At 32.7% G+C, this 72,089-nt stretch overlaps 6 protein-coding genes and 1 pseudogene across 6 annotated transcripts; 3 read left to right on the top strand and 4 right to left on the bottom strand.

Annotated features, from left to right (window-relative positions):
* The first annotated feature begins 8,729 nt into the window (after positions 1–8,729).
* On the top strand, positions 8,730–9,497 carry LOC145067846 (pentatricopeptide repeat-containing protein At2g15690, mitochondrial-like; annotated as a pseudogene).
* Positions 9,498–14,119: 4,622 nt separating this feature from the next.
* LOC145070295 (squalene synthase 2-like) lies at positions 14,120–20,171 on the top strand. The gene is made up of 14 exons (XM_079017233.1): positions 14,120–14,485; positions 15,328–15,370; positions 15,817–15,906; positions 16,006–16,081; positions 16,470–16,539; positions 16,664–16,810; positions 17,255–17,359; positions 17,662–17,808; positions 18,779–18,854; positions 19,084–19,172; positions 19,314–19,405; positions 19,594–19,639; positions 19,736–19,796; positions 19,932–20,171. The coding sequence occupies exons 1-14, from the start codon at positions 14,276–14,278 to the stop codon at positions 19,943–19,945; spliced, it is 1,266 nt and encodes a 421-aa protein (XP_078873359.1). The 5' UTR covers positions 14,120–14,275; the 3' UTR covers positions 19,946–20,171.
* A 6,153-nt stretch (positions 20,172–26,324) lies between these two features.
* Positions 26,325–27,128, bottom strand: LOC145067845 (uncharacterized). The gene has a single exon (XM_079014883.1). It carries the CDS (start codon positions 27,126–27,128, stop codon positions 26,325–26,327), a length of 804 nt encoding a protein of 267 aa, XP_078871009.1.
* A 4,543-nt stretch (positions 27,129–31,671) lies between these two features.
* LOC145069922 (SH3 domain-containing protein 2-like) lies at positions 31,672–35,617 on the bottom strand. Its single transcript, XM_079016862.1, has 10 exons — positions 35,428–35,617; positions 34,433–34,555; positions 33,733–33,802; positions 33,462–33,613; positions 33,237–33,338; positions 32,615–32,815; positions 32,470–32,532; positions 32,241–32,387; positions 32,077–32,151; positions 31,672–32,001 (listed from the first exon to the last, which is right to left on the bottom strand). The coding sequence occupies exons 1-10, from the start codon at positions 35,485–35,487 to the stop codon at positions 31,885–31,887; spliced, it is 1,110 nt and encodes a 369-aa protein (XP_078872988.1). The 5' UTR covers positions 35,488–35,617; the 3' UTR covers positions 31,672–31,884.
* A 2,788-nt stretch (positions 35,618–38,405) lies between these two features.
* On the top strand, positions 38,406–42,895 carry LOC145069580 (uncharacterized). Its single transcript, XM_079016520.1, has 7 exons — positions 38,406–38,848; positions 39,072–39,203; positions 39,404–39,463; positions 42,047–42,123; positions 42,200–42,256; positions 42,443–42,509; positions 42,613–42,895. Exons 1-7 carry the CDS (start codon positions 38,645–38,647, stop codon positions 42,730–42,732), a joined length of 717 nt encoding a protein of 238 aa, XP_078872646.1. The 5' UTR covers positions 38,406–38,644; the 3' UTR covers positions 42,733–42,895.
* Positions 42,896–44,855: 1,960 nt separating this feature from the next.
* LOC145066264 (uncharacterized) lies at positions 44,856–50,903 on the bottom strand. Its single transcript, XM_079013469.1, has 10 exons — positions 49,456–50,903; positions 49,279–49,358; positions 48,812–48,993; positions 47,791–48,601; positions 47,542–47,666; positions 47,389–47,448; positions 47,222–47,272; positions 47,046–47,116; positions 46,759–46,913; positions 44,856–46,667 (listed from the first exon to the last, which is right to left on the bottom strand). The coding sequence occupies exons 1-10, from the start codon at positions 50,784–50,786 to the stop codon at positions 44,995–44,997; spliced, it is 4,539 nt and encodes a 1,512-aa protein (XP_078869595.1). The 5' UTR covers positions 50,787–50,903; the 3' UTR covers positions 44,856–44,994.
* A 5,064-nt stretch (positions 50,904–55,967) lies between these two features.
* On the bottom strand, positions 55,968–59,502 carry LOC145066265 (B-box zinc finger protein 19-like). Its single transcript, XM_079013470.1, has 6 exons — positions 59,124–59,502; positions 57,795–57,891; positions 57,002–57,117; positions 56,610–56,858; positions 56,358–56,449; positions 55,968–56,252 (listed from the first exon to the last, which is right to left on the bottom strand). The coding sequence occupies exons 1-5, from the start codon at positions 59,214–59,216 to the stop codon at positions 56,363–56,365; spliced, it is 642 nt and encodes a 213-aa protein (XP_078869596.1). The 5' UTR covers positions 59,217–59,502; the 3' UTR covers positions 55,968–56,252; positions 56,358–56,362.
* Positions 59,503–72,089: the final 12,587 nt, after the last annotated feature.

The raw sequence follows: 72,089 nt of genomic DNA, 5'->3' as shown, positions 1-72,089 counted from the left end.
ATGGATGATGTTGTTTTCTTGTTTACTATATTTCTATATTGTGATATTGTACATGACGTCCTCTGCCCCAGAACGTTTCCGTCGTTCTTGGTTTTGGGGTGTGACAGCAAAACCTATAGAATCTGGTGAAAAAGATCTAATGTGTACATATTAATAAAGTATAAGGGTTTATTTTACAAAAAAAAAGAATAAGGACTAAATGTGTACATTTCAAAAAGTATCTTACCCTATCAAGTCATTATCCCATATTTTTATACCATGAGAATCATTATCATCATATAATATCATATCATATCATATTATATTACAAAGGAAGCATTTTTCCTTTCACCACATTCATTTGAAACTCCCATGTATTTTTCCTTTCACCACATTCATTTGAAATTCTCATAACTTTTCAATTTCTTTCAAATAATAATTATAAGTTGGTTAATAAGGTTAAATAAATATCAAACCTAAAGTGTAATCATATATAAACTAAATTTCAATATTAAAATAATATATTACTTCTACATATAAAGTTATGTTTTTTAACTTTTAACATATTATACTTAATTTATTAGTTTTGTTATATCATTGATTGTAAGCCATTATCATTTTAAAGATACAACTTTGGAACAATTTGTATAAAATATTTAAATTATTAATTTGAATATAACATTACAGGGTCAACTTAAATATAAAATTTAGTTTAACTTAAACAACTCAAATAATATTTTGTAAATAGTTAAAAATGATTAATTGTGGTGTCTTTCTCATAAAAGAAAATTGCAAATATAACCAAATTCTTTAATTATTTTGTGGAAAATAGCCAAAAAAAAACCCCAAATTACAAATATAGCCATGAAAATCGCAGATGGATTAAGTCCATCTGCGATTTTAGCATTCCATCTGCGAACGTACAAGTCGCTAAAACAGAGTCGTGCTTTAGCAATTTGTACGTATGCAGGTGGTTTTTTTTAGCTTTTTTGATTTTTTTTCCGTATAAATACCCCAATCTTTAACTGAAATCCCAGATGTTCATCTACGATTTTCTCTCAACCCACCTGCGATTTTGCATTGTTTTTTTTTTTTAGTTTTGACTATGATTATATAGGTGTTTCTACGCAACGTGCGGACATTCGCCTGGTATACTTATAAAGCTAGTGTTTTTCCTTTCACCACATTCATTTGAAACTCCCATTCATTTTTCCTTTCACCACATTCATTTGAAACTTCCATGATTTTTCAGTTTCTTTCTAATAATGATTATAAGTTGGTTAATAAGGTTAAATAAATATAAAACCTAAAGTGTAATCATATATAAAATAAATTTCAATATTAAAAGAATATATAATTTTTTCTATTTATAAAGTTATGTTTTTAACTTTTAACATATTATACTTAATTTATTAGGTCTAATATGTTGTTGTATGTAAACCATTATCATTTTAAAGCTATAACTTTTGAACAATTTGTATAAAATACTTAAATTGTTAATTTAAATATAACATTACAGGATCAACTTACATATAAATTTTAGTTCAATTTAAACAACCTAAAGAATATTTTGTAAATAGTTAAAGTTGATAAATTGTAGTGTCTTTCTAATAATGATTATAAGTTGGTTAATAAGGTTAAATAAGTATCAAACCTAAGTGTAATCATAAATAAACTAAATTTCAATATTAAAATAATATTTTTACTTCTACTTATAAAGTTATGTCTTTAACTTTTAACATATTATACTTAATTTATTAGATTTAATATGTTGTTGTATGTAAACCATTATCAATTTAAAGTATAACTTTTGAACAGTTTTGACAAAATACTTATTTTGTTAATTTAAATATAACGTTACATGGTCAACTTCAATATAAATTTCAATTCCACTTAAAAAACCCAAAGAATATTTTGTGAATAGTTAAAAATGATAAATTGTAGTACTAGATACAAAAACTAAATTGTAATATTAATGTAACTAAAATATTTCCTAAAGATACTTTTATAATATTTAAAAGTTTTCAAATAATTAGCTTAAAATAACTTACAATAACAATAGTTAAAAATAACTCTATATAAATGATTACAATGATAGAAATTAAAACGTTAAGCAAATAAATTTTAAAAAATTAATTAATAATAACTCCAACTATAAATAACATTAAACTATATATTATATTTTATTTTATTCATGAGTAACACGCGGGTAGAGGTCATTCAAAAGATTGAGATTAGGCAATTTTAATAGATGTATATATTATCATATAATTCAAAATAGAGTAAATTACATGAATGGTCCCCACGGTTTAGAGTAATTTGCGTGTTTGGTCCCTAACTTATTTTTTTAACTCGGAAGGTTCCTAATATTTGTTTTTGTTACGCACTTGGTCCCTGCCTAAAAATACTATTTTTTCCCTTGATTTTCTAATTTATTTAAATAAACACACCTCCAACCCCACCCATTCACCTTACCTTACCTACCCCGCAATTTTTCCCTATTTAAATAATAGTCATTTTAGGTAAGACAGAGACCAAACGTGTAATAAAAATAAACAGTAGAGACAAAGCGCGTAACAAAAACAAATAGTAGGGACCTTCCGAGTTAAAAAAGTAAGTTAGGGACCAAATGCGCAAATCACCCCAAACAATAGGGACCATTCGTGTAATTTACTCTTCAAAATAATCAATATATTATATCTCTTTAGTATACGAATTATTATATCAGATTTAACAATAATATTATTGTTATATTTAAAAAGAACATCTAAAGATTTCAGTTATATAGATGCTTCTGCGCAATGCGCGGGCATTCACCTAGTTTCATATATATTCTTATGAGAATTTCGCGCGTGTATGTATATATATATATATATATATATATATATATATATATATATATATATATTAAACATCAAAATATTTGGTAACTTAATTTTTAAATATCATGTTTATCATTTATATACTTTCAAAATACCGTATGTATCCTTTTTAAATATCAAAATATCAATTTTAAATATTAAAATATCATATATATACTCTTCTTAAGCATCAAAATCAATGTTAATATCTAACATATCATTTATCTAGAACATGAAAATAATCAACAACAACAAAAATTAAACAATCAATACATACATTTCATGGAAGAGAGTTGAAGAGGAAATGTTTTGTGGGCCGACATTCTAACAATATAGAAATAGATGTTCAATTATTATAGATGTAGAAATAACATGTTTACATTTTTTAACTATTAAATAATTCTAATATATAAAAATTATTATAAACAGTTAAAAACATTGCAAAAAAAGATTTGGAAAAATATGATATTGTAAATGTTTGTGAATGGTAAATATGATATTAAGAAATTAAACCAGACACATATGATATTTTGATGTTTAAAAAAGACATATATGAAATTATTCCTTTATAAAATAACCATTTGAAAAAAAATAAGGGTTATTGTCATTGTAGGCCGACAAACTTTAGTATATTGGTTCACCCGGTGACACCCATTCTAATCAGCAGATTTAGATGCGACAAAATTGCAAATTTGGTCCCTGTGGTATGTCAAAACTAGCATGTTTGGTCCAAAATGGGTTTGGCTTGCAAAGATGGTCCAATAGTTTCTATTTGTTGCGAGTTTAGTCCAATGGCTTAACAGCCGTTACAAAGCTCCTGTTAATTTACCCATGCCCCTCTCACTTAAGGGTATTTTAGTCCATTCATCTAGCCCCTTTATTATTTTATTATTATTTAGTCCATAAAGAGACTACAAAATCTCTATTCTCGTCTCCAGCAACAAGCCCTAACTATCACTCCCTCTCTGATTTCATATTTTCCATCGATCACCCCCTGTGATTTCATCTTCTCCATCGACAATGGTGATGTGCTTCTGCAGAAAGTGGGCGATAGTTCGGACATCCTGGACAGATAACAACCTAGGGCGCCGATTTTGGGGATGTCCTGACCCGGTAAGTGTGTTAAACTTTATTTTGAAGACTGCTCCCTGATGATCTAATGTTTCTTTCTTCTTTTTTTCAAGAATTCATCATGTGGGTTTATTGGGTGGTATGATGAACCCATGTGTGCTCGTTCCAAAGTTATAATACCAGGGCTGCTTAGGACAATCAATAAGCTACGAAAAGCAATGGATGATATAAAAGAACAAGCAAGCAAGCATGAAAAAGCAATGGAGAAGATCAAAGAACAAGCAATTATGTTGAAGTATTACCTAGTCTATAGTTGGATTTTTTTGTTGTTGTGTTGCTGTTCTTGTTGTAAGTCCACAGGTTGATTGTGGTTATCTTTTGTAATAGGATAGGGTATATGTGTCTGGTTTAAGTATTTTTTTTGCTAATGTGGAACATTGTTGTAATGCAAAGTAATGGTTAATGAAAATTTGGTATCTATTGACCAATTATGGATTTATTCTATTGTTCATACATAACCTTCTAAAGATAACATATAATGCATCCATATGTAGTTAACACAAAAGCATACTAAAGACATAATACCTATTACCATCTTCAAAATACATGTCATAAGTTAATTGAAAACAAAGTTATTGCAACAAAAGACATCCTGCATCTAGGAATCAAACCAAAGTTGTTCAATACAGTCAAACCAAAAGATAAAACCAACATAGACCATCAAGTCCCTCCCTGACCTTTGCATGTCCTAGAGTTGTGCCCTTTGTTTCCACACTTACTACAAGTCACACTAACAAACTTTCTTGTTAGTTTCCCACTACCATGTGGACCATGACCATGAATCTCATTGGGACCAACATCTGACCTTTGACTCTGACTTTGACTCTTGCTTTGACTGTTCTCCTCCATGGATTGCCTTCTCTTCCTCTTGGGTCTCCCAGGTTGATTACGGTGTGGGGGAGGTGTGATCTGCATTGGACACTCACTTCTAGACCACAGTGCCCGACCTTTAATTAATTCCACCTTGTACCCATATGTCGTTTTCCAAGTTTGTAGCCAGTGCACCTTGTGGACATAAGTATGGAGCTCTTGCATACACTCACCATGATCTGCTTTGTTATACAACACAGAAATCACATGTCTGCAAGGGATACTTGTTAATTCCCATTTCCTGCAGCTGCATACCCTTTCATGCATATCAACAACATGTTGATCATTCCATGGGCCTTTGACTTGGTATTTTTCATCACCACACCATTCTGCAATGTACTGAGTAGCAGCTGCTTCATTCTTCTCCATGATCTTTGTTGTTGTTGGGGTGAGTGGGCCTACACACTTTTGTTGCACCTTGAGGACATTACATATCCTCTTCATCATATACTCCCTAATAAACTCCAAGCAACTAATAATTGGTTTGTCTCTCCCATCAACTAGCTTGCCATTAAACACCTCACAAAGGTTGTTTAACAGCATGTATGTGGTTGCTCTCCCTGTATAGAAAAGGGTAAAAGTGTCATAATGTTATGTGAAGGGTAAAATGGTAAAAGGGTAAAAGGGTCATAATAGCTTACCTGTGAAATGGCTTTTTTCCCAATGTTGTGGTGGTATTGACTTCAACCATTCATATGCTGATTTGTCATATAAACTGAATTGGTGCATGAAATGGTTAAACTCTGGCATTGTTGTAGCTGTGGCACAATCCCAAAGGTGATCTTTATATTCCTTAGTTCTCCAGTTTTTCTTCATGTTCTCATGTATATGTATGAGACAGAACCTATGCCCAACACATGGGAACAGTTGACTAACTGCTTGTAGCAAACCCTGGCAACAAATTACACATGTTTAACAAATAAACATTAAAAATAATAAATAAACAACCATTACCTTTTGTCTGTCACTAACAAAAGTGAAATTAGACATAGCATGTAGATCCAAGTCATCACCAAGACATTCAAGGAACCACTTCCAAGATTCACAGTTTTCAATCTCTACAATGGCATATGCAAGTGGGTATATGCCATTGTTGGAATCTAATCCAACTGCAGTTAAGATCTGGCCTGGATAAGGGCCTTTCATATGAGCCCCATCTAGCCCCAAGAAATCTCTTAAACAAGCTTTGAATCCCTTCTTCATCCCCCTAGACAAACATAGATTCTTTTGAAACATCTTGAAGTGCACTTCACCAAATTAGATTCTGAAACATCTCCAAGTTCTAATTTGACTGTGGTATCAGGATTGGTTGACTGCAACTCAAGGATATAGTCTCTCATAAATTCATACTGTTTTTTGTAATCACCCACTACAATCTTTTTTGCATCTGCTTTAGCTCTAAAAACTTTATGGATTGAGAAGCCCACTCCATACTTCTTCTGTAATTGTTCTTGGAGAGCTTTAACTGGGATAGTAGGGTTGTATTCTACCTGATCCATGATTTGTTTGGACATAAACTTCGCTGTTGCAGCTCTTACCTTCCTTATATTCATACAAGTGTGTTTGTCTTCATATGTTTTAATGTACCAACTGCTTGCATCTGTAAACCTCGAGGCATGTAACATCAAAGGACAAGAAGAATCTGCTTTTTCCTGACTTGTCCCACCTTGTTTGTCCTTTTCTTTACTTTTCCCTTTAATTTTCCCTTTACTTTTTTCAGCTTGGGTAGGTCCACCAACTCCATCATTAGTAAATGCCACAACTCCATTACATATGGCCCTCAATCTGGATTTGTCATTTTTTTAAATGCAATATTCTTTTTTGTTTCCAATGCATGCATTTTGATTTTCTCTTTCAACTCCTGCTTACTGTTATACTTTTGACCTATTTTAAAATGACACTTATGAACCTCACCTAATGAACAACTTTTTTCCTTACTTAGTTGATTCAAAACTGCTCTTCTCTTCCTGTCCTGATCAGAATCCTCATCCATGGAATCAAAAGCATCATTGTCAATGACATCTAACTCATCTGCTTCTTCATCACTCTCATGTTGTCTAGGATTCCTAGCCCTTTTATCTAAGAACTCTACTTCTGTATCAATGCTCATGTTAAAATCCCTCATATCAACTTCAACATCTTCAATTACATTATCTTCATCCACCCAATAATCACTATCATCACTATCATCTTCCTGCTCTGTTTCACTTATTTCTTTACTTTCAACCTTACTTACATTTTCTTTTCCACTACTATCCATGTTAGACTGAGGTTGGTTTTCACTTCCATCTTGGACAAAAGCATCAGTTTGATAGTCAAAATCCCAAAAGTCATTCATTTGAGGTTGGTTTTCTTCATCCATTTGAGCTTGGTTTTCTTCATCCATTTGAGGTTGGTTTTCTTCATCCATCTGAGGTTCATTGACATCATGCATGTCAGTGCCATTGACTCCATCAACATTGCTTTGTAGTATTTGTTGGTAGAGTCCAATATCAAAATCAGTAGCTGCCTCAACAAAGTCTTTGGCTATCTGCTCAGTCTCACCAATATCATCAAAGTATATTTTCTTACTGCAAGATGCCATCACTCCATCCTTGCTCATACCCCTTCTCCTATTATATCCAGGTGATAAGGATACGACTTGAACTATTTCATTAACTTGGATTTCAGGTTGGTTTGCTTGAGTGGGCACCACATCAACTAAATTATCAGTAGGTGTAGTCATCACAGGTGTTTCCTTTGATTGGTCATCAGGAGCTTCATCAATGTGTTGCACATCCTCATGTGGTTCATCTAACTATACAAGGGTAACCTTGGTAACAGGCTTAGGATTCAAGAAATAGGTGAGTAGTCTTGTTTCACCATGCTCTGTGTATACCTTCATCACTTTGTGCTCACTAACATATTGAGAAAAGTTTGCAACATCTTGATCATTTCCTAAAGGGCGAAGACCAAAGTGGAAGTCTCCACCAGACACAAGAAAATGGTAGTATATAACAAGAGGAACCCCATATCTAAAACCCTTCATGATTGCATCAAGCTCATGAACTGAAAACTCATCCATGACTACCATGTCAACATAGTTTACAGGTCCATCAATGTAACGGACATCAGGGTACTTGGTGAACTCACCTCCATGGTACAACTTAATGGTAAACAATGTTGTGTCCATCTTCAAAACAAGAAAAAAACACCTCAGTTGGACTTACTTCAAAAAAATCAAGAAATCAAAAGATGAAAAGGGGCAAATTACGTACCATAAACAACCTTAAGGTTGAAGGGTGTGTTTAACAACCTTATGTGCCACATTGGTATGTTCATCCACCGATAATCTCTACAAATCGCAGCTTAACTAACAGAACTGATTTTGTGTCTAGGGCTTTTATTGATCTTGGTAAAGAATGACGGTCTACTTTATTGAGGAGGAGAAGAACTGCTTTTATTGAGCTTTAGCGGGAACAGTTACAGGGATGAATGGACTAAAATACCCTTAAGTGAGAGGGGCATGGGTAAATTAATGGGAGCTTGGTAACGGCTGTTAAGCCATTGGACTAAACTCGCAACAAATAGAAACTATTGGACCATCTTTGCAAGCCAAACCCATTTTGGACCAAACATGCTAGTTTTGACATACCACAGGGACCAAATTTGCAATTTTGTCTTTAGATGCCAACTCAATTGCCACGTATAACACCTAATGTAATGCTTTCTGTAGAACCTAAATCCAATCAAATCCCTTGTTGTCTTTCATCTTAACCTGCTCTGATGTTGTCTTCTTCGATTCCGGCGGTGGCCCTAATGTTGACTCTGGTAGAATCGAACACCAATCTGTGACTCAACACATCCACAAAACCACCAACTCTTCCCAAAACACGACAACACACCAACCCATCTCCGCCATCGGATGTGGATTTAATGACGCTATGGAAAAATAGGTCGACTAAAGAAATGATTGAGTTAATGTCTTAAGGTGTGCCCGCAGGATCTGATGTTTTCAAGCTTGTTTTGGATTCGTGTGACGATCTTAAACTGGGGAAGAATGTTCAGTAGCTTCTTATTCGATCTCCCTATTATGGTTTTGTGAATTAGAACTCTAAATTGATGGTACTATACATAAAATGCAACATCATGAGGGATGCACGTGGGGTGTTCGACAGAATGCGTGAATGAGACGACTTAAGCTTATGGCATTCAATGATAAAGGGTTACATAGATAACGGGGAACTCAATGCAGGTTTGTTTTTATACAACCAGATGAAAGAGTTGGGCTTAACTCTAAACAAGGAGACTTTCCGATTACTTTTTTCAGCATGTGCCAGTGTTAATTCGATTCAAGAATGCTTCAAACACTTCAAATCAATGAACGACTACAATCCAGATCCATAAATTGACCATTATTTAGGGGTTATTGATGTTTTGGGGAAATATGGGCATCTAAACGAATCTTTTGAGTTCATCAAAAACATTCCTTTTGAACATATATTTGAAATATAGGAATCATTATTGAATTCTGCTCAAATCTATGGTGATATCGAGCTCGAAGATCGAGCCATGGAATTTCTTCAACCATCAATCGCATTACACAAACTTCCTTTAATTAATCAATCTGCAAGTAATATGATTTAAGGGAAGAAGAATAAAGTCTATGAATACTGAAATCGAGGGTGGTGGCCCTGATGTTCGCTCCACCGTTGTCTTTTCAGCCACCCCATTCTCTCTAATTACACCCACCACCACATCGAAAATCTCACATACACTTTCCAGGATTGTAGTTTTGGAATTAGAACGTATGAGAAGTACATGGCGTTAATGACGAAGAAGAAGCTCCATTGTTATTGTTCGTAAGCCCTCACGTCCCGATGTAAACTGATGGATTAGTTCTATCTTCGTGGCAATTAGGTTTTGGCTTACGTGGCAACAATGAGTCGACTCACCACTGAGTCATTGTTGACTCACCTGCCTAGTTGGCAATTGACAAGGCACTGTAACCTTCAAAAATAGGTAAAGGTACCAAATTAACCGGTAAAACACAACTTCGTACCCTTCAAAGGCAAAAAAAAATCACGAGGGACTATTTAAACCAATATACTAAACATTGTTGGGCTACAGTGACAATAACCCAAAAAAATAATAGCCACTTGTTTTAGAATAAGCATTATGAAGTAGTCAAAAAAAGATTAAGCCCTAATATTATAGTTTGATTGTACACACACACACACACACACACACATATATATATATATATATATATATATATATATATATATATATATATATATATATATATATATGTGTGTGTGTGTGTGTATGTGTGTGTCCCACACATTGATATACTAGATATACCATTCCGGATAGTGCTCATTCCAAATTTTTTGCAACCAAAATATCAAAGTTTCTTTGCGTTTTATATCATGGAATCAACAAACCAGATTACTTCTACTGATTCATGTACTTACATTTATCATGGAATCAACAAACCAGATTACTAGCATTGTGTAATATGCAAATGTTCCTCATTACAATTTTTGAAGATATACGACTGTTTGTGAACACAATGAACGTCATCGAGGAAGCACATAGGACAAGAGCAACAATAGAAGAACGAGTGTAAATGTTTGATATTGTGTTTTGCCTAATTGAGACATACATGAAATTGTTTCAAAGTCGTGTAGACACTTCTACTTTGCACCGTATGTTGATGAACCAGTAACATCTGGATGAATTCTAAAATATCAATGTTGAGTACATTCCAACGGGTGTTAGAGAAATAGGATCTTACCCATTTCGCATTACCGATTTTGGCAAGTCACTCACATGCGGCAGCCGCATAGTCAACCGAATGTTTCTTCAAAATTAGACATAGTATATGTAACGTCCAAATTTTCAAACCAAAATTTTTATTGTTAAATCCATATAAAAATAGTTTTCATAAAAACCATCCCAAGAAAAGTCATAATGTCAAATACAATTCTACATCAAAATATTAGAGTGTCCCAAAAATATCCAGTAACATAATCTCCCAACGAACGTGTACAATCAAGCATTTGCCTTCCAGCGATCCTCAGAACTACCTGAAACGTATTTAATCAACAACTGTAAGCACAAAGCTTAGTGAGTTCCCCAAAAATATTACATACATCACAACACATAATACCACTTTGGGTTATCAACAACCCTGAAAACTACATGAAGTCTCAGTAAGCAAACAACACACCCTGTGGGTTATCAACAACCTTGGAGACTACTCAAAGTCTCAACACATATAAACAATGCAAACACAGTGATAACACTTAGACCCAGTTGGTCGTCACATACATCTACAATTATTCTACCATACAGGTAAGAGTGTAAGTGAGGAGATTCACCTAGTATTGATGATTGATAGAACTCACACCCGAACTGCCAGAACTACACTTCGCCTAATTAAATACACCAATTAACCTCAATTAATAATTAAGGTATTTCCTACGTATACTATTAAGCCCAAGACAAGTCTAGTCCACACTCATAGTAAAAGACCGATTTTCCCTTACAAAACCCTTCACAGTCTATCTAAGACATAAGTGGTCAAAGACAATGAAAGTCAACGGAAGTCAACCCTTGGTCAGTACGCTCGACGTACTCAACCCTACGTTGGGCATAGAGCGAAAATCAGGAAAGTTGGTCTCACATCTGGCTACGCGGGGCGTAGCTAGGGGTACGTTCACCGTAAGTAAGCAAGTCTCAAAACTTCCATATAATATCTTAATCATTAAGACTCGTTCCAAACTCAGCTCTAGCCCCTAAAGAATGTCATAAGTCGTAAAGTCTCTGATTTTAATCCTTTTCATGGCTAAAGAGAGCTTAACCTCTAAAACCTTAACTTCATCATCACCAAAAGCTCCAAAACACTTGCATGAAGGAGAGGAGAAGGTCCAACTAACATTTTTATGAATCACAACACTCTAAGACCTCTGAAAGGACAAATCAATTACCTTGAAGTACTCCATACTCACAAGGATCAAAGTCTTGGGACAAAAGAAGCATAAAACCATGCAATATCTAACAACATAAGTCCCAAGGTAAGAACTTTATACCTTCAAAAGATAGATAAGGAAGGATAGATTCTGGATCCAAAGGTTTGCAAGCACCACCACTTCTTGAATGATCATTCCTTCACAACCAAGAGCACAAAAATGTCACTCTCAAGCTTCAAATCACACTCACAAGGCTAGGGTTTCGTTTTAGGGTTTAGAGGGAATGAAGGTTGGATGAGAGGATGTCCAAAGAAGTGATAAGGTAATTAATTATGGGTCACACCCTAAAATTTAGGGTTTAGGAACTGTGCGAGTACACCTGGTGTACTCACATGTACGCCAACGTACTCCCTCATCCATCTTGACTCCTTTAATGACTTACGCCCGTCATACATGGCTAGTACGCCCAGTGTACGTGGCTAAAATGCAAGTTACAACAACTTCAAGGGTTAAAAAGAAAATGCTCAACAACGGGTGTTACAGTATATAACTTGTGGCCATAGCAAAGGTTATAATGTTCAATTTCGATCAACTCTTGAGCGTAAAGCCAATGTCACACTCTTACACAATACTCATGATAAGAATTAGGGAAACACACACACACACACATACACACACACACACACACACATATATATATATATATATATATATATATATATATATATATATATATATGTCTGTGTGTGTGTGTGCGTGTGTGTGGGTGTGTTTGTGTGTGTGTAAAACCATGTTGTGTATGCATTCATTCATACTTGTACATAAAATACAAAAAATATCGTATGAAGTGAATATAAGATATATACATATTAATGAAAGGCTTAGTGGTAAGCACCATAAATTAGGTGCACTTGCTTCTTAATTTCCTGAATTTGAATCCTAACATCACTTTTTTAATTACATGTGATTGTCATGTTAGCTAAAAATTCACTTGAGGAGCCACATGACATGTCGTGTCAACCAAGTAACTGGACAAATGTATACAAAAATTATTCATTTGTATTCATTTTAAACAACGTTGAAAGATTATTAATAAATCTATACAAAGTTATAGAGAAATGATAAAACATATACAAAATTAAAAGATTATTGGTAATAATTATTCAAAAAAAATTATTGGTATCTTTTGTATATAACCCAAAGTTCATTTCCCTCTTTAGAGCTTTCATGATAAGAGCTTTTTAAAAGGTCTTTTAAAAAATTAAAACTTTTGTAAATGAAATGACTTTGTTAATTAAGAAGCTCTTCTCTTGAACTTTTTCAATAATGTGCTAGGTTTCATAACTTTGTAACCATTTGCAAATAGACAACTACATAATCAAAATACAGATAATCATATTGAAAAAGCTCTCTTAGAGTATCCACAAAAGAAGTTTTATAATAGTTTTTCAATAGCTTTTTAGTGGCCAAAAAATTGTTACTAAAAATGAAAAATTCACTAGAGGAGCTTTTCATATTAAAGTTTTTTCAAGAACTATTCTCTTGAGTTTTTTCAATGATGTAATGGATTTTGGAGCTTTTCAAAGCAAATATCAAATAGACACTAGTAAAATACCAAAGATATATACTCAAATAGAAAAAGCTCTCTAGTGGATATAAATAATTTTTCATTTAAAGTTTTTCATGAAAAATCTCTAAAAAAGAGGTTTTCCTATCATAGATGCTCTTTTGTGGGGACACAATGAGCTTTTACAATTTAGAATTTTTTTTCATGACTCTTTCATATTATGGATACTTTTAGAGGATGTTTGGCATTGCACTTTTAACTTTTAATTTTTTTTAAAAAGCCAAAAGATATCGAAAAGTTTTTTTTAAAAATGACTTTTTGTATAGACGAAAAAGAGGGGTTTCAAAAAGTTACAAAAATATGATTTTTTGTGACTTTACATGTAAAAGTTATACCAAAAGTCATTTTGCTAATTCAAATATATTTTAAATAGTTCCTTTTGCAAAAAACTCTTCTACAAAAAAGACAAAGACAGTTTGATTCAAAAACAATCCCAAACACCCCTTTAGTCATTTTCCCTACAAGATAAATGATAGGGTTACTAAATAAAAACCTAGTTGTCATTAAGTAAATTTTTTGTTTATGAAATATAAACTTGTAACATAAACCTTTAAATAGTGATCTGAAATTATATTTTTATAAGTAAAAATACATTGTTATTTAATTATTATGATTTGTCTCTATCTAAATTAAAATAAAAATATAATTATATGTGAAAATAGAATCACCAATTTGGACAAGCGGTCGATAACACATTCGCATGCATTAGCAATAATCGTACCGGCCGGCCTACATTCCCTTCCCTCCAGCCCCCATAATATCATCCCCTTCCTAATCCTAACAAACTCCAACAATCTCATTATAATCCCATTGATATTTCTTCTTCCGATCTGCACATTCATCTCGTTGAAATGAGTCACGATACAATGGGGACTTTAAAGGCGGTGCTACAGCATCCTGATGATTTTTATCCATTGATGAAGCTCATGATGGCGACGAAGCAGGCGGAGAAACAGATCCCGACGGAGCCACACTGGGGATTTTGTTATTCAATGCTTCATAAGGTTTCTAGAAGCTTCGGCCTCGTTATTCAACAGCTTGGCTCCGAGCTTCGTGACGCTGTAAGTTATGCGATCTCGCGTTTATCGTTTTGTTTCTTTTTATTATTCTTATTCCATTTCCATGTGTTGATTTCAATTTTTCGTCAAAATTGTTGGTTGCTAAATGCGAATGTGTGAATGATGAATCCAAAACATACATACATTTAATACATTTAATGTTTCGCTGTATCAGCTGGTTTTCGTTTGACGATCGTTAATGCGAATTGTGTAATTGATCGACAATCCACGTCTATATGACGCATATATTTCAAAATTTCTTAAGAATTTTGATTTTTTGGATTATGAATGCATGAATTCAATACATTCCTGCAACGTCTTGTTGTATCAACTTTCCTTCTACGTTAGAGTTTTTAGATTTTCAGGATCGTGAGTGGTTTAGTTAATTTAATCATAAAAATGTTGCAAGCTTTAATAAGTATGTTTTTAGGTGTTTGAATTTATTATGCCAATCAAACATTTAAGTGAAAACTATTAACATTATGAACCTCACTCCTTGTTTTCTGTCACTGTGATATCTATCAATGAGCAATAAGTGAAAACACAATGGAAAACTTATTCTTATCTTCCATGTTAGCAGCAAGAAAAGAATTTTCTTAATTTTGGTATTGAGATCATAGCAAAGAAATATCTGTATGGTGGACACTTTGCTGCATTGAAATTTGTGGAGTCTATGCTAACTTTCTTAATCTGTAGAAGATACAATAATCTGTATTGCTAACTTTATGGAGTCTATGCTAACTTTGTTAATCTGTAGAAGATACAACAATCTCATTATAAGTTCAGCTTTTTGTTAAAATATTGCTGGATTTCCTCATTCTCTTGTCAACATGCTGCTGATGCAGGTGTGCGTTTTCTATCTGCTTCTCCGAGCCCTTGACACTGTTGGTATGCTCTGTTACCTTTATGTGTAGGTTCTATTATTTTACATCACTTGTAGCTTCTTTACTTTTTGTACAAATTAGGTAGCCTACTAACACCTTTGGGCCCCATTTATTATTAGGATATGACATAACAGATGGTCTTCTATGCATCTGACTGAACTAGGATTGAGACTGAGTCAATGAGACAAAAATTGCAATTTTTTGTCCTACTTGAAAAGTTGGGAGAGGGACTCCTGTCAATCATGTCCTGTGTAACAAACACAAACTTAATGTACAAGGTCTTTGTGATCCACCTATTTAATAAAAAAGACAGTAATCCTTACTTACATGCTGTTTCTTTTTAACTTAATGTACATAAAGGGGACAAAACTTAATCATGTATGTTATATATGTGTGTTTCTTGTTGACTTAACCGAGAAAGTAATAGAAATGATTTTTCCTTTTGACCAGAGGATGATACAAAGATAGATACTATGGTGAAGATACCAATTCTGATGGAATTTCATCGCCATATCTATGATCCTGATTGGAATTTCTCATGTGAGTACTGAATGTATTGCCTTCCCTTCTTAAATCTTTGAGATCTTATCCCTCATACATGATTTACATGCTGATTCTAGTTGTTTCTTTTTCCTGAAGGTGGTACTAAGGAATACAGGATTCTCATGGACCAATTTCATCATGTTTCAACTGCCTTTTTGGAGCTCAATGGCAGGTTGCTTTTACACATAACTCTTGATTGTGGAATCTTAGGTATCTTGTAATGGTTGGTGGATTTCAAATCAACATAACCGAAAGCATTAGTGATACGTTTCTCATCATGTTTCTGGTTTTATCATTTGAGGACATGATAAGATTGACTTAGATGAGGAGGGCATTCATGTCTTTTTGCACAAATACCATCTTGTACAAAGTACAACATGTTCATGTTATGCCATGTCATAAATTGCTTAGATTTGATCAAAATAGATACTTGAAGTAGCCTTCTGAAGATTTGTGAGATTAACTAATCTAATTTGTTACTCAAGATATGTACTTATATGTGTTTTTTCACATGTTATCCTTCTACTGATTTATTTACAAAATGTTCAACTATTGTCCAGTTATCAGGAGGCAATTGAGGATATCACCATGAAAATGGGGGCAGGAATGGCAAAGTTTATATGCAAAGAGGTACATGTTATGATTGCCTAAAGTGGGACCCATGTCAGTGGGACAAAATTAAACTTTAGTCAACATCTCTCTCTTTCTCTCTTTTTCTTTGTTGTGAGAAAAGATTATTTTGACTTTTTTGCAGGAAGTTGTAAGCATGGCTGACTATGATGAATATTGTCATTATGTTGCTGGACATGTTGGATTAGGATTGTCAAAACTATTTTATGCCTCAGGAAAAGAAGCAATGTTTCCTGAATCTACCTCCAATTCAATGGGGTTATTTCTTCAGGTAATCATTGCAATGTACTTTCATTTATTTGTTTTATAATATCATCCTATATTACAACATTGTAATTTGAAAAATCTACCCAATCACAAATCAATGTAATTTCATTTCTTTGTTTATAAGAGCATCCTATATTAACACAAAGGCTTCAAATGGTATTTGCAATGCCTAGTCATGGTTCATCTTACATATATTGAAAGTTGAATTGAAATTTTGAAATGCCATGTCATTTTTTTGGGTTTCACATATTAATTAAAAAAATTACTTTTTGCTATTTTACTTTTACCATTTAGTTACATTGATCTATTTATTATCTTAATGCATATCATATAGAATACACTTATATATTACAAACATTTAATTTATATTTGTTTAATCAACTTCTATATTTTTAAATAAATTAATAGAACTACATTAATATTTATTATTTCTGGTACCATTTTGCAGAAAACAAACATTGTTAGGGATTTTCTTGAGGACATAAATGAACAACCCAAATCCCGTGTTTATTGGCCTCGCCAGGTCTGGAGTAAATACGCGAGTAAACCAGAGGTATAAATATATACACATAATATTTTTTTCATTTATTTAAAAAAAAAAAATCTCAAAAACTTTCTTGTACTGAATTTGGCATGTATTGGACTAGAATTCATGTCAATGGAGACAAAAATTGCAATATTTTTCCCCACCTAAAAAGGTGGGATGATGTCTTGTCTTGAAAAAGACGTGAATGCCCCTCCTGATTGAAAATAGCCCTAGAAAGGTTTTTAGGGCTATTTTTAATGTACGTCAAATGCAGTACAACTTGTTTTGTCAAATTCCATTTAACCAGTTATTGATATTACGTGTCTCAGGACTTGAAACACAAAGAGAATTCAGTGAAGGCCATTCAATGTCTGAATGATATGATTACAAACGCATTAATACATATTGAAGATTGTTTAAAGTATTTATCCGGAATACGTGATCCAGCAATCTTCAAATTTTGTGCTATACCTCAGGTATTCCTTTTGCCTTTTTTTTCCCATTCAAGACATGATATGACATGACAGTACTGGCTGTCAGCCAGGACATTATTGGCCTAGTCTAGACTAGACTGGACTGGACTAGACTAAAAAATCTTTGTAGGCAATTTTTAATGATTGATGAGGAGGACATTTTTGTCTTTTGCAAATTTTGTCCGATTGACATCTTCCGATCCCAGTCCAATGTTGTCAAACACAGTATAAGTTGTTTTCTTTGTGTCCTGTCTCAACCACAATGATTATTAAGAGTAAAAACGTTGCTATTATGAGTAAAAAAGTGTAAGTATGTTTCCATTATGGGAAAAATATAAAGTATATTCCTTATTGGTAAAAAAGGGAAATTGTCAAAAAAGTCTCAATATTTTCGGAAAAGTTTCACTTTAGTCCCCCAAAAAGAATTTGAACATAAAAGTCCCGATTATTTCATTTTGGCTCAAAATCCCCAAAAAAAGTATAAGGGTTTTATGCGGAAAAGTCCCATTATTTTGGGAAATTTTTTGATAAAGTCCTAAATGTTTTTTTTTTTTTTTTTGAAAAGAAAAGTCTCATTATCTTTGGGAAAATCACTTAATCTTTCATTTCATGTTAAAATTAAAAAAAAAAAAAGGACTTTTTCATTAATTTGGGCAAAATGTTAAATAATTGGGATTTTTCTATTAAAAAAAAACATTTAGGACTTTATCAATTTTTTTCCCAAAATAACGGGACTTTTCTGCATAAAACCGTTATCAATAAAAAGTATAAGTATGTTGTTATTATTTGTAAATAAATTAAGCTACATCGCCCATATTTGTAGCAAGAGTAAAGTATGTTGCTATTCCCCTGAAATTTAGCCTTTGATATCTTTCGTTTATTAAAAGTCAATGATGAGTTATTAAATTAAACCTCAAGATGCAGAATTGCAGTTTAAGTATTCTTTATGGACATTTAACTGATCTTGTATTAGATTATGGCAATTGGAACTTTGACTCTTTGCTACAATAACATTGGAGTTTTCAGAGGGGTAGTGAAATTGAGACGTGGTAAGTTTTTTTTTTTTGAAAAAAATACATTGTATTGTTGCATAAATTGGTAAAAAGGTAAAACATATTTCCATAAGTAAGCATTCATGAGGTAACTTGTTGAAATATTTTTACATACAAAATTTTACTTTGTTACAAAAATTGGGAATATGTGAAATGTTATTGTATAAATTATAAATCCACATATAACCAAAATTATACCTGTGGAGTAATTTGTCTTGTTTTTTAGGTCTTACTGCAAAAATAATTGATCAGACTAAAACCATGGCAGACGTGTATGGTGCATTTTATGATTTTTCCTCGTCTCTTAGGTCCAAGGTATTATTATTATTATTATTATTATTATTATTATTATTATTATTATTATTATTATTATTTTATTGTATTTATAAATTTTATAAAATAACAATTTTTTTTCTTAAGTTTTAATGGGGGGTTTATGTATTTAACAAATAACAGGTTAACTTGAAAGATCCAAATGCTCATACAACAGTAAGCAGGATAGAAATTGTCCTAAAAATCTGCAGGGACTCTGGCACCCTCCACAAAAGGTATTTCAAATATATATATTTTTTTAAATTTCCTATTCCATGTACAAAAGGAGGTAGAGATCATGAGGGCAAAATGGTCATTTTATGGTTTAACAACATAAGTTATAGGGGCAAAATGGTCAAAAGAGTAAAGTATGTTGGTATTTCTTGCAATTGTTCTGATTCTCCAATTGTTTGGCCTTCATCAGGAAATCTTACATAGCCGACAACGATTCATCCTACGGTCCACCTCTGGTGAGGGATTCAAATTTCCTAAAATGCCCTTATAATCCAAATATTTCAACCACAACCATCTTCTAACAATATCCCATATATGATCTTTATATGCAGATTGCTTTTCTTATCGTTATAATGGCAATTCTTTATGCATATAGTCAACTCAACAAAACCAGTAAGCATATTCATTAACTTTTTCTTTTTCCTACACTTGACTAAACACACTAGAAAACATCCTGTTCTATCCTATCCTGTCCTGTCCTGTTTTGTTCTGTTCTGTTCTGTATAACAAACGATCTTCTTTTTGTAGAAGTTACATCGTGAGAGTCAGTCGGTATCAGTGTAATGTCGATTACCATCAACGGATAGCCAACACAGTACGGTAAAACCATTGTCTAAAAATCTAATTTTTTTTCGGTTATTGTTATGTAGCGGTATAGGTAGAGAGTATGCAATAAATTGGGGTTTGGGTTCTTCGTAAAGTTGATTGTTATAAATGTTACAACAAATTTGTTACAGAATTATTGATTCATTAGCTTTTGTTATTTAGCATTAATATGTGAAATGACATGATTTTATATTGGTTTATGTTAGCAAATTATACTTACACATAACAGAAACGTACTTTTATTAATACGTAACAAATAAAGTACTTTACCCTTGTGGTTGGGAAATATAAGTACATTTCTATTATTGGTCTTATAAGAAAATAAAGTGACATTGCTATTTTCATCAAAAATGTAAATTTGTTGCTATTGTGGGTAAAGAAATAAAGTACATTGTCAGTATTGAATTAAATTGCTACTTCAGATAATGTGTCCAAAGTTGGTGGTTATGAATGTGGTACAAGTTTTATTGGAAATAGAGAACTAGGTAGTTTATTTAGTAGAAATCAGTGAAGTGACAAGTGACAAGATATGTATTCGGGATTCATAGGAACAAATACATACAAAGGTGAGGGTTTATGGTGGATATATAGTGGTAAAATGTTATCAAAAGGATTTTAATTCTAAATAATACACAGTTATCAAACAAATGTTTCTTTCTCGAAAAAGAAAAGTCGTTGGTAAATAAAAGTGATTGTGGTATCATCCATCGATCTCTTCTTATTGATAATCAACGCCCTATGTATAGGGACCAATACAACGCAAAACTACCACATATAGTGGAGATAAATACCAAATATACAATCAAATATTGACAGAAGTATATCTCCTAAAGATATGTACAAACTATAAATATAATTGGCTAATATTCCCCCGCAGTTTGAGCTTGAGCTGGGGAAGGACGAACACTCAAACTGGATCTAAACTGTTGATACAAGTAGCGTGACAACCCTTTAGTGAAGATATCTGCATATTGCATGGAGGACGGAATGTGTAGAACACAAACATGACCAAGACGAACCTTTTCACGCACAAAATGTATGTCAATCTCTACATGTTTGGTACGTTGGTGTTGGACTGGGTTCTGTGACAAATAGACTACAGAAACATTGTCACAATAAACAATTGTTGCCTGGCGAAGCGGAACATGAAACTCAAGTAGGAGATTTTTTAACCAGGTTGTCTCAGAAACAACATTAGCAACACCACGATATTCAGCCTCTGCACTTGAACGAGAGATAGTTGGCTGACGCTTTGCAGACCAGGATACAAGATTGTTGCCAAGAAAAACGCAATAGCCGGAAGTGGATCGGCGAGAGTTAGGACATCCTCCCCAATCAGCATCAGAATAGGTTGTTAACGTGTGTGACGAAGATGCAACAAGTTGGAGACCGTAGTCTATGGTGCCGTTTAGATAGCGGAAAATTTTCTTCATGAAATGAAAGTGTAGCTCACGAGGAGCATACATGAACAGGCAGACTTGTTGAACAGCATATGCAATGTCTAGGCATGTGAAAGTCAGATACTGGAGAGCTCCGGCTAGAGTGCGATAGAGAGTACCATCAGCAAGTGGTTCACCGTCAGTGGCGCTAAGTTTTGTGGACATATCCACTAGTGTGGCGCACGGCTTGCAGGACGCCATAGAGGCTCTTTGAAGAATATCACGAGTATAAGAGGCTTGCGACAAAAATAGACCATGTTTGTCACGAGTGGTCGTGACCCCCAAAAAATGGTGAAGACCACTGAGATTAGTCATAGCAAATTCCTGCGACAAATAAGTGATAATCTGGCGGAGAACACCGAGGTCTGATGCACTCAATGTTATATCATCGACATATAGTGTCGAATTTATATTTGAGAGGGTAGACCCATACATAATGAGTAAAATTCTCAATGAGGACCATATAGTATTTGTAACCGGTTTTGCTTAAGACTAGAGATGTCCAAAGATCACAATGAATTATATCAAATGGTGCATAAGTCATAGATTTTGAATCATAAAAAGGCAACCGCGTATGTTTAGATAATTGGAAAGGATTGCATAAAGAAGAAGTTGTAGGTTTATTACAAGTAATTGAAAATTTAGAACGAAGTAAATCTGAAACAGAAGCGCCCGGATGACCCAAGAGAGCATGCCAACGATCGTGAGAAGTGGCAATAAGAGCGGATGTACTAGTTGGTGTTGTAAAAGGATAAAGATCTTCCATGCTATAATGACAAGAAAGAAGAGCTCCAGTCTTGAGGTCCTTTATAGAAAAACCAGATGGGTGAAATTCAACAAAAGCTTGATTATCTATAGTAAATTTACGAGATTTTTAATAATGGAAAGAGTGAAAAGGATATTTTTTTAATGCATAGGAATGAGACAGGGTAGTGTATGAGGTATGACGAGACCCATGAATTGGAAGACTAGAACCATTTCCAACAAAAATAGAGGTTATAGGAGAAGTAATCATGGGACTAGAAATTTTACCCGGGTCGAAAGTAAGATGTGTCGAGGCGCCCGAGTCCATATACCAAGTCGGGTCATTGGTGTTGAGGTGAACTAGCTGCATTGTTTGGGCTAAGTCTGATGGATTGTAGTCTGAGTAGCCAGCAAATTGGGGTCTAGAGGTACCAATTTGGTGTCACAACTAGCATTTTAGGGCTAGAAAATTATGTCCATGTGTAATTAACTTCTAGCATATCTTGTAACCCTAATGTTGATGCAATGCAAGTTATTCATTCAAAAACAACAATTCGAATCAAAACTCACTCGTGAAGCCCTAAACCTAAAACAATACACTACACTCACTCAACTTTGGGCTTGTAACCCTACCTGTCCGGCTCAAACTCTTATTGGACCAAGATTCTCTTATTGGGCCTAATGGCCAGTAAATCCTCAATTTGGTTCTTTTGGGCCTAGAATCCACATTTGGGCCCTAATTGGGCCGAAATTCATTAAACATTAATGTTTGGGCCATAAAACTCTCCATGGGCCTTATTGGGCCAAAAACCCATTTCTTTACCCTTTTTAGACCGTAAACTCATATGTGGGCCCACATGGATCAAAAATCCCTAATGGGCCAATACAATATAAATTACACATGAATTTAAGCCCAATACTCTCTTCTTTCATCTCCTCTCCATTCTCGGTTTTAAAAAAATGGTGATTATCCTAATACTTAACACCTCCTTATTGCATGGAGGATATCCATGCATTTAACCCCCATACATCTAGAAATCTCATACTTCAAGGCAAGATCTTTCCTCTCTTCACTCCTTAAACTCTCGATCGAAACCTCTAACCCTCTCCACTCTTCATTCAAACTTCAAACACACTAAAAATTCTCTCTAAACTCTCAAGAACTCTCTCACTTTTTCCTCCAACAAATCGTGAGTTAATGTGTGTGTTCAAAGAATCCACTTGAAGCTTTTCATTCATTTGGTAAGTCTTTAACTAAACTCAAGTTGATTTATTCCATTTTGTGCTAGATTATTCCTCATGAACACTATGTTTTCGTGATCATGCTCTTAGAACCTCCTAGAATTTGAAAACTCGCCTCAAAGAAGCATCCAAGGCTGAAAACACCCTCATTCTCTTTCATTCCTTCATCAAAACCGATCCATCACCCAAGGTGAGCTTCATACCCCCCTTGTTTTCGGGTTTTACTATGTTTTAGGGGAGGATACAAGATGGTTTTGTGTTAGATCTAAGTATTTATGCATTCTTATGTGTATTTTCATGATATGTTATGTAAATGTGTTATGAATCTATGTTTAACACTCATGAACTCGATATATATATTCCAAGTCTTGAAGATATTAGGAAAACAAGTTACTTTATGTAACTCATTAATATGTTGAAAGGATAAAACATGTTAAAGGATACTTGAAAACTAAAGAAACCCTAATGAGGGGCCAAATTTGACAAATAAGCAAAAAGTGGGCCTTTTATGACACTCGCGGTTTTAAAGGGGCCAAAAGAGTCATTTTTGGATAAAAATGGATTTTTATGACACTCACGGTTTTGTAGGGGTCAAAAGTGTTATTTTTGAAAAAATGGGCTTCTTTTGGGCCTTCTTGATTTTAATGGGCTAAAATGGTCATTTTTCATAAAAATGGGTCTTATTTAGAAATTCACGGTTTCATGGGCCTAAAATGTAATTTTTGGCCTTGATGGACTTAAAATGTCATTTTTATTAAAAATGGGTCGAAAATGTCATTTTTATCAAAAATGGGCTGAAATGTCATCTTTATCAAAAGCGGGCCGAAAATGTTATTTATATCAAAAATGGGCCGAAAATGTCATTTTTATCAAAAATGGGCCGAAAATGTCGTTTATATAAAAAATGGGCCGAAAATGTCATCTTTATCAAAATTGGGCCGAAAATGTCATTTATATCAAAAATGGTCCGTAAATGTCATTTTTATCAAAAATGGGCCGAAAATGTCATTTTTATCAAAAATGGGCCGAAAATGTCATTGTTATCGAAAATTGGCTGAAAATGTCATTTTTAACAAAATGGACCTCAAATACCCATTTATAGGCATATTGAGCCTTGTACATTCATTTCATGTTTATTGGGCCTTAAATACCCATTTACATGTTTGTTGGGCCTTGTATATTCATTTCATATTATTGGGCCTTAAATACCCATTTACATGCTTATTGGGCCTTGTATATTCATGTCATGTTCACTGGGCCTTAAATACCCATTTACATGCTTATTGAACCTTGTATATTCATTACATGTTTATTGGGCCTCACATACTCATTTACAGGCTTATTGGGCCTTGTACATTCATTTCATGTTTATTGGGCCTTAAATACCCATTTACATGCTTATTGGGCCTTGTATATTCATTTCATGTTCATTGGGCCTTAAATACCCATTTACATGCTTATTGGACCTTATATATTCATTACATGTTTATTGGGCCTCACATACTCATTTACAGGCTTATTGGGCCTTGTACATTCATTTCATGTTTATTGGACCTTAAATACTCATTTACATGCTTATTGGGCATTGTATATTCATTTCATGTTTATTGAGCCTTAAATACTCATTTACATGTTTATTGGGCATGTTATACTCATTTCATGTTTATTGGGCCTCACAACACATTTTAGGTTAATCAGACTGATAACATTAAATACTTGACATTTTGATAAAAACAAATGATATTTTTATTCACCAATGTTTTGAAATCAAATACATACTCGAAGTATTATTTAAAACGAATGATAATGTGAAACATTGTTCGCGTAAGTTTTGTTAAGGCTCTTGTGAGACACGCCTTCACCTATACCTACCTAGTGTACAACCGTAAGTCCTGTAGTTATAACCAGAGTCTCTTGGAGAGAGAACGAAAGTTTGTGTATAGATCTACACAGGGTTGACACCCTACACCTGAGCTATTCGCTACAGCTAGACTAGGCCAGTCTAGGGTGACAAATATCTTACCTTAAACAAGCGACGCCTGAAGAACGTCATGGCAGGCATAATAGTCACATCAAGCATGGTTATAAAGACTAACATAGAGATTAATAACACTGTGAATTTACAGAATACATATACTCTACCGATGTTACAAAACCATACAAATACTATTTTTCGGTCTTAGAGTTTTAAGACCACAACACTTTCACAAGTAGAAAATATTGGATTTTCTGGGAAATACATTATACACTACTATATACTTACTACATAAAATATCGGATTTTCTGGAACTCTCATTTTATACGCTGCCAAAAACAGGAACACACATGCTAAATACAAGATTAGAAACAAAACTTTGAAACCATTTTTACAGAAAACATCGGATTTTCTGGTGTTTACAAAATAATACAAAAAATTTCATACAAACGTGCTTATGAACTCACCAACATTATATATGTTGACGTTTTCAAAATAACTTGTAGACACATTAAGCAGGTTAATCGTCAAGATCAATATGGACTTTTGTTGTACTTTTGCTTTTATCATATAATTAACATTTTGGCATGTAATTTGTGATACAATACTTTGATGTAAGCAATGATGGTTGTTATATTTATGTACGATGATGATGTTGTCTTTGATTCATTTATATACACTGTGATGATATTACAAGATAAAGTCACCCGCCCCCGGACGTTTCCGCCGTTATGGTTCGGGGTGTGACATTTGGCCAGAGGGTTGCACCATAGGCGGTCCATGGGGAGCTTGTTGTGTCATTGTTTCAAAAATTGGGCTAGACCCAAAGGTATGATTAGCCCAGTGATTTGTAGACTTGTTTGGACCGTGAGACGGATATGGTGATGGTGGTGGATTTCATGATGGCGAGGTGTTTCAGTTATATCCTTGATTCCATTGACTTCCTTGATTCCAATGTTGTTGACCTCGACCTCCATGTCCTCTGAAGCTTCTACCACGACCTCGGCTGCTTGCACCTCTGCCCGAGTGGTTGTGGTAGGAAGGATTTTGAACATGTTGACCTGTTGTTGGGTATCGTGATGCTCGATCAATCGTAGAAGATGCAATAAAGACTGTTTGTGTTTGATTCTGCCTAGCAGTTTGTCTGTGTTGTTCCAGTTGTAACATGCTACGAGTCGTTTCCCATGATGGAGAGCTTTGATTGCCCCCGACGACATCAAATTTTGTTGGCAATCCGTGAACCATCTGCAAGACGAGTCTTGATTCAGTGACAGGATTGTCAACATCTTCTAGCTGGTTCGCTAAATCTTTCAATTTCTGACAATAAGCTTCCATTGATGAAGATGAGGCCAGAGTAAGGTTAGAAAATTCTTGTTCGAGGGCTGCAGCACGTGACCCTTTGTTATTGAGAAAGTTTGTTTTGAGTTTGTTCCATACAGCTTGGGTGGTGGTATCGCTTTCTAGGATTCGAACCATGAGTTCATCAGATAGCTTACTGTAGATCCATTTCAAGACGAGTGAATCGATCTCCACCCATTGGTCATAACTAGGATCGTTTTTCTGTGGTGCTGGGGTGTCGTCAATGTGATCAAGAACCTTGTAGGCTTTGGCATGAAGACGGAACAGTTTCGTCCATGAGGAGTAGGTGATCTTAGTTCCATCTAGGGTTCGAATCTTGGTTTGAATATTTGTCACAATATATGCTTGGTGTAAGGACATGGCCTTCACTTCGCTTGAACTAGCATCGTCTTTGGCCTTGATGACTAAGGATTAACAAACATAGACGGGGATGAGACAAAGTCGTAGCTATTGGAGGTTCTAGGATCTGTCGATTTGGGTTTCTAAGGCTCTGATACCATAAAAGTGATTATGGTATCATCCATCGATCTCGTCTTATTGATAATCAACGCCCTATATATAGGGACCAATACAATGCAAAACTGCCACATATAGTGGAGATAAATACCATATATACAATCAAATATTGACAGAAGTATATCTCCTAAAGATACGTATAAACTATAAATATAATCGGCTAATAGTAAATACATAAATTGGTTTAGATTCTTTGAAAACATGTTTTGCAAATGCTATTTGTATTTACTTTGATTTCTAAATTCTAAATATATAAATGAAATAGAAATAAAAAACAAATTCTATTTTTATACGCCTTAAAATCAAACAAAATACAAAAGGCTAAAAATCATCAAAATTTTAATGGCATGACCAAGGATTCTAAAGACGATTGTTTTGGCCAAAGACATTATTATCCAAATTTTTGACATATGTATCAAGCTAGTAGTGGGATTGGCTCGACATGGGAGCTCGACAAACAACACGTCGGTTCATGTAGAGTTTTTGTGCTCTTCTTGAAATTTGCTTTCCGTTTCATCACCTCGAAAAAGCATGGGTAAGGGAGAAGTTGGGTTGGAGCTCGGCACCCACGCCACGCCACCTGTTACGACATCGTTTACACCTAAAAATAATAATAAAGGAGACCACTTTATTGCACTAAAGGGTAGCACAAGAATGTAGGGTTGAATCCATATGGACACAACATAAAAGTCAATGATTTTTACGCCAGGTACAATACTAATCTAAACAGAAATTAATAAGGGGGATTTTGATTCTTAAAAATAAAACTAAATAAAAAACTATAGAAATTAAAGTGCATAAAAAACTTTAAAAAATCAATAATAAAAAGCGTTTCAGTTCTGTTACGACTCTCCTAATTATACAATTAATTTAGATCTGGTTATCTAAAATGCATAAAACATAAAAATAACAACGAAATACCTCGCCTTCAAGCTGATCCAGAATTTGAACAACCTTTTGGTGGTAGGCACGTTCTGATTCAATCTTTCATAAAAAAAAAAAAAAAAATACAAGTGTCAGATAATAAATAAGACATGATGAGAAGTTGAATTATTAATAGTAATAATAATACCATGGAAATTAATCTCGGAAGTGTCATTTTTTGTTGTTGACCTTCAACAGCAGCCATTGCTGATGCAGCTTCTCTTCCTAAAATTGCCATGTTGGATTTGAGATCTTGTAATTTTGATTTTGTTGCTTTAAGTTTCATAAGGATGTCGAATTCATGTTCCTTCTCTTACTCTTGCTTTTCTTTTAGAAACTTCTACAACCTACAACTTAAGATAATGTCATTACTTTTTTTAGAGTAAATTACACGAATGGTCCCTATGGTTTGGGGTAATTTGCACGTTTGGTCCCTAACTTATTTTTTTAACTCAGAAGGTCCCTACTGTTTATTTTTGTTACTTGCTTGGTCCCTAATGTTTTTTTTGTTATGCGCTTGTCCCTGTCTTACCTAAAAAGACTATTATTTAGACAATAGTAATGGCATGTAAGACTATAGTTGTACATTACAAGTTAGTATCAGAGCATGGTTTGAGGGATGTAGACATACATTTGTGTATGTTTAAACTCAAACTAAGGCTCAAGGTATGAAATTTTTCTTTAAAATAGGTCAAGTTTTAAAAGCTCAAAAATTTTGAAAAGAAAGTTTTCAAAGGAAACAGTTAGGCTCAGGAACGTGGACTTAGTCACATTGCATGTTCTGGTTTGATTGTTTCTTTAGAATTAGGATCATTGTTCTATGACCTAACTTAAGTTTAAAGAAAGAAATATGTGATGCTCGAGAAGGAAAGTGATCTCAATATACCCATATTTCTTTTGTATGTTATTCATGCAGTTGATATATATGCATGCTAGAATGTAGGCTAAGGATCTACTTAGGATTCGCATGTTAAATTGCTTGCTTAGGAAAGATACCTTGTTTTTCCTAGTGTATTGATTGGTATGTGCTACCTGAAGTCTATGTTAATATTGATAGGTTGCTAAGTGAATGTTTTAGGGTTGTACACGAATAGAATCAAATAGTCTTAGAATTCTTGATCTTGCCTTATTGTATGTTCCTTTTTTGGTTGTTGCCTTAGGGTAGGATCAGCTATTCGAATGTTTATCTCATTATTGACTACGTACGAATGTGCATTCATAAGGTGACTCAGCAATATTGGCGGAAACTTCATTCGGCATGGTAGGGGAGCGAAATTCTAAAGAGAGTATAGGAAGATCGGTAGTATATATGGGTGTAGGAATATACATGTGTGATAGGACGCTTAGTAATGGCATTAAATCCTAGAGAGCCTAGGAATATTAGTAGTATGTGTGTGTAAGCATATACTTGTGTGATCAAATGTAAAGTAGTGGTTGTAAGGAGAAACTTAGAAACTATAGGGAAGCTCTTGGGACAAGTACGGATATGTATGGAAGGTAGTATGGGCTCGTACTACAGGAAACATAGGATACATACTTAGATCAAGAAGGGTCAAAGGGTTTAATCGGGAAAATAGTGTGGGGATAACACTATATATATATATATATATATATATATATATATATATATATATATATAACCTTTCTGTTTGTGTTTACATAATGGTGGCTACTAGAATTGGATGGGAGAGGTTCTGGAGCACGTCCGAGTGAGTCGGATTTGCCAGATGTGATTGTTGATGTAATATGGGTTAACACCCCCACCTGTGGTTGCTAGCTACAACCTCGACGAATCAATCAAAGCGGGTGATAATTATCTTTAGTCTTTATCCACACCGTCAAATGAAGTGTCGTAAGGGGTTATTATAAGGGGTTATTGTTGGATTAGGTGTCTAAGCCGATAACTATATTTTGTATGTACTTGACCCGATAGTAGCATGGTCCTTTTGGGTTGCCTTCACCAAAGCAACTTGACTGGATGATTAGTGGAGAGAGAGCATTATATGGTTTATTAATATATTATAAGAATAATATATTAAAGGAAAAATCATATTAGTTAATTAATATGTTGGTCTAGAATTAATTTGGAATTAATTTGGTGATCAAAAGATATTAATTGAACTTAGGGGACTGGATTGGATTTATTGGATAATTGGTTATTGGGTTGTGAAACCCTAAGGAGCAAGGGTGGACGAAAATTAGATGGAAGCCCATTATATTTTCGTCCAGGGCCTTATTCCAGAATGTTCCTTAGACTGCTTAAGGTCTAAGCTATCCAATTAGGGTTTTTATTGAAACCCTAGCATCACAAGTATAAATAGACCCCTAGGGCTACAGAAATCGGCACTTGAAACCCTAAGAAGTCTAGGAGCCGATTTTGTGCCTATCATCCCTTCCCTTCAAGATCATCCTCTTGCCTTGGTGTTTGTAATCCATTAGAGGTGTGACAATTGTGACACTAAGCTCCAAAAGATTGAAGATTCTAGCATTCAAGAAAGGTAATCATCTAGATCTGATCTATTAGTGTAATTTCGAAATATATATGCTAGATCTAGGGTTCTTAAGTCTTTGGATGAATTGCATGTACAATAGAAAAACTTAGATCCAATCTTTAGGGTTTTGCATGTGCACATAGGATGTTGTTTTATGTAAAACTCATCAGTTATATCAACTCACGTAGCTCGTTTATAGGAATCACTATAAACATTAACTGAAATATTTATCTAGAACCCACATATTTGGTTTATCTTTTAATCAAACATTTTCAAACATGGTTTTAACTACAAAAGAAATATTTTTCATACTTTTTATGTATTATTAATACGGTTAGTAGAAAACCTGTAACTCTCACCAACCTTTGTATTGACTCTCAAACTACATATATTCTCAGGACATCATTAAACCAACTTTTAGCAAAAGAGAGCCATGGATTTCGGGCAATCTAGTATTCTTTAGTTTTTGTTATATCGGCCTATTTGTTAAGGCAAATTCATGAACTTATTATTATTATTATTTGTATGAACTATGTATTCAAACCTTAAAGTGGAATGTAATTGATGCATTTTTATTTGTGTAATTTGTGAAGTATATTCAATTTATTTGTGATCCATGAACTAAGTCGCACAACCCAGCATGTTTCATCGCTTCGGTCGGAGGTGTGACACAAACCACCCCCTTTAAATGGCAAGATCTTAAAAAGGCATGACAAATATGACGTGACGCATACATGGCAGCAAAAAAGGAGTAACAAAAATAGCACCACTCGATCTAGCCTAATACAACACACATTTTTCATTTGTGTTTATGTGACCCATGACATGACAATATCATACTTCCATTTTCTTGACACAAAACAACATAATTTCAATTCCTTACTTATCATAGTAAAGCACTTACACAATTACACGTCTCTATACATAACACATAAAGATCGAAATGCAAAAATGCAGTTAAAAAAAGGACATTGCTATAATGTTTTGTATTTCTCATAATTGTTCCTTGAATTTCATGACAAAGAAAAGTTTCCCAGAAAAAGCACATTAACTTTCTCGACTCAACACAAAAATATGACTAAATCACAAAAGCGATTACATAAATCTTCTCACAAAAAAAAACTGACAACAAAATTCCAAAAGAGAATTTACAAAAGATTATGAATTTTAGATTTAAATGAGAGCTAAAAAATATCTGTGACCTTACTTGCAAGAACACGTTCTCGTCTTTCAATGTATCCCACCGGAAACCAGCCTGCTTTCCCTTTGCATTCACCTTCTGCCCAACCATTATTAGACACCTGTCATTTTTTTTATAAACTTGTCAAATATGCTGACGTGGCATCTGATTTTGGTAAATGTAATTAATTCCTTACCTTTCTAATAACAACATAATCACCAAGTGATAAATTCAACTCCACATCAGACTCTGCGTGAAATGAGTACATTACCTGAACAACAACAAATAATTCATGAAAAAATATAATCAAGAAAGTAGTTAATAAATTCGAATGGATTTTATAATTTATAGGCTTCTTACCTCTCCTAAAAAGTAATCCACTTCATCATTTGACCCATTTTGAGTTGGAGAAGTAAACGCATTATTTACTTCTTCATATGATGGAGGTGGAGGTGCTGTTTCTATTGGTGTAGGAGCCGCTTCAATTCTTTGTCGTTCTGATACCATCTACACAAGGGTAAAACGGTCATTTACTCTCGCATTCACACAGTTCATGTTTTTTTTTTACAAATATGCCCTCATTGCATACCTCGCCTTCAAGCTGATCCAGAATTTGAACAACCTTTTGGTGGTAGGCACGTTCTGATTCAATCTTTTATAAATAAAAATACAAGTGTCAGATAATAAATAAGAGATGATGAGAATTAGAAATATTAATATTTAATATAAAATACCATGGAAATTAATCTCTGAAGTGTCATTTTTTGTTGTTGACCTTCAACAGCAGCCATTGCTGATGCAGCTTCTCTTCCCAAAATTGTCATGTTGGATTTGAGATCTTGTAATTTTGATTCTGCTGCTTCAAGTTTCATAAGGATGTCTGGATTCCCTGTTCCTTCTCTAACTCTTGCTTGTCTTTTAGAAACTTCTACAGCCTACAAATTAATTACTTTTTTTTTATCCATTTAGATTTTAGACCTTTAACTATATTCTGTTGTGATTAAATATTTTACTTTTCAGAACAAAATATAGAAAAGCATAATGTATTAGCATCATTTTATCAATTTAACTACTTAACTGAATTCCTGTAGATTAAACCATTATATACTATTTTTGAATGTTTCAAAAAAAAAAAAAAAAAAAACGTTTTTTGTGGTTACCCGATATAGAAAGGCATAAAATGGTGATAGTAGTCACAAGTACAATTGTTATCTGTGTTTTTTTGGATGACAATTTTTATATAAAACAATCAATGCAAATTGCAAGATTAACGAAACTGAGAATAAACATAAACAATTATATATTAATCTCAGAAACAAAAAATAAAATCATTTATTAAAAAGAAAAAAGGAATACCTGAGCTTCAGCCTCTTGCCTCATTCTATCATATCTTTGAGCAAGATGACGAGCATCTTCTAGTGGAGCTCCCATTACCATTGCTCTTAAAGGCTCTGCCACCTGTTCAACATTTGAAATAATCTTTCTATTTTTAGCATTGTACTTTAATTCTTTCTATTTTTAGAACACTAATTTGAAAATTGAAAGTAACATGTTATAAATATAATTAACAAATAAATGAACCTGAGTCCCAAATGATTTGAGTAGGTTTCCTCTTTCTTTCTCCATTAAAGCACGAGCTCTTGAAAAGTTTTTTGCAGCTCTAGATAGTGTGCTACCACTAGTGCATGTATTCTCAACACCATATTTCTTGCTATCTTCAGACAATTTTGTCCCTGTTCAAGAAACTCTTCATGTGAATTTACAAATTACAACACAATGTCCTTCAAATGAACTTTTAAAAAAAAAAAAAAAAAAAAAAAAAAAAAGTTGGAAAAGAGCATCAAAAGTTTACCAATTTCAAGTTGTTTGGAACCTGTAACTATATATCCTTCAACACCACGAACAATGTCCCTTTGGAAATGCTGAAAGTGAAAAGGGAGCAAACTGTAATGACCAAAAGGGTAAAATTAATTTTTCTTATCAGAAATGCTAACATCATGTTTCATTGAGCCTCAAGAATGTTTCTTTTTTACGTAATCTATCTACCCTTCTTTTTTCCTCCCACTCATTTCACATCAAAGTTAATGAACATTGTGAAAACTGTTTGTTAGAATGTAAGGGTAAAATGGTCATTTAGTCACATGTAGCTTATTTTTTTACATTGATTTAGAGCATGCAACTGCAAAATTGTTTCTCTTGAATTCTAGACATGCTTTTTTAGGGCTATGTTCAATAATAAAGATGAGAAGGGCATTCAAGTCTTTTGCCCGTATTCCACGTTTTTGGGTAGGGCAAAAATTGAAATCTTTTTCCCATTAACATCAGTTTTAGTGTATGTTTGGAAAAAAACAGCCAGAAGCTCAAGCTTTTATTTGTGTAAAAGAGTAAGTTGTAAGGTTTTAAGAGGTGTAGAATTACATAAAAGGACATGATTAGGGTTAGGGTAGATAAATAGATACGTGACTTTTCAAGGGCAACCTAGTAATTTTGTTAAAATATGCATGAGGTTTTCTTTAAATGCTACTTGAAGTAGCTTTTGGATTAAGAGCAACCTTAGCAGCACGTGTAGATATGTATAGCTTCTCAAGTTTCTGATGAAGCCTCAGTTCTGCCTCATCTGTAACAACATTATCAGAGCCTCCATAACCACCACCACCAAACTGCTTGAAAACCGCCTGAAAGTAAAATATATAATAATGTTATTAATTATTGTTGTGAAAGTAAGTTGTGCTTTTCTGTATTTTGCCCCTTTTCAACTTTATTACATTCAGACATTATCATGTTATCACAAAGTGAACACAAAGTTTATTTTTCAGTATTTCAAATTTGGAAAATACGCGTAGTTATTTATGTAAGGACACACATGAGATATGATGTTATCATGTTAGCACTACAAACTTTAAAGGTAGCAAAATGAATTTCTACAACGTTTTCATACTAAATAACAAAGAATCGATTATTCTATATCAAATTGTGTAACAAATAGTATGACTTGGTGTGATAATTGCTATTTGGGGACTGTGAATAACTTTATATCAGTTGTAGAATAGGAAAATGTTTAGTTTGTTCATAAAACAGAAAGATTATAATAAATCTTTCTTTAACCAGAGTATGAGATTCTAGTTATCTACACTACCTTGACCAAAAGCTGAAGTTAACTACAAACTCAATATCATTTACCTACATTATGACAGAGTGCCCTAATTAAAATTATAATCGACGTAAACTGCTTGATCGATACCAACTGAATCAAGTTAGACAATGTCTCTTGAACAAAAAAAGAATCATTGATTACTAATTTTATGTTGACGTTGCTTAAACATCTATATTAGTTTTTTACAAGTTTTTGACATCGAAATTTGAAAATACGTCTCGTTCGTTTTCGAACGGATATAAAAAACTAGGGAAAGAAAAAAAAAATCAGATTCTACAGATTCATCCACAGATCCTTGAAGAATAAATTGTCATAAACAAAATTAACTATGATCTGAAAGTGTTTCGCCGCCGAGAGTTTGAATTCAAAACAAAGAATTCGTCTGATTTGTACCTGTTGTTGTCTGGCAACCTGCTCCCGGAGCTTCGTCGCCTGTTTTCTGATCGTTTCCATTCACGAATTCACCGAAAAAGGGAAGAAATCAACGGATTATGGACTTAGTTGAACTGAGGTTCGCCGGAGATTTATCCCGTCGAACAGATCCAACTTTATTATATTATAGTTATTCCGATACAAATGCTAGAATTGTTATTCATTATGGCTTTTCAGAATTAAGTTAGGGTATATTACAAAATAGCCCCTCGACTATCTCTTAATGACAAAAACTTCGAAAGCAAGCTTCAATGATTGTTTCTCATATACATTGAACTTCTTCGATCAATACTTGGAAATTATTTGATGATAAATTTGGCACACATGTTGAGTCATGATTTGATAATAAAAAATCTTCGTTAGGATTAGGATTTAGATTTTTTTTTTTCTTTGTCAAGCTTTGTGATCATGGATCCAATAAAGTTCTGATATCATTGTGCATCTTAATTCGATGTTCAAATAATTAAAAATATGATTTGTTATATCATCATTTTCAATGAAATAATATCGATGCTTAATACAAAGTGGTTAGATATAGATACAATACGGATTCTTGTTTGCTCATCATCAAAACAAAAAAACATGGTGATAATCAATACAAATGCATGCAGCCAACGCGACAATATCATGAATCATGAAGTCTAAAATGAAACATTCATCACATAGCATAATTGGTAATGACGAAATATTTTTCAAATAAAGTATTAACTATTAAGTCCTTAAATAACAAGGAAGGGATCACAAAATTTAAAACCTCCCATAAATGTTTGTAAAAAATATATTCCGAGGGAAGTAGGGGAGAGCATTTGGACCGGTGGACCGGACCGGACCGGACCATTTTTTTGGACCCCCGGGCCAGTTCTCGGTTCTAAGATTTCTCGCCGGTCCGGTCCGGTTTTTTTCCCGGTCCGGTCTGGTTTTTACCGGATTTAGAACCGGTTGGACATGATTAAGATTTTTGTGACGTTTTTTAAACGCACATAACTCATTCGTTTTAAGTCGGATTGACCTGCGGTTTTTTCCAACATTTAGTTTATAATTTGTAGATGAATTTAGACTATAATTTTGTTTATTTTGATATTATATTCACCGTGTTACAATCCTTCAAAGTAGAGCTATCAAAGCTGAAAAAATTCAGCTTTTCAGCAACATTTTGTAAGCTGTGACGTTTTTTAAACACCCATAACTCATTCGTTTTAAGTCGGATTGACCTCCGATTTTTTCCAACATTTAGTTTACAGTTTGTAGATGAGTTTAGACTATAATTTTGTTTATTTTGGTATTATATTCACTGAGCTACAATCCTTTAAAGTAGAGCTATCAAAGTTGAAAAAATTCAGCTTTTTAGCAAGATTTTATAATCTGTGACGTTTTTTAAACACCCATAACTCATTCGTTTTAAGTCGGATTGACCTACAGTTTTTTCCAACATTTAGTTTACAATTTGTAGATGAATTTAGACTATAATTTTGTTTATTTTGGTATTATATTCATTGAGTTACAATCCTTCAAAGTAGAGCTATCAAAGCTGAAATATTTCAGCTTTTTAGTATTATTTTATACTATAATTCCGAGTCCGCGTTTAGCACTTGTGGTAGAGTTGTAAGTGAGTATCAAACTAGTTTATCGACATTGATAGTTGAAGCTTTGTTATGCACCCAAGATTGGGTGATAAAGTTTACAAATCCGATAGTTGACAACGTTGGTGACATCTTGAACGATGATGATATAGCTTTGGGTGAAAAAATTCCAATCTTTATTCTTTTTTTATACAATTATTACTTTTTATTAAATACTAACAACATTTTCATTTGTGTTTATGTAGAGATTGCACAAGCTTTAAATATGTTACATATGGATGACAATGATATGGGGAAGTGGCCAATGGAAGATTAGATTATGAGTTTATGAAATTTGTTAGTTTGATTGATTTTAAAGTTTAAACTATGATTTTTGTTGTTACGGTAATACTTTTGTATGTTTGTCTTAAAATTGTTTAACTTTTGTTGGTGAACTTGATTTATATGTTAGTTGCTTTTATTTGGAAAATTAATTTTTGCAAATTGCAAGTTATAATATTATATATCAATGTAGATTAGTTAGGCATGAAACGGAAACATATTAATTTTGCAAGTTATAATATTATACATCAATGTAGATTACTTATTATACTCTATGCAATTAAAGTTGTACCGGTCCAAACGGGTCCAAAAACCGGAAAACCCGGACCTGGACCTGGACCCGGACACGGACACGACTCATCCGGTCCGGTCCATGGTCCACAAAAATCTCCATAACCGGTCCGGTCCAAGAGCCGGTCCGGTCCGATTCGGTCCGGGCCGGTCCAAATGCTCACCCCTAGAGGGAAGTCACCCAATATAACAATATAAACGCAAACAATAATGGTTTTAATTAGGTAATACAAGTATCATATGGAAAAACAAATAAAGACTATTCGGAATAAAGAATGTCATATAAGATTATGTTTGGCATGCTAGTTGAAAAATAATTGTTACATTTTTAGTTGCCTTTCAGATTTAACCGAATATCATTTTTTAAAAAATTTATATGTTTTGTAACATTACATTTATCTTGTTCAAATTTATGTTGATACGGAAAGAAATAATAATAAATAAACGATGTTACTTATTTTGTTTGAGCAGATGGTTTATTTCTTATATTTTATCTTAGACAAAATACAATATCATTTTTTTTCATGATAACCTAAAAACAAAAAAGATAAATGTCATGTTACAAAACAACAAATAATTTCTTTAAAAATCGGATGTTTAGGTTAATGTGAAAATTATCTGAAAATATAAGGATTTAAAATATATATATATATATATATATATATATTTTTTTTTTTTTTTTTTCTAAATAAATACTTTGATAAATAAATTATTAAATTTTAGGCATACAGGATTCCAAATTTCCAATCCACTTTCGTGGATAACAAGTTTCGACATACACTCATGAAACTCCATTTCTGAAGTTTCAATTTTAAGAATAAAATAGTTTCGAATACTTCTTTTTTATTCTCAAACAACTTTTGAGCGCTTTACAAGTTCATATTCGATCGAATGCCTCCGATCCAAGAGAAGATTATACATCCATTAGTTTGTGTAACCTGAAACTCACTCCGCCTGAGCATAAAAGATCGATCAAACGATAGACAATGGCTGCTGTTTCGAAGCGTTTGGTTCAATTGGGTATCAATTCAGGGTTCCAAGCAAAATCAGTGAAGAACAACGTATACGGTTTTGCTACACCTTTTTTGGTGCCAAAACAGAGTCGATATGATTACACTAACAGGAGACATCTCTCCCAGCTCGTAAACCCTAACGGCAGGCGTGTCTTTCTCGTTGATACATTAGCTCTGGTATGTTGCCAACCATGATTAAGTTCAATTTTCAATTCTATATGATAAGTTTTCGTTATTGGTTGTAATACTAAGATCAAATATAGATTCGAACACAAAAGATGTTTAGGATTTCGCTTTGAATGTGCGTTGTTGGTAGATAAACCACTGTGAATAGTTTGGAACACTTATCCACAATCAGATTCATGTATAAATTGATTTTGGGCTTGTATTGTGTTTTTAGGTTAGGAGGTTAGAAGCTCAAGGAGTACCTTCAAAACAGGCTGAAGCGATAACATCTGCTATCACTGAGGTTCTTAACGACAGTTTGGAAAATGTTGCTGATACGTTTGTATCAAAAGCTGATATGCAGAAAGTAAGAAATCTCATCTTTTGCAACATCTTATCTTCTTCCATATTTAGATTAGGAACAATACATCTTACTATTCTGTGAGAACTACAGGTTAATATTTTCAATGGATAAATCCAATAAACAATAAAAGTGAAATTAAGCTGCTATTTCTTGCATTTAGCCTATTCTTAAAAGTCTTTATTTTGTATTTTTTTTTTATGTAGACAGTGATGCTTCAGGAAGCACATCTTGGGAAGTTTAAATCTGAAGTACAGAGTTCACAGGTACTTTCTTAAAAGTCACCAAGTTCACAGGTACTAATAGTAATAGCCTTTTGTTTGTGTCATGTTTTTTTTTCCTACAAAGTATGGTCTGGATAATAATATGTTTATTAATTATTAAATATTTGAGAAATATGAGTGTGAATTTGTGTCCTTCTTTAAGCAGTGGCGGCCCTGGGGTGGTGCCAGCGGTGCGGTCGCACCAGGCCTCCGATTTTAGGGGGCCTCCGATTTTTAGGATAATTTGTAGTTATAGTATTGGTATTTTTGAAAAATCTGATTTTATGTTTTATCAATAAATAAAATTAGCCCGGTAACTTTTGGTTCCAATTTTAGATGCGTTTTAACATTTGGCCTCCGGTGCGTTTTAATTACCGAAACAAAGTCTTACTTTAAAATCATTGTTAACTACAAGGTGGAAAAGTAGGATTAAAAGTGTGAAAGCCATAGTTACTCAAGCTCCTAAAATAGTAAAAGCTCTACATAAACTTGTTGAAGAAGAGACAGACATAAAGATCATAAGTGAGGCTACTTGTCTAGGAGAGTATGAACTTTTGGTTCCAATTTTAGATGCGTTTTAACATTTGGCCTCCGGTGCGTTTTAATTACCGAAACAAAGTCTTACTTTAAAATCATTGTTAACTACAAGGTGGAAAAGTAGGATTAAAAGTGTGAAAGCCATAGTTACTCAAGCTCCTAAAATAGTAAAAGCTCTACATAAACTTGTTGAAGAAGAGACAGACATAAAGATCATAAGTGAGGCTACTTGTCTAGGAGAGTATGAACTTTTGGTTCCAATTTTAGATGCGTTTTAACATTTGGCCTCCGGTGCGTTTTAATTACCGAAACAAAGTCTTACTTTAAAATCATTGTTAACTACAAGGTGGAAAAGTAGGATTAAAAGTGTGAAAGCCATAGTTACTCAAGCTCCTAAAATAGTAAAAGCTCTACATAAACTTGTTGAAGAAGAGACAGACATAAAGATCATAAGTGAGGCTACTTGTCTAGGAGAGTATGAACTTGGCAGATTTGACTTTATAACAGGTATGGTTATATGGTATCATATATTGGCTAAAGTAAATAACCTGAGCAAACAACTTCAGTCTGAGACTATGCGTATTGATGAGACAATGAGCAGTGTGGGAGCACTTATTGAGTTTTTTAAAGACTATCGAGAGAATGGATTTGGGAAGGCTTTGGATTGTGCGAGAGCTATAGCTTCTGATATGGAAATTTATCCAGTGTTTGTTGAGAAAAATAATAAAAGAAAAGTTGTTAAAAAAAGACATTTTGATGAGAATGACATTGGGTCATCAGAGCCGGTACATGAACTTTCACCTCAAGAGTCATTTAGGATTCAATATTTTGTGTACATAGATGATCAAGCTATTGGTTCATTGGAGCGAAGGTTTGAACAATACAAACAATATGAAGACATTTTTGGTTTCTTATTCACAACACAAAAGTTGAAGTCAATGAATACTATCGAGGTAAAGTCATGTTGCAAAAATCTGGAAAAGAGGCTGCAAAATGGTCATATCTCAGACATTAATGCTAATGATTTATTCAACAAAATGGAGTTGTTACAAAAACATTTACCGGTTGAACACAATACAGCTAACAGAATACTAAATTTCCTAAAAATTATGAACACTTATCCAGTTTCTTGTCTAGCATACAGAATATTTTTGACTGTTCCTATTACAGTTGCATCAGCGGAAAAAAGTTTTTCAAAACTAAATCTTTTAAAATTTTATTTACGCTCGACCATGTCTCAAGAGAGATTAAACGTTTTGGCATTGATTTCGATTGAGAATGAGTTTTTTGATTATGAAAATCTCATAGATGAATTTTCTTCTAAAAATGCTAGAAGGTCAATGTTTAGAAAATAGTAATGCGTTTTTTTTTTTTTTTTTTTTTTTTTTTTGTTGAAAAGTTGTTTATAACAATTTTACAGTTTTATTTGATTACTAATGAGTGATGAAGACATTATTTTGTGGTAGTGAATTTATGAGATGTTTTTTTAGCAACTTTATGTTTTGAATTAGTGGTAGCAAATGTAGTTAATAATATTTACAAGAAATTTTTGTGGGGCCTCATTTTAGTTTTTGCACAAGGCCTCCGAAATGTCAGGGTCAGGCCTGTCTTTAAGCATTAAGTCAAAAAAGCAACACCCATGTCTCCATTAAGTAGATAAAAAAGAAAAAAAATTCTTATAGTAGTTGAATACAAAGATTGATCTACATTTTGATGTTATTTTGTCATATATTTGGAAAAGTGATATAGTAGTTGATTAAGGAACCATTTATGAATAAGTCAACATTCAATTTTAGGTAATTAGTCCTTCTTTGTGTATAAACTTATACAATTTCTTTTTTTAGGACAGAATATAGAAAAGTTAACTATTTTCTGCAGTGATTAATTCAGTATACTTTTTTTTTATTACAATTTTTTCTAGGAAATATACAGAAAAGAAAGACATACTTTCACCATTTTATCTATTTAGCAACTGCACTACTGTTTTATACAAGATTTAGTCAGTGAAATATATTAACATTATTTTTACTTTTTATCGAATTGTTGCAGGAGCATCACTTTTCTATGTTGCAACGTGAGACTGAAAAGCTAAGAACTGACATAGACAAAATGCGAAGTGAACTGAGGTTATTTTCGTAATTTTTCATTTTAATTGGTTTATATATTGCCCTTTAATTGAACAGAATAATAATAAATATACAGGTATGAGATTGACAAGGTCACTGCAGGTCAACGTTTGGATTTAAATCTTGAAAGAGGGTAAGTAAACAACTTTATTATTTAGTAAAAAAAAAATTGTAATACATTGTTTTTTTGTGTAAATAAATGAAAGTACATTGCCATTAAGGGTAAAAAAAATAAAACACACAACATATATTGGTAAAAGAGTAAAATAAATTGCTATTTTTTGCAATTTGTTAAAATTTGACATGAAGTTTATTTCAGGCGTATTCGTGATGAGCTGGCCAATCAGAATGCTGAAACCACCAGCCTCACCAACAAGCTTGACAGAGTAAGACCTTGTTTCCATTTTATTTTTATTGAGTAACAAGGGTCAAAATGGTCATTTGTAGTCGAGAAGTGTGGTTTATGTAATTTTGTAAATTTGTATGTAGGAAATTCATGGATTAAGAGCGGAATTAGAAGCAGCAAAGTATGATGTTATAAAGTATTGCATAGGAACCCTAATTTCCATATCGGCTGTTGGTCTTGCAGTCATTCGTATACTCATGTAATCTAAAAATTGAAACTTTTAACTCTATTTATTCTTTCGATTCATTCATTTCCATTTTTGGATTGAAAAATCTAAATCTAAACTTACAAATTAGTTTGTAGATTAGGTTACTTGATTTGTGAAACATATATGGTATATGGAATGAAAAAGTTTATTATTTTGTATTTGATGTTTTTTTGTACAAATATAGTTTTAATATTTTTAGTAAGTTTTGTATTAGTGTTTTGTTGTGTTAAGTTACATTTACTCTTGTTATCTTCACAAAAAAACATATTCAAATATCGATATATGTACAATGTACCACATTTGATTATATTTGATGATATGATTTTGATTATTAAATATCAAATAATTGTTAGATATATGTGTAGAAACACTTTCCGAAATCAACTGTATGTTTGGGAATAATCCAAGAAACTATTAATTAAAAACTAGTAGACTTAGAAGGTTTAAGTGTGAATAAGTCTTAATTTGAATTGTTAGCAATTATCTCACATATTAAGGATTTTGTCTGATTGGACTTGGTCAAAGTTATATTGTGTTTCAGTTCTGTCCTTGTCAAACACTACTTCAACAAGGTTTGTTCCGTTTTGCCCTATCCATTCCTACTTAACAAACGCTACCAAAAGGATAATTATACCAAGTCAAATGTTAAGGGCTTAAAACCCTAAACCGAATCTCATGTATACAACATGCCACACCATCCCTTTTTATGTCTCTAGCTCTAGTAATTATAACATTGAATTTTAAAATGTTTAAATATGATCGCTTTTCAAAAGGAAAAGTTAAAATGTTTTAACTACATAAAAGTAAAAGTCTTTCTATAAAAATGTAAATTTCATGCTATCCATGAAAAACCATGCATTTAACTAATAGTTTTTCAGCATGAGATAATGTGATAACCAACACATCAATTATGAGGAAAGATACCATACTCATAATAGCTTTAGAACGTAGGGTCGAGTCACGTAGTTTTTATGTGGTTGATTTACCATCCAAGCTTGTGATGAGATGATATGACATTTTCGTAATTAATTACGAGATTCGATAATTTCCGAGAAATATTAATTATTTGGAAGTTACAAGTGACAAAAGAAAAAAGGTTAAAAGTAAAAAGCAAAAAAAAATTAAAATTCGACCATGTGGCCTTGTAAGAGCTAACACGTGCCCCCACCCCAACATGACAAGTTTCTAGCTCTTATTGGCTGGTGGATTTTTTTCCACCCGTTTAATTTTTCGGCCATAACTTTTTTTTTCTTTGAAAAAAGAATCTGAAAAAACATTTGCTCTTAAAATCTAATTCTCTATAAAATGAGCACAATCATAAAAATTTGAAAAAAAAAATATTTTTTATATTTATAAAAAAACCCCAAAAAAAATTCTCCAAAAATTATAAAAATTTAAGGAATACTTCTATTCACTATTCTAATAACTTTGTAAATGAGTTTTTAAAAAATATGATATTGTAGATACCAAACTTGATTTTAAAAGATTAAAAGTTTTTTGAAAAAATATTGAACATGATTCAAATAAAATAAAGATGATTCAAGATATTTATGATTCAAGAATATTATGATTCAGTATTTATAATCCTTAACATGTTATGATCTAAAAGTATCTTGATTCAAATATTTAATGATCCTTAATTATTATATTTTTTATGATTCAAAATTAAATTATTCAAAAAATATAATGATCCAAATATTGTATTGAACAAAAACTTTATCTAATTCAATATATTATGATCCAAATTAAAATGATCCAACTTAATATGGTCCAAAAATATATGATGCATAATATCGATATGATTCAAAAATTTTATGATCCAACAATAATATGATTCAAAAAAAAGTATGAAAGGAAAATATTATGATCCTTGATATTCTTCTTATTTGAAATTTTATAATTGTTAAAACATGAAAAACTCAAATCGATATTTAATTTAAAAAATCGAAAAATAATAAATAAAAAATCCCTACTATCCTATGCGCGTATTAAAGATATTAAAAAAACGAAAAAAAAAATTAAACGAGAAAAAAAATAAAAACATTAAAACCAAGCATATATCTATTTTTTTTTAAAAAAACATTTTTGAAATTTTTTTAACAAAAAACAAAAAAAATGTTGCCACCAAATAACACATTTTCTAAAACCCTTAAAAGTGTCGACAAGAATCCAGAAAAGAAAATTAAAATCTAACCCAAAACTTGCTGTACAAAAAGTTAAAACAAAATTCCAATCGGGCAGTCCGGGCAGTATTGTGCTACTGGTCAGAAGGAGCAGGGGCAGGAGCAGGAGCAGTAGCAGGATCACCCGATGATCCTCCATGGAACGACGACGACAACCTCCCGTCTTTGTGAAAGGATTCTTGCTTATTATTACTATTATTATTATTATTATTATTATTGTAATTCCTTCGATTATTACCACCATGGAAACCGGAACCCCGATTCCGCCTTTGTCCTGAGAAACCACCTCGTTCATTTCCACCCCAATTCCCCTGATTCCGAGGTCCCCAGTTTTGGTTGCTATTTCCAGGCGGCATTGGAGTCGGAATCGGAGTTGGTGCCGGTGCCGGTGCCGGTGTAGGAGTTGGTGTTGGAATTGTACCTTGAGCCCAACCCATGTTGGTCCCTGGTGCACCACCCTGATTCCACCCGGTGTTGACATTAACATTACCCTGGTTCCAACCGCCTTGGACCGGTCCAACCCAACCAGGGTTCCCATTTGGAGGGGCAACCCAGGTTTGATTCGGGGCAGCAACTCCAACCCCTGGAACCGGAGGCTGAGGAACCCAACCCGGGACCTGGACCCAATTTGGGTCCATGGTCCCGGTTACTTGCGGGCCCTGAACCATGGGCCCCCAAGCCATTCCAGGGTTCGGCCCAGCCCACACCATGTTCGGATTCATCCCCATTGTCCCCCAATTTACATTCGGTTGCTGCATATGCTGATTAACCGGAAACGGAAACTGTTGCGGTGGAGCCGCCACCGCCGCCATAGGTTGTGGCAAAAAGTTTCCGGCAGGGTCCTGAACCATGGCTGGACCACCGCTCCATTGGTTATACACCATCGGTTGCATCCCCATCCCCGCCATCGGTATCACTTGCGGACCACCACCATTCCAACCCTGAGGATTTTGACTTTGACTTTGACCACTCGCCGCCTGAACCATTTGTGGCGGCAACGCCACACTGCCGCCAGGTGCCGCCACAATGTTCTCCGGTGCAACCGGAACCGGAACCGGAGCCACCGATGTTCCCGCAGCATTCATGTCGTTATTCCCACATGGAACGAAAGGCGGGCCCACAGAAGTAGAACCGGTATTTGGTGTTGGTGTTGGTGTTGGTGATTGACCCGCGGAGCTTTTAACTGGTGTATTAGCAAAATCGGGTCCGGGTCTATTTACGGGTGTTGGGTTTGGGTTATTTTGAAAGTTACCTTCTAATGCATCCCTCAAAAGTATTCCATCGTCTTCTTTCAGGTTTTTCTTCCATATTTTTAAATGGTCAGGAAAATACCCGTTTTTGCTCCAATTCCGCAACTTCACCAACGAAAACGGGCCTTGGATTTTACCCGACGGGTCTTTGTAATGCCACATTTTGTCCGATTCGTTTACTTTCGGGTTCGACACAGAAGTTTCTATATTAACAACCAAGTTTGGCTTCTCGGATTTGATTGGTTGTTGGACAAATGGGGCCCGTTGTTGTTCATGATCTCGTGAATTTTCGATATTCTCGAAACTTGACATGTTTTTGTTCGAGTGGTTTCGGGTAAATTCGTAATTTTTCCTGGAATTCCGTGGGGTCCCACTCCAAGATTCTTTGGAATTGGAATTGGAATTGGAATTGTAACTGTAATTATAATCTCCTCTCGGAGAAAATTGATCCCTTCCTCTTTTGTTGAACCCGAAACTATCCGATCTTTTGTATAATTCTGTGAGGACACAGAAACAAGAAGAATTGTTGAAAAAAGATGCTTAATGCAAAAAACAGTAATGTGTAATATCTTAATTCTTTGAAAATACCTTGTCTCTTATTATCATCAGAATTAGTGTCTTCTTCAGATTCATATTCAGGATCCATAGTAGGATCATCATGTACTAATGGAAATTCTTCTAGCCTTCGAGCACGCTCTTCAGGTCCCTTTAAAAGGTTTAATTTCTCTACACATTCTTTTAGCGTAAATGCAAGTCAAGGAATAATTCTTATTTAAAACATGTGTCGAATATTGATATTTTTTGCATTCAAATAGTAGACTTGCATCGAATAAAATTTAAAAAAAAAAAAAAGAAAGAAAAAAAAAAAAGGATATTCTTTGAATCGCCCTAAATCACTTGCTCGATCACGGAGATGATTAAGCCGCACAACCTCTGTTTCAAGCCACTGCACAATTAATTTAATACATGAATTTTAATATGAATTTCTTATATTATATCATACAATTTTTTTTTGTTTTTTTCAGAATGTATCATAAGATAAACAACTTACATCATTAACTCTTGCCACCTGAAGCTCCATGGCTTTATCCAAAATGTCTCCCTACAAAGCAATAAAAAAAATTAGTTTTAATAATAACAATCAGGATAATGATAATAATAATAATAATAGACACATTAAAAAATTATAATGGTATAGAATAAAAGAGCATAACATACCACAGTGAGTCTATTTATAAGTCCTAACTTTATACTCTGCCTCAGACGCTTGCATTCATCCTACCATAATCACACAGTTAATTAAAAAATCTTCAAAATTCATATGAGAAGCCAAAAAAAGCAGAAAACATAAGAGAATTTTGATCAAATTACCTCTGTGAACTCCTGATTTGAAATAGTATCAATGGGTATTATCTCGGTTTTGTTAAGATTCAAGATTTCAAGCATAGCACATGTTGTCCTTTTCCCAAGTGTATATTCTGCTGCTTCACTAGTACCTATACACAAAATCATTGAAGAATCTTATATCCACAATCTCCATTAATTGTGTATAAACTACTAATAGAAAGAAATGAAAGTAATATGCAATTATAAACAAATCAAATGAAATAAAAAAAATACCTGTGACTTGCACCAATCTATATATATCCTGATTCTTATTAGCTCCAGAGACTCTTATTCTAACAAAAGTTCCAACAATTTTGTGATGAAACATTTCCATATCATCAAGTAAATCTTCCACCAGCTTCCTCCTTAAATAGATCAAATTTATATTATGAATGTCAATTGTAGCATAATCGTCACGATTGGTTTGTGGTTCTTTTTTATCCCCTTTCTTCCTCCCTTTCCTTTTCTTATCTTTCTGATCTTTTCCTAGGGTTTCATTAGTTTCATCATCATCAACAACACTGCCCTGAAAATCATCTACCTGAGAATCTTCTTTTGTCAAAAAGTGAGATTCTAGAAGCTTCAACATTTCAATATGTGCCACACGTGGTTTCCCAAAAAGGGTTTCGAGTCTTGTGTCACAAATGATTTGACTTTTTTTATTTGGGTCACGAAGTTTGTTTCTTTTTATGTATTCGAGTAAAAGATCTTGAACTTCATATTGAGATATAACAGAACTATCACCGTTTTTCATGTGGGTTATGAATTCAAGAAGTTCTTTTGATACCCATTCAGGGGCAGAATCGTCAGAAATAGCATCGGACTTTTGCTTCTTTGTTTGTCTTCTTGTCTTTCTTGCACTTGGGTTCTCGGGTGGATTGTCTGAATTACCCTCGTCTTTAACATCAGATTGTGTGATTGAAGATTCTTGTTTTTTAGCTTGGATGAGTTCGGATAAAGATAAGTCATGTTTGGCTTTTGTTTCAGTCCAATAATCCTTGAAAAGATACTCCCAGCTACTCTCATCATCAAAGTTTGCATTTTCCTACAAAATATGGAGAGAAATCAGAAAAACCAAGGGGTAGTTTGGTCATTATCCAAGAAAGCTTGTATCTTTTTATGTTATTTCAAATAGCAAACCAAAAGGGCGTCATCATGTGATCTCAATAAAAAGAAATCTTGTATCTTTTTATCTTTTTATTGATTATAATCAAATACCCAAAAAAGAAGAGTTAAAATTGAGCATACTGCATACCTGATTTTCTGGATTTTCAATTAACATCACAGTTCTCATGCAAGCTTCACATAAGCCTTTCTTCTCTTTCTCTCTAACACATAACATATCAGAGGTTTTAATGCATGATTTGCACACTGAATATGTGCAGGTATAGCACATGTACTCAGCCTTTTTCTCACAGATACTACACAGATGCCAGCCTGGATTCAGAGGTAAAAAGAGAATTAAAAAATGGTTAAATTATTTTAGATACAAACATCAAATCCAAAGCCCTTCTTGAATCCCTCAAAAAAGTAAAGATCTTTTAACACTGTCTTCTAGAGACATTATCCACCAATCTATTTGACTTCTTTAATAGCTATTACTGACAAGGTTATCGCCTAATCTCAAAAGTATAAACAAGGTAACAAGTCTCTCGTTTATATTGATGATATATGACATGAACACAAATGTATGCTAAACGCATAACGAATAGAAAAACTCACCACAATTCCAACTACCCTTAGATTGGAAGAAGGCCTCATCCCGATTAACACAAGAAGGATGATAAGCTTTAGGGCAATTCCTGAAGAAAAAGAAAAACAAACAACATAACATTAAGAGCTCAATACGATTAATTCAATCCCTGTAAACCCAAATGAATCATCAATTACCACACTCACCGCCTGTCACACAGCACAAGATTTCCACCATCAAAGCAAATGAAGCAAACATCCTCCTCCATTGTTTTCTTTGTGGTGGTTTTTGAGAGCTTTCCTCCTCTTTTCCGTTTTCCTCCACTATCTTTCTTAGATGACTCTGGCAACTCAGGTTCTGTCTCAATATCTGCTTCTTGGACTTTCTCTTCATCTTCTAAGTTTGTTTCTTCTTCGGTCTCCATTTCTGTATCTAAGGATTTCACAGACTCCATTTCAATGTCTAAAGATTTCTCAGTCTCTATGTCGGTATCTAAGGATTTCTCTTCATCTTCCTCCATGGGTTCTTCCTCCTCATTTTCCCCAACACCATCAACTGTCTCCTCATTTGCCACTGATGCTTCCTCCTGCTGATCTTCTCTAACATCTTCATCTGAAACATTATCTTCTTCCTTAACAATTTCTGGAACAACTGGTTCTTCTGCCACTGCTTCATCTTCTTGGAGATTATCAATGTTTTCAATCTGCGCATCTCCATGACCATCGTTTTTAACATCAGAACCGACCATTCCCTGAACATTCTCAACATCTTCCGATCGGACATTGAGACCACCATCGTTTTTAGATTGATCTGTCATTTCATCTCCTCCATCGTTATGAACAAGAACAACAGGCGACGAGAGAACACCTCCATCATCACCGACTTTCAACACCTCAGCGTCTTCCTCCTCTTTCACCGTCTCCTTCTCATCTTCAGGTTTGCCTTCCATTCCTACCATAATCTCGTTACCTTCATTCTCATCTTTCTCGGTCTCCAAAAATTCACCGACATTGGTATCATCACCGTCATTTCCCACCATTTCCTCTACCACCACCGGATCACCAATCCGCTCAACCACAGCCTCCCCTCCCTCATCTCCGCCATCTTTAACCGCATACGTCAACTCACTGCCACCACACTCCACCGCTGCCACGTCAATTTCTTTGACGGCACCATCATCCGCGTCCTTGGAGTCTTGCACTACGCTCATCGACACAACAACAACCGAATTATCACCACCACCGCTCAATGCCGCAACCGACTCCGAGTTCCGGCAGTGAACAACAGGCTCCTCTACTTTTTCCCCCGCCGCTGCCGAAACGAATGCCTCCGAGCCCTCAGATTTAGGAACAGAAACAGAGGAGTCCTTTTCTTCTTGACTGTTTGATTCGGGTGCCAAATTCGATAGCTGTTTTTCAGATTGTTTATCAATACTAGTAGTATTTTCTAACAAGATTTCACTGATTACGGTTGTTGTTGTTTCTGCTGCTATAGATTCTTGAAGGTGATTTGAGGTGGTTTCTTCTTCAACCTCCATAGCTAAAATCCCGTAAAACCCTAACCCTAAGTTTATTTTTCTTTATACAGATATAATCATATAATCATGGAATGTTATGTGAGGAGTGGGAGGATCGTGATTTTGGACGCCATCTCAAACCCCTGCATTAGAAATCATATAAAAATCAAATTTTTTATTTATTTATTTCAATCATGATTTATTTCAAAAATCAAAAATTATATCTTTTTATGTTTATGTTAGGTATGATGTATGTGAATATAGTTGTAGAAATGGCAGTTGAATACAATTATAATATTGTTTATATTTTTTGTATAAAATTTTGTTTCATATATAAAGACTGAAGTAAAATAAACAACAAAATAATCAAGCGGATGTTTTCGATTTATATGAAGACGATAATAACATGTTTACAAGATGCAATATTAATCAACTCGACTAACGAGAGAGATAACTTATATATTTTAAAAACAAAGTCTTGACATATAATATAATGTTTTTTCTCTATTTTATGCTAAGAAAATGAATACATGATTTGCAAAACACTCTATGAAGATCGATGCTAAGAAAGGATGGTTGGAAATTGTTAATTTCTATAAACTAATGTTGTTAATAGGACATTTGGTGATCTTGTAACATCTAAGCAAGAAACATCAACGGTTGGACTAAACTTTACTACCGTATCTCAATGTGAGTAACTTGTTATGTTTGAACCTTCTTGAAATACATATGCACATGTTCTAAACATGGAAAAGTCCATGCATCGTGTATATGAATGCTCATAGTGAAGTCAATGATAGATCATGGAGGGTAAGTTTATGACGGATTGCAATAAACTACTTAGATTGGTAGCTTAATTTAGAATGATTGAAGGTAGATGATTATGAAATATGTAACCTATTGCAAGATAATATAATATCATACACATGTATATACGTAGATGCTTTTAAATGGAAACCTTTTGTTATCATTAGTGTTGCTTTTGAAAAAGGTAACAATTATGAAAGATAGTGCTTTATATGTGTTATACCAAGTGGTGGACAAAGTGTTCATGTTAATTTGATTAAGCTTTCAACCACATATAACAAAGGAAAGAGTTTATAATAGTATTCATGCAAGTAACTATGCAAGTTATTTGATTAAACTTTCATGAGAATCAAATGGTGTGGCTATTCTAATTATGGAATCATGATAATCAAATGATATGACTATTTTAACTGTGGTAATCTTCCGTGATAATAAAATAATAGGATTGTTCTAATCGTTGTAAGCTTTCATGATAATCAACCGATATGGTTACCCGAATTATGGTTAACTTTCATGATAGTTGGATGGTAGGGCTTCCCAGGTATGGTAAGCCTTATAAAATATTGTGACCACTCTAATTGTGATAAGCTTTCATGGTAATCAACTGATATGACTACCGTACTTGTGGTTAGCTGTCGTGATAGTTGAATAGTAGGGTTTCCTAATTATGGTAAGCCTTGTAAAATAATGAGACTATTCTAATCATGGTAAGCTTTCATGATAATCAACCGGTATAGCAACCTTAATTGGGGTTAACTTTCATGATAGTTGAATAATGGAGCTTCCCGGATATAGTAAGGCTTCATGATTGTTGTCTTGGGCCTATCAGAGTGAAATATAGTACATTGCATGTGTGTGGGAAATTACTTGCTTAACATATAACTTGTTTTAAAATTGATGTTATCTTGGGATTATATTATGATAATTTAATGATGTATTATGCGTGAAATCTTATGTTAGTTACTCGCTAAACTTTGTTTAGAATAGATGATTTTGTAATGATGCAAGCCGATTTTGTTAGTGGATAGTTTTGTGTTAATGATATATAACCTTAATTTATAAACGATGTTTCAAAATGGAGAATTATTGGTTTCGGGTGTTACATTAATGTAGTTAACTTTGTATTGCATCGATATAAAATTTTGATATTTAATTTTAAAAAATTATTTAGTTTTATCAAATTTTGAATATATTCATTAATAAGACATGATTTTTTCAAAGCAAAACTAAAAAACGTTTGTTAGCTAATAGTTAACTTTGACGCTAAACATGTTAAAATAATTAACCATATAAATAATGACATTAAATTCCATTTAATTCATTTTATTTAATGGAAAATAAATTTTTTAACAAAATTAATGTCATATTATTTTTGTTTAATTATGTTTAATATAACATTAATTTTGTTTAATTCATTTTATATAAATATTTAAAATACTTTCATTTTCTATTAAATAAATTGAATTAAACAAAATTATTGTCATGCTGTTTATATGGTTAATTATCTTAGCACTAATAACAACATAGTAAAGTATTAGCTAACGGTCTTTTTTTATTATTACATTTTGTTGAAAAGTTTTTGTATTATTAAGGAATATATTCAAAATTTGATAAAACTAAATAATTTTTTAAAATTAAATATCAAAATTTTATATCGAAGCAATATAAAATTTATTGCATCTATATTATGAAATCAAAACCAAAATATATTTTTATCTTTAACTCAAAACCACATACTTGTATTTTTAAAATAAAATAGCAACATACTATTATTTCTATAATAACGTATTTTTTGTAATAAATAAAATGATATGGCTACTTTAATTGTGGCAATATTTTGTGATAATAAAATAATGGGATTGTTCTAATCATGGTTAACTTTCATGTTAATCAAACCAATATGGTTACCCTAATTGTTGTTGGCTTAGATGGTAGGGCTTCCCAGATATGGTAAGCCTTATAAAATAATGTGACCACTCTAATTGTGATAAGCTTTCATGGTAATCAACTGATATGACTACCGTACTTGTGGTTAGCTGTCGTGATAGTTGAATAGTAGGGTTTCCTAATTATGGTAAGCCTTGTAAAATAATGAGACTATTCTAATCATGGTAAGCTTTCATGATAATCAACCGGTATAGCAACCTTAATTGGGGTTAACTTTCATGATAGTTGAATAATGGAGCTTCCCGAATATAGTAAGGCTTCATGATTGTTGTCTTGGGCCTATCAGAGTGAAATGTAGTACATTGCATGTGTGTGGGAAATGACTTGCTTAACATATAACTTGTTTTAAAATTGATGTTATCTTGGGATTATATTATGATAATTTAATGATGTATTATGCGTGAAATCTTATGTTAGTTACTCGCTAAACTTTGTTTAGAATAGATGATTTTGTAATGATGCAAGCCGATTTTGTTAGTGGATAGTTTTGTGTTAATGATATATAGTATATCATTTATTAGTATGAAGTACACCTTAATTTATAAACGATGTTTCAAAATGGAGAATTATTGGTTTCGGGTGTTACATTAATGTAGTTAACTTTGTATTGCATCGATATAAAATTTTGATATTTAATTTTAAAATATTATTTAGTTTTATCAAATTTTGAATATATTCATTAATAAGACATGATTTTTTCAAAGCAAAACTAAAAAACGTCTGTTAGCTAATAGTTAACTTTGATGCTACACATGTTAAAATAATTAACCATATAAATAATATAACATTAAATTCCATCTAATTCATTTTATTTAGTGGAAAATAAATTTTTTAACGAAATTAATGTCATATTATTTTTGTTTAATTCCGTTTAATATAACATTAATTTTGTTTAATTCATTTTATATAAATATTTAAAATACTTTCATTTTCTATTAAATAAAATGAATTAAACGAAATTATTGTCATACTGTTTATATGGTTAATTATCTTAGCACTAATAACAACATAGTAAAGTATTAGCTAATAGTCGTTTTTTTTCCGTTTAAAAGGTTATGTGTTATTAAATAATATATTCAAAATTTGATAAAACTAAATAGTTTTTTAAAATTAAATATCGAAATTTTATATTGAAGCCATATAAAATTTATTGCATTTATATTATGAAATCAAAACCAAAATATATTTTTATCTTTAACTCAAAACCACATACTTATACTTTTAAAATAAAATAGCAACATACTATTATTTCTATAATAACATATTTTTTGTACTAAATAAAATGGTATTTTTATGCTTCAAATATTTTTAGATAAAAATAGAAAACAAATATATTTAATTATGTACTGTAATTCAAATATTGTAGATAAAATTTACAAAAAAAATTATGTATTTAAAAAATATATAATAAGATATTTATGAAAAAGAAGGGTCGAAAATGTAAAAAGAAAAAAGTAAGAGACTAAAATGCCCTTAAACAAGTTTCACAAAATGTCAGAAATAGTCTTTATCCAAAATTCTTTCAACTTAACGAATGAATTTAACAGACATCAACGGTAAAGACCATTTGTATGCGGTTTGCTTCGTAAAGACTATCTCAAAGAAAAAAGTTTCGTAAAAACCATTTAAGGGGAAAAACTATAAAGCTAAAGGATCATTCGTGTAATTTATTCTTCAAGTAGGTATGAGACCCATTTGTTACATGGGTTAATTTAAAAACATGAATGTTTAAATATTTGAGAATTTTGGATTTATAAAAAATAAAAAAATAATAAATTATTAAAATTGAAAAGTTTTTTTATCTTTTAAATTTAAACAAAAATTTAAATAAAAAAAAACTAATGAACTTCAATTTGAGAATTTTGAAATTAAAAGATAACTTTATTAATAAAATTAATATTCATTTATTACTTGATCTATTGTAATTATTATATTTAAATATTATATGAAATTTAATAAAATAAAAACTCATAAAATGATATGTAAAAAAAAATAATTTAAAATAACCACAAAATGACATTTGACAAATTGAATAAGAATATAACACGTGACAAAAAAAACTTTCATTTATTAGAGTAGATTTATTTATAACAATTCTTAATTTGAAATCATTTCTAAACACCAAAAGATAAAATGATACTATTTTTCATATATTTAACAATTTGTAAATTCAAGTTTTACTCATACAACATCTAATTAAGAAAAAAAAACGATTTCCTTTTTTCTAATTAGTTGTTACCCCATAAAATGTTTTAGAAAATAACAACATACTTAGAAAAAAAAAGTAATAAACAAACAAGAGCAAATTATAAAAATTAAGACTCATCATAAAAACCTTATTTCACTATTTTTTTTTTTTCTATTAAGTCTTTCTTTATGCAGTTAACTGAGAAAAGTAACATTCATACATAGTCTATTAAATCTTGTCGACCATTAGACGTTTATAACTTAAAAAAAAACAAATAAATACATCAAAATCTAAAATTGCATGAGATTTAATTCAAAGATAACGAAACACATTTATAAACAATTACAAATTCGGATTTTTTGATCCACCAACAATCTTGGATTTTCCTTCATAGTAAGGAACTCTTATCATCAATATTAGCATTTGCCACATTTGAAAGAGAGAGGATTACCACCGATATCAAATGGTAAAAGTCTGCCTTCAAAACGGTTAATCCCCTCCCTCCCTCATACACTGCTTTGATAACCTCCAAGACCATCTCATCACTACACGTGTAGAAGAAATTACATCAAAAAATTGCAAGAAATAGCAATGTACTTTCATATCTTCATTTATCATAGCATGAGCATAATAATGAAAAAAGTCTATACCTAAATTATTTCTCGGGTTCTCTTTTAAAAGAGCCAATAGGAACCACACTTGCACATTCATTATTACCACCACTAATCTCCATTCCTTGTTCCTTGAAAAAAAAAATCAAAATAATCCAAATTATGCAAATCACAAAAGTATAGTTTGTTATTATAGATAACAAATAAAGTAGATTGCTATTATAGGTAAAAGAATGTAAGTAGGTTGCTATTAGAAGAAAAGAAAATGTGTATTTAAGAGTTAAGTAGTACCTGATTATTTGAAGTTTGACCATGCATACGTTGAGGCTTTGAGTTAAGGTCAATCATCTTATTTTCCATCCTACCAACATTATCTGTATTATTATTATTTTCCATCATTCCTATGGCAGATAACCTATGATGTTGGTTATGGTTATGGTTATGATTATCTCTTGTTGTAAGCTTGGGTGGATTATTTGGATCCACGGGTTGTGGCCCTAACTCATCTTCACGACCATTTCCATTTCTATCACCTGGAAACTACACAAACAATCTCATACAGTAAGTAAGTGTGTAGTGATTTTGTCAAATATTAATTGGAAAAGAAAAGAAAAGAAAAGAAATAGAGGGTTAGTTTTTAGGTTTGAAGCAAAGGGAAAGGGAAGTGGCACAAAACCAGAAACCTCGACTTGTTGCCTTAGTAGCAGATATCTTCCATGTGTTCGTTTACCACCAACATGAACAACCATGTCACACTGTAAGCACAGAGAACTTCCATCGATTCCACAGTAGAAAAAAGCTACACACACACACACACACCAAAATCATATCATGTTACTATCTTGATCAACAAAAGGAAACTAATTGTTGCTATGTAGGTCTTGTTCGTTACATTTACACATGCTAGGACATGACATGACAGAACAGAACAGAACAGGTTGTATTGTGTTTGACATGCACAAGACACAGACTCGGACTGATGTCAGCGGGACAAAAATTACAAATTTTTATTCCTCTAAAAAAGGCGAGACAGAGATTTGCTCTCTTTCTATGAAAAAGACATAAATACCCTCCTTATCCTTATCATCGAAAATAGCCCTGGAAAGCTCATCCAGTCCAATCCGGTCCAGTTAGGACCCATGCAACAAACGCAGCCGTAGGCTGCGTATGTTACATGCGACATAACTTGAACTGAATTGGATCAGACTGGATAAGCTTTCTAAGGCTATTTTCGATGATGAGGATAAGGAGGGTATTTATGTCTTTTTCATAGAAAGAGAGCAAATCTCTGTCTCACCTTTTTTAGAGGAATAAAAATTTGTAATTTTTGTCCCGCTGACATCAGTCCGAGTCTGTGTCTTGTGCATGTCAAACACAGTACAACATGTTCTGCTTTGTTATGTCCTATCCTAGCCTGTGTAAATATATATATATATATATATATATATATATATATATAAGGAGAAATGAGAATACCAGGTGCGTTTTCACATATGTCACAACGTGGTACGTCACTAGGATCAGCAAGTCCTACTCTTACATGCCGACTTGCAAGCTTATTACACATATGCACCTGCCCAACATTTTTGCAGATAAATCAACACACAACTACAAGAATTTTTTAGGACATCATTTCAGAGGAAAATCTTTCTCTGTGTCAACATAAAATCTATCTAATGTCATCCAAATACAAAAACAATTCTCAGTGCTATAATTGGGTGGATTTTTTTTTTCTTTTCATAGAAACTTCAAACTTTCCCTTGTAATTAAGAATGATTATATATGTTACACCAAAAAGTCATTAAAGCCAGAAATGCACAAAATAAAATGAGGAAAATAAACACTAGCCAAAAAAATTCATGGTCCTAATTCATACATCTGGATGCCAAAAAATGTGCTTAAATAGGTGGGCCCATAAAATAAAGGGACAGAAATATAAAGATGTGGCTGTTGCATTCCCATAAAGAAAAACATTCAAAAACACAACCCAAACACATGCAACTCAAGATATATTAAACAAACCAACCAACCAAAGAAATGAATTAACCTAATTTAAAACGAGATCCAAAAACCAAAAGCACCATAAGTATGCTTAGGTGTATAAATGATGATTAAAATATATTTTAGTAGATTAGGGAAAATCTGTAAAGAGTTATTACTCAATCAGAAATGCCTCATTTTCATGGCTTCCATTTTTTTTAAGCCGTTTTATTCCATATTAAGTAAAAATAACAAAGAAATATTCATACAGAACTTACCGGATTAACTCATGTCCCTATTAAGTCCATTAAGTTATAAAGAAACAACACCTAAATTGGATAATATCCACAAATGAATTATTAAACACTTGTAGCTATTGAGTAAAACTTCTTACTATGTACTTGAAATTGATTCTTTCAAGACTTATATCAAGCTTTGGAGATAAATGAAATTGATTTTGGTTCAATAGAATTGAGGTGTTTCTTTATCTAATGAACTTCATCCGACAATTCCAAAATATATCATTACAAATTTTTAATCCAAAATCACCAAGATCCTTCTACTGTTAAGCGTTCTCACAAAAGAAAATAACGTTACATGAGGTGATGAGCTATGTTAAAACACAATAGTTTGTAAACAAAACCCTATTACCAAATTCAGGATCAAACATTAGATCCATCAGAAATTACACCAAAGGAATTTTCTATAATAATCTCTCATTCACTTTACATAATCACGAAGAACAATCCAATCAAATCAATAATTTACAAAAATAAAGTCAATTTCAACGTAAATACGATTTGAGAAAAAAGAAGAAACTTAAACCTTTTCGTCGCAAGCACGACAAAGAGCAGCTTCATCAGCAGCACAAAAGAGGATCGCAGCAGCACTTTCGCAAACATCACACAATGTTCGCATAATTATAGACCTTTTACGAAGTAATTCTTCTGCTTTCTGGTACTAACTCATTTCCCTTTTCAGATAATCCATGATTCTTTCGATTAACAAGTGAATGTTTGATTAGAATAAAAAGTTTGAAATCAAATTTGATGTGTTTTAAGAGATGCAGAACACAAACAGAGAGAACATGAACGAGAGAAGGGAAGAAGAACAAGCAAAGATGAAAACTTGACAACCAGACTCTGTGCAAGAGAGAGAGAGAGCGAGAGAGAGAGAGAGAGAGGGGAAATAGGAAGAAGCTTTAAAGTCGAGTTTTTTTTTTTTTTCTTTCATAATCCTTTTTAATTGTTTATCTTAATTTAAGATTTTATTCAAAATATATATTTATCGTCAAAATTATCCATCCCAAAATAAAACGCAACAAACATTTCACGAGTATAGTCCAATGTTGCTTTTCTTCATAAAATTGTATACATATATTTACATATATTAATATTAGTTATATAAATATAATAAATAATAATATGATTTTAAGCTTTCAAAATTAAAAAAAAAAACATATTTTTAAGTTGTTAGTATAATGAATTTGAAGAAACTATAACTTTTTTAACATGTCAAATTTTGCTATAAATAAACATTTATTACGGGCGGGATGGTGTAATAAGGGGGATCGGAGGCAGGGGCAGGGGTATGATTTATGAAGCCTGGAGATTTCGGGAGTGGGGGTGGGGCCAGGGGAACGAGGAAATTTAGGGAACGGGGGTGGGGGATCCGTTTCACGTCCCATTTTCCCCTGTTGACATCCCGTAGATTGGGGATGAGCAGTTTGTCCCAAATCCCGATCACGTACCGGTACCGTACCGGAACCGGTACTGAACCATACCAAATTTAAAAATATGAGACGGTACTTGGTACTCAAAATACATGAAATTCGGGAATCGGTACCGCCGGTACCGGTACTGGTACCGAAAACTAGCGTTGTTCCCGGTACCGGTACCGGTGATGTTAATTCGGTTCGGTACTCGGGATTGACTTTTGACCAAATTCGATTTTCGGGAAGTCGGGAACGGTACGGGTCGGTACCGGTTTCGTCCCACTCTCATCCCTACCTTAGATAATGACTTAAGTGGGTGAGTTTTTTTTCGTTCATATCTATTCCTTTAACTAAACATTTAGTCCTTATGACCAACTACTCCAGGTTAGTTTGTGAAAATAATTTAATAGCGTAATATATTTTTCACTTTGTACACATTTAGTCCTTAATATTTTTGTACACATTTAGTCCTTAGTATTTTTTTATTGCAAAATAAGTAATTTTTGTTTTTGTACTCATTCAATACTTATGAATGGTTTCTTTAGGTTTTTCTCACGACATCTTACGTGAGACATTTATTAATAAGGTGTTTGGGGCTTTTGATTTTATGTCAATTGCGAGCTTGACTACCTGGTTGCTTCAGTCATGTGTTCTAAATGTTATAACTTCTTCATACGATCTCAAATTTCAACGATCTTTATATCCATGTGTTCGTATTTTAGTCTAGTACAACTTTCATTTAGATTACTCCAATTAAAAAGTAGTATATTTTTGCTTACGATCTTTATATCTATACGTTTTTTATGAATGCATGCATGGATGTTTTTTTAATATAAGCGTAAGTAAAAATATATTATATTTTTACGGGTGTAATCTTAATGGAAGTTGTAGTAGAGTCAAAAAACGGACACGTGGATATAAAGATCGTTAAAATTTGATATCGTATGAAAAATTCACGACGTTCATAATATAAAACCTAAGCCAAACCACAAGACCTATACAACCAAACAGTCGAGATCGCGATGTCCATAAACATCAACAGTCCCAAACACATCATCAATGATTTACTCGAGTAAGATGTCGTGAGAAAAAAAACTAAAAAAATCATTCATAAATACTGAATGAGTACAAAAACAAAAAATGACTAACTTTGAAACAAAAAAATAGACAAAATTACATAAATGGTCCTCATGGTTGACAAAATCGACCAATTATGGTCCTTATGACGAATTCTTTACACAGATTGTCCCTGTGGTTTCAAAATCTTGCAAAGACGGTCCTTTTGACTAACGGCGTTAACTTTTTCAGTTAAGTCCTATGTGAAATGACATATTTGTCCTTGATGCATAAGGACGCTTTATGTAATATGTTTCTACCACAAGGACCATTTATGTAATTTTCTCTATTATTTATTATTTTTTTATTTATTTTAATTATATATTTATGGATTTAGATTTGTTTAAATTTATATATATATATATATATATATATATATATATATATATATATATATATATATATATGCTAACATTTTTTAACGTTTTGCTCAAATTATTTTTTCTAATCTTTTTGACATTTTCTTCAAGTAAATTTATTAATGTTTTTTATTTTGACGTTTTATTCGAATATTTTTTTTTTTTTTGAGATTATGTTCGAATACATTTTTCAATATATAGTATGTTTATATTTGTTAAAGGATTTCACGGCTATTGTAATTATAATTCGTAGTTTAATTCACTTTCAATTATGTTTTCATTTTTTTTTCTTTTATCAGGTTATATAATTATTATTTTTTAATTCAAATATTTAACTATATAAGGTTGTATAATTATTATTTTTGTAAACTAATTTATTAACATTTTTTATAAAACAAGTGTAAAATGTTTGTTAAACGTGAAAATGATTAATATAAATTAGGTAGATTAATCTCAGATTTTTAAAAAGTGTAAAATGTTTGTTAAACGTGAATATGATTAATGTTTGTTAAACGTGAATATTATTTTGAGTTTTTTTTTAGCAGTGTTGTAAAAATCACAACTAGGTCCCGATTGATCACTAAGGGCTACCTGACCGATTAGAGGCCCTTGTGTTGTGATTTTTTTACAACACTGCTAAAAACAAAACAAAAAAAAAACTCAAAATAATTACATTTAAATCCAATGTGAAATGGCCTGGTCGTTCTCGGCAATGTTGTGAAATGACCTAATCTATATTAATCATATTCACGTTTAACAAACATTTTACACATTTTTATAAAAAAATGTTAATAAATTAGTTTACAAAAATAATAATTATACAACCTTATATAGTTGAAAAATGTATTCGAACATAACGCAAATAAATAAATAAATAATATTCGAATAAAACGTCAAAATAAAAAACATTAATAAATTTACTTGAAGAAAATGTCAAAAAGATTAGAAAAAATAATTTGAGCAAAACGTTAAAAAATGTTAGCATATATATATATATATATATATATATATATATATATATATATATATATATATAAACAAATCTAAATCCATAAATATATAATTAAAATAAATAAAAAAAATAATAAATAATAGAGACAATTACATAAATGGTCCCTGTGGTAGAAACATATTACATAAAGCGTCCTTATGCATGAAGGGCAAATATGTCATTTCACATAGGACTTAACTGAAAAAGTTAACGCCGTTAGTCAAAAGGACCGTCTTTGCAAGATTTTGAAACCACAGGGACCATCTGTGTAAAGAATTCGTCATAAGGACCATAATTGGTCGATTTTGTCAACCATGAGGACCATTTATGTAATTTTGTCAAAAAAATATTAAGGACTAAATGTATAAAAAATAAGAAGTATATTACCCTATTAAGTCATTTGTCCCGACTAATCTGGAATAACCATTCATAAGGACTGAATGTGTATAGTTTAACAAGTTGAAGGGGTAAATGTGGACGAAAAAAAAACTCAGTGACCAAATGTGTACAGATCGAAAAATATATTACCCTTTTAAGTCATTATCCCTACATCTTAACTTAGAATATGAAATAAAATGTTTTAAGAAAATCTAAAACATTACATATGTCAACTTTTAAATCTAAACCTAAAGTCAGTTTTTCTAAAAAAAAAATAGGAAAATCTTCAGAAAAGTCTAAATATTTACGGAAAAGATACACTTAGTCCCAAGATTATTTTTTTTAACGAAAAAGTCCTGAAAACCGGTAAAATTTTGCAAATTTACCCTTTTTGACTGGTTGAAACCGGTACCAAATTAATTTGGGACTATTTCGTAAACTAACCCAAAATAATGTGACTTTTCTGTAAACAAAAAATATTATGGCTTTTCTGTAAACAAAAATATTATGACTTTTCTACAAACAAAACACTTATTATTATTATTATTATTATTATTATTATTATTATTATTATTATTATTATTATTAAAAATATAAATAAGAATACTATTTTTTGAACTTGTTATTATTAATATTGTTATTAATACATATAAATGCATTTAAATGAAAGAAAAATAATATTAATGACATTGTTTAAGGGTGGAGGTGGAGAAGATGGTGATGCCTTTAGCATTGAAATCGTAAATGTGTGCTTGTATATTTTTACTTTGTATATGGTCATTTCGTATTTATTATTATTGTTTTCAATTCAGAATATTAATACTTAACAATTTAAAAGAAGTTGCATATTTGTAAAATTGTTTATAAATAGTTTAAGATAGAAGGGTTTCTCACTTTGTATATAAAATTGTTTAAAGTAGAAGAATTACTTTCCAAATCCAACAAATCCACTACAAACATCTACATAGGTAACCCATATCAAAATTCAAAAGTATTAATTACAATATCTTGTTTAATAAAAAGTAATAGGAATAATTCAAATGTATTGATCAAAATTCAAAAGTATTAATCGAAAAAACATGTCCTATTACTTTTTATTAAACAATATATTATACTTAATAATTTTGAATTTTGATATGAGCTACCTATATAGATGTTTGTAGTGGATCTGTTGGATTTTGAAAGTAATCCTTCTACCTTAAACATTTTTATATACAAAGTGAGAAATCCTTCTACCTTAAATTATTTATAAACAATTTTACAAATATGCAACTTCTTTTAAATTGTTAAGTATTATTATTCTGAATTGAAAACAATAATAACAAATGTGAAATGACCATATACAAAGTAAAATTATACAAACAAACATTCATTAATATTGTTTTTTTCATTTAAATGCATTTATGTATATTAGTAACAATTAATAATAACAAGTTCAAAAAATAGTATTCTTATTGATATTTTTAATAATAATAATAATAATAATAATAATAATAATAATAATAATAATAATAATAATAATAATAATAATAATAATAATAATAATAAGAGTTTTGTTTGTAGAAAAATCATAATATTTTTTTTTATAGAAAAGTCATAATATTTTTTGCTTATAGAAAAGTTCCAATATTTTAGTTTAATTTACGAAATAGTCCCAAATTAATTTGGTACCACTTTCAACTGGTCAAAATGGTCAAACTGCAAAATTTTGCCGTTTTTCAGGACTTTTTCGTTCAAAAAAAAATCTTGGGACTAAAGTGTAACTTTTCTGTAAATATTGAGACGTTTTCTGAAGATTTCCCAAAAAAATATATATATCAAAATTTTAAAAGATTAGTAAGTTTCAACACTTGAGGAAAAAAGACTTCTTTTAAAAAAATACACATACGTAAGTAATTTAAAAAGTAAATCAACAACTTCAAGAATACAATGAACATGTATTTATTCTCAATAAATAGGTCAATTTTAACGTCCAAATCTTACACCGATGAAAATAACGGATTGCGTTTGATAAATAGATATCACATAACGTACGATACACTTTCAATGACAACTCAAATCAAATATCAAACTACATACTAGTGACCCATCACACTGAATCACACGCGAGGTGTGGCAAATTCGTACTACATGTGAGGGTGTTATAGAATGTCATTACAAACATCTTTCAAAGTTCTAAATTGGATACATTTAAGTATCACACCAAGTCCCAACATGCAAAAGTTCAGATCAACATCTTATTTTGAAACAAAGTACCTTGTTCATCTTCTCCAAAAACTTTGTACGATAAGTTTTGTGAATGCACATATATGACATGTATTTCAAATAGATGCACATTGTAATTCAAATCAAGGAATATTTCAAAATATAATGCATAATATAAACATGCATTCTTGGTAAATATACTTACATCAATTGTATTAGTTGTTCTAATCAACTTCCAATTATATGTATTTGCTTAATTGTCACATATAGGGCAACGTTTCTTAATTCATTAATCACTAATTAACCATGGCTATCCTCTTCAAGGTTGATAATCTTTTATATCCTATTTTACTGTTCAAACACGAGTTACAACTCTCTAAAGGTGTTATTGATGTTCATAACAATAACAACAAAATGTATAAATGATGGAAGTATTAATAGTTTAAAATTTTAATTAAACCCAAAGTCATGGATCTAATTATAAGATTATAAATCAATAGTTAATCAACGATAGAGTGTTTAGAATAATACCCTAACTTGGAGACAAATTATCAAAGCTTATAGCATTTAATGGTTGATACACACAACGCAAAAACCTAGAGCTGCTCCAGCCGATCAAACATTTCTTCTCTCCATTGCTTGTTGATCATGTCACAAACACAAACGTACACACCCACACAAAGAAAGAGATCGAGGGGATGATTAGTTCTTGGGGTTTCTCCCAAGGGAGCTCTCAGGTTTTTGACAATTTCTTTGTCTAATAAGCAAATGACTTCTCAAGGCCTCCTCTTATTTATGACATTAGACGAACCCCCGCGTTGTGCAGAAATAAAACTATTGTAATTAAAGTTTTGAAAAATATATTACGTTGATTACAATAATATAATTAAATTATTGATACATATATGATATTATAAATAATTGTATCCTTGTTATTAATTTAGAGTTTATAGTTTTTTATACTAATTTGTTATAACACATTATAATTATTTTAAATATATGATAAAATAGATACATATTAAAACCACATCGTCTCAATAGACATTACCCGTAAGTTTCATACAAAACTAAAAATAAACTGATTTTTTTTATTTTTAGCAATTTTACCATTTTCAGATATATAACTTTTTTGTGATCATATCAATTTAATGGAATGTAAACAAGTTTTGTGTGGATTTTCAATTTCAATTTAGTTAGAGATATTTAATATTATATTTTAAAAAGTTATTTTTAAATCATTAGAGACCAACTTTTTTTTAAATATTATTTTAGAAAATAGTTTTTCAACATTTTGTTTTGTTAATTTGATATTTAATTTTAAGTTTTATATATAAAGATAAAACAATATAATAAGTATAATTAACATCAATGAATTGATTAAGTATCCATATTTAAAAAGTTTTTTTAACATTAATGAATTAATTAATGATCGATACTTAGAAAGTCTTTTGACTTTGAGTAGTAAGTGTAACACCATGTTTATTTAATAAATAAATGGGCAAAATTAACGAATGGGTCGTAGCCTTAAAATTAATAATTATATAGCAAGGTGTTGGTTTTGGGAAGTCAAATGCCATAAGTTGGATTATTCGGGGTCAAAGTATAAATTCAAGATTTATTTTGTAAACATTTTAGAAGACAGGGGGATATTTGGTAAGTATTAGACCTAATATGAAAGGAATTATGAAAACAAGGGCTAAAAAGTAAATTCCGGACCAACTTTGAAAAGGATTTGTAGAGGGAGGGGTTGTTTTGTAAAACTCAAACTTAATTTGTAAAGGAATTATGGAAGCGTGGTTCAAATGGTAAATATTGGATTAAATTTGAAAACAAAAGTATGAGGAGGGGCTGAAGCTGGGTTTTTGGATCAAAGTTTAGAGGAACACGGGATATACCCGGTAACCTCTTACCCCACCGTTACATTGCCAAAGAACCCTAACCCTAGCGTTATTTCTTCCAACCGCCATGAGGGACTCCAACCGCAAACCTCATTCCTCCATATGCCCAGTCGTCACCTCCTCGCCACCACTGAAGGATCATCGGAGCAGCCGCCATGTTCCCTCACCGGAAAAGACGAAGAAGGCATGACGAGATCGGAAAACGTGGTTTGTGGGTGCTTTTGCGATTCATGGGTGGGTCGCACACTCTTTCTTCACGCCTCTTTTTTTGCTTCCCCAGCCTACAATGCCGCCGTTACGTTGCTATCGCCTCCGGCTGTTGCTCGTCGCCGAGAATGATGGTTGTGGTTTCGTTATGTGTTCGGTGAGGACTACCTCCTCACTTCTGTTCATTATGGGGGTGTGTGGGGTTGATTCACGAATGGGAGTTTGTTTCAGATCGTGTTTGCGTGTGGATGCTCGACTGGGAATCAAGAGAATCGCTGCCACCACCTCACGGTGGCGGCTGTCACCACAATCCGTCACTGATGCCGCTATGTGTATGTTGGTGCGTTTGTGTTCATTGCTGTTGTGAGAGGGTATCATGTGGATGTTTAGTTAGCCGGAAAAGCCACCACCACCACCTTCTACCACCAACGACCACCACAGGGTGGTTGTATGTGGGTTTATTTTGTTTAGTGTGTGTGTTTATTTTGAGTTTCAGCATTGTAAAGTGTAAATTACAAATTGAATAATGAAAGGAAAACTGAAAACCACCACCGTGAGGTGGTGGCTATCGCCTCCTGTCGCCGTGTCGGGTGGTGGTGTGCTTTGATGGTGTTTTGACTCGTTTGGATGGTTGGACAATGGGACTAAGAAACCCTAATGGTCCCAATGAGGCTTAATGGGCTTAATAAACCCTAATGAGCCCAATAAAGCTTAATGGACCTAAAAGCCCAAATAGATTATTAATGGTCCTAGTGAAACCTTAATGAGTCTAATGAACCTTAATTAATCAAAAGACATATCAATTGGGCGTATTAGGCTAAGATGGGGTTGGAAACCCTAATTAGGGTTTAGAAAACCTTAATATTGGATTTATGGGCTTGGACTTATTGTGACCCATTTTTGGGCAATTGGAATGGAATTGTGTGATTAAGCCCAATCACACCATATGACTTATTTAGAAGAATGATGGACTTGGTGGATTAAGTCCTTAATGGATTAAGTTCTTAATGGGTTAAGTAAGAAACACTTAGCCCTAATTTTCATTTTATGTGAAGCTTTAATGTCACATGGGCCTTGAGTTGGGCTCTTCAGTTGGGTATTGGTAATTGGGCCAATAATGGGCCATCCAAGAATGATTATGGACTAGAATATTTAGTTGGGCTTTAGGGTAAGGCCCATATGAAGGATTGAGCCTAATTTGGAAAATTAGGCCATAGTTTGGGCCTAGATGGTTGTATGATATTGAGCCCTTAAAATGAGACATGTTGGACTGGACTGAACAATTGGGCCTTAAGGGAAGTCCATGTATAGGTTTGGGCCCAATTTGGAAAAAATTGGGTCATATGCTGGGCTTTGATCCCTAGTTGAGCTTGGGCCCATGGATTGCGCTTTGGGCTTGGGTAAGCTAAGCTTGGGGTAATGTTGTAATTATCCAAAGTCTGTATTTATAGTTATGTAGTGGAACCCAATTATTAATTGGGTGTTATTTTGATATTGACAGATCGGGAATCTGTCATCCAACAGTTATGGTTTTGGTCAGCGGGACTTCAGCAGTGTGAGGTGAGTCTTCCTTCCAGTAGGAACGGGTCTACGACCACAATGCCGGCCCGTTTAGTCAGTAGTAGTTCCAGACTTCGATCTGATGTAGTAGTTCATTGTGCTTGAGGTCTTTGTGATTCAAGCATGTCTTTATGTTATGTGTTCCGGATTTCGGTCCGATGTAGTATGCAGTATATTTGTTTATGCTAGTAGTTATGATTATGCTATGCTATGTTCAGTCAGTTTCCAGACTTCAGTTCGATGCAGTATGCGGTATATGTGTTTATGCTAGTAGTTATGATTATGTTATGCTATGTTCAGTCAGTTTCCGGACTTCGGTCCGATGCAGTATGTAGTATATGTGTTTATGCTAGTAGTTATGATTATGCTATGCTATGTTCAGTCAGTTTTCGGACTTTGGTCCGATGCAGTATGTCGTATATGTGTTTATTCTAGTAGTTATGATTATGCTATGCTATGTTAGTCAGTTTTCGGACTTCGGTCCGATGCACAGGGCAAGGCCCTGGTTAGTTCCGGACTTCAGTCCGATGCAGTTTTCGGACTACAGTCTGATGCATAGGGCAAGGCCCTGGTTAGTTCCGGACTTCGGTCTGATGCAGAGGGCAAGGCCTTGGTTAGTTCCGGACTTCGGTTCGATGTAGTTTTTGGACTTCGGTCTAATGCAGTAGGCAAGGCCCAATATGTGTTTATATGTTATTGTATGGTATGTGGTAGTTTGGGGGAGCTCACTAAGCTTCGTGCTTACAGTTTCAGTTTTGGTTTGCAGGTACTCAGTTTCAAAAGAGGAGCTCGAAATGATTGTAATGCTCACACCATTTGTCCAGCCTGGGATGTTTATACTCTGATATTTTGACAAATGTTACGATATTTTAAGACACACTGTATATGATTTTTATACGATGTTCGATGACTAAGGTTTTATTATTAAATTAAAACGAAATTTTTAGACTGTATTTTTGGGATGTTACAGTAAGGTAAAGAGTGATGGGAGTTTCAAAAATATAAGGTTATAGGAAAAATGTCTCTTTTTATAATAGATATAAATTATGATCTTGATTTTTGATGTGCTAAATTATACATACTAGTTTTAAATTTGTAAACCTAACTAAGTTTAACTAACCAATCATATTTAGGCAGTGCACCTAATTAGATTATAGAATAGTAAAGTAAGTCGAGTATCGATCATAAGGAACGATATTTCAATTAATAAAATAACTACTAAAAGTTAAACTAGGAAAAGCAACCAAATTTGGGAGGGGTATCTTATTTTGTAAGTTCAGATTAACTTAATTAGTCAAACAACTAAAATTAAAGCAAGCAGATAACTAAAGACGACTGTAAATCAAGATGATTAAAACAATTTTGTTTAGATTTGAATCACCATTTTTCCTATGGTTAGTTTCAAGACAAGAATTATCTTCAGTTGATTACCAATATAAATATTATTAGAAGTCTTTGTTCGATCTCCTAATGTTTTCACCAATTTTATGAACTATTTGATGGTTTTATACAAACAATCCTATGTGTGCATGCAACCCTGGATTGGATCTATGTTTTCTCTATTAGACATACAAGTATTGAACACAATATAAAAAACCCTAACATGCATATAATATTTCAAAATCTACATAAGAAAGATTAGAGCACATACCTTTATTGCTATATAGTAATTATTGGGTTTTGTATACTACAACATCCTATGGTGCACATACAACCCTAAATGCCTTAGATCTATGTTTTCTCTAATTATACATGTAATAGTGTTTTCAAAGCATTAAGCTTATAACTAGCATACAAATGACATAAACAATATGAAATACTAGTTAGGACGACATACCTTTTCATGTAGCTTGAAACTATTTAGTATTTGGCCTTTAAGAACTTAGCACCAATAGTGTGGATGTCTCAAATGGAATCACAACACACCATAGACAAAGGATGACATTTGAGAGAGAATATTAGCCACATAAAATCGTCCATATGAACTCAAAGAACATAAGTTATGATTTTGGCTATGGAGTAACATATTTATATGTGGAATTACAAAGGTCATGGGTTAACCATAATCCATACCCATGGGTTTATGATCCATGGTTCATGTGGCCCAACTCTTTATGTATCCATTCATAAACTTAGTCCAACATGGATCAAAAGCCCAACGTATAAATATAACTAATTTACATAATTAATCCCCATAGATTTAATTAGTCTATTTTGATCACTAAATTAATTCCAAACTAATTCCGTTGGATTAGTGTCTAAGCCTGTAACCATATTTGGTAAGTTCTTGACCCGGTTGTGCATGGTCCTTTTGGGTTGCCTTCACCAAAGCAACTTGATTGGAGAAATAATAGAGAAAGAGGTTATTATGATTTATTAATTAATTATAGGAATAATATATCAATAGGAGAAATCATAATTGTTTAATTAATATTGGTCAATAATTAATTAAAAATTAATTTTGTGATCAAATGTAATTAATTAAACTGCAGGGGCTGAATTGTAATTATGTGATAATTGCAAATTAGGGAAATGGATGTCCTATGGGAGAGGTGGACGAATTCAAGGGGATAAGGCCCTTGAAATCGTCTAAGGATAAGGGCTTTCAAGGCTTATCTTATGGTTACTTGGTGGGCAAGCAACTAGATAAGGATAAGGACTGAAACCCTAATCTATACCCTATATAAAGACCCCTAAGCCTAAGGAAATCGGCCACTTGATTCCCTAGGGTTCCTAGAGCCGATTTCTAACCTCTCTCCCCTCTCTCTCTCTTGCCTCTCCAATTGCTTGTGGTGTTTGTGAGCCATTAGAGGTACTACACTTATGGTACTTGCTTTCAAGACTAAGAGATTGAAGATTAGTGTTGTTATTGCAATATAACAACAAGAGGTATGTGATCTACTCATCTATACAAATTTCAAAATATATACCTACTAGATAGGGTTCTTATTCTGTTCATAAAGTTGTGTATCTAATAGAGAAAACATAGATCCAAATCTAGGGTTGCATGCACACATAGGATTGTTTGTACAAAACCCATAAGTGGTATCAGAGCCTTTGTTTGAATTGTTTTCAATTAGTATTATACAATTGTATGAATTTGACACTTTAGGGTTTCTGGTCAATAAACCCTAGGAGGCTAGGATTTCGATTTTAGGGCTCTTGAACCCTTGTGTTCGAAATTTTTTATTGTTGCCCAAGATTTCGAGATCTAGGGTTTGCAAACCCTAGATTTTCGAGATTTGCCTCCTCCCCAAGATAAGTCCCTAAAATCTAGGGATTTGGATAATCCCAAATCTTGTAATTATCTTTTAATTGTTAAATATGGTAATTAAAGATTTTGAATTATCCCCTCCCTAATTT

The sequence above is a fragment of the Lactuca serriola genome, chromosome 8 (assembly GCF_051521515.1).
Source record: "Lactuca serriola cultivar US96UC23 chromosome 8, Lser_US96UC23_V15, whole genome shotgun sequence".
Lineage (NCBI taxonomy): Eukaryota > Viridiplantae > Streptophyta > Magnoliopsida > Asterales > Asteraceae > Lactuca > Lactuca serriola.
The sequence above is the reverse complement of the archived record's forward strand: the minus strand, read 5'-3'. Positions and strand labels throughout refer to the sequence as shown.

Excerpts from the sequence above, each read along its gene's own strand:
- LOC145066265 (XM_079013470.1), bottom strand. The coding sequence starts at position 59,216 with ATGCGAACATTGTGTGATGTTTGCGAAAGTGCTGCTGCGATCCTCTTT. Across the intron at positions 57,118-57,794 it reads CATATGTGAAAACGCACCTG|CTTTTTTCTACTGTGGAATC; the intron begins GTATTCTCATTT and ends GTGTGTGTGTAG. Across the intron at positions 56,450-56,609 it reads GTCAAACTTCAAATAATCAG|GAACAAGGAATGGAGATTAG; the intron begins GTACTACTTAAC and ends TTTTTTTTCAAG.
- LOC145069922 (XM_079016862.1), bottom strand. The coding sequence starts at position 35,487 with ATGGAAACGATCAGAAAACAGGCGACGAAGCTCCGGGAGCAGGTTGCC. Across the intron at positions 33,614-33,732 it reads TTCCAAACAACTTGAAATTG|GGACAAAATTGTCTGAAGAT; the intron begins GTAAACTTTTGA and ends TTTCTTGAACAG. Across the intron at positions 33,339-33,461 it reads TCAAATCATTTGGGACTCAG|GTGGCAGAGCCTTTAAGAGC; the intron begins GTTCATTTATTT and ends AATGTTGAACAG.
- LOC145069580 (XM_079016520.1), top strand. The coding sequence starts at position 38,645 with ATGGCTGCTGTTTCGAAGCGTTTGGTTCAATTGGGTATCAATTCAGGG. Across the intron at positions 39,204-39,403 it reads CAAAAGCTGATATGCAGAAA|ACAGTGATGCTTCAGGAAGC; the intron begins GTAAGAAATCTC and ends TTTTTTATGTAG. Across the intron at positions 39,464-42,046 it reads CTGAAGTACAGAGTTCACAG|GAGCATCACTTTTCTATGTT; the intron begins GTACTTTCTTAA and ends GAATTGTTGCAG.
- LOC145067845 (XM_079014883.1), bottom strand. The coding sequence starts at position 27,128 with ATGTCCTTACACCAAGCATATATTGTGACAAATATTCAAACCAAGATT.
- LOC145066264 (XM_079013469.1), bottom strand. The coding sequence starts at position 50,786 with ATGGAGGTTGAAGAAGAAACCACCTCAAATCACCTTCAAGAATCTATA. Across the intron at positions 48,602-48,811 it reads TTGAAAATCCAGAAAATCAG|GAAAATGCAAACTTTGATGA; the intron begins GTATGCAGTATG and ends CATATTTTGTAG. Across the intron at positions 47,273-47,388 it reads TTATAAATAGACTCACTGTG|GGAGACATTTTGGATAAAGC; the intron begins GTATGTTATGCT and ends ATTGCTTTGTAG.
- LOC145070295 (XM_079017233.1), top strand. The coding sequence starts at position 14,276 with ATGAGTCACGATACAATGGGGACTTTAAAGGCGGTGCTACAGCATCCT. Across the intron at positions 15,907-16,005 it reads TCCTGATTGGAATTTCTCAT|GTGGTACTAAGGAATACAGG; the intron begins GTGAGTACTGAA and ends TTTTTCCTGAAG. Across the intron at positions 17,809-18,778 it reads AATTTTGTGCTATACCTCAG|ATTATGGCAATTGGAACTTT; the intron begins GTATTCCTTTTG and ends ATCTTGTATTAG.